At 39.3% G+C, this 72,089-nt stretch overlaps 3 protein-coding genes across 5 annotated transcripts in view; 2 read left to right on the top strand and 1 right to left on the bottom strand.

Moving 5' to 3' along the window:
* Positions 1 to 787, top strand: part of psme3ip1.S (proteasome activator subunit 3 interacting protein 1 S homeolog) — a 10,044-nt gene extending 9,257 nt beyond the window's left edge. Inside the window, exons 6-7 of the mRNA NM_001087114.1 lie at positions 76 to 137; positions 371 to 787. Coding sequence (NP_001080583.1) covers positions 76 to 137; positions 371 to 588 — 280 coding nt within the window. The 3' untranslated portion in view covers positions 589 to 787. The remainder of the gene's footprint in view (positions 1 to 75; positions 138 to 370) is intronic.
* A 22,323-nt stretch (positions 788 to 23,110) lies between these two features.
* cyld.S (CYLD lysine 63 deubiquitinase S homeolog) lies at positions 23,111 to 54,297 on the top strand. Of its 3 annotated transcripts, none has more exons than XM_041561127.1 (19): positions 23,111 to 23,267; positions 23,774 to 23,903; positions 28,144 to 28,771; positions 34,884 to 35,186; positions 36,481 to 36,586; positions 37,398 to 37,496; positions 37,996 to 38,112; positions 39,383 to 39,439; positions 40,461 to 40,843; positions 42,162 to 42,327; positions 43,367 to 43,508; positions 43,595 to 43,717; positions 46,266 to 46,357; positions 46,938 to 47,004; positions 48,568 to 48,700; positions 50,573 to 50,681; positions 51,837 to 51,955; positions 52,717 to 52,933; positions 53,815 to 54,297. In XM_041561127.1, exons 3-19 carry the CDS (start codon positions 28,265 to 28,267, stop codon positions 53,997 to 53,999), a joined length of 2,925 nt encoding a protein of 974 aa, XP_041417061.1. In that variant the 5' UTR covers positions 23,111 to 23,267; positions 23,774 to 23,903; positions 28,144 to 28,264; the 3' UTR covers positions 54,000 to 54,297. The 3 variants fall into 3 exon arrangements, with proteins under 3 accessions (XP_041417061.1, XP_041417059.1, XP_041417060.1); XM_041561125.1 differs by having other exon boundaries at positions 37,993 to 38,112; XM_041561126.1 differs by lacking the exon at positions 23,111 to 23,267 and adding an exon at positions 23,475 to 23,497 and having other exon boundaries at positions 37,993 to 38,112.
* A 17,565-nt stretch (positions 54,298 to 71,862) lies between these two features.
* The window catches only part of LOC108714959 (protein kinase C-like 1), an 8,524-nt gene continuing 8,297 nt past the window's right edge, over positions 71,863 to 72,089 (bottom strand). Inside the window, exon 6 of the mRNA XM_041591482.1 lies at positions 71,863 to 71,991. Coding sequence (XP_041447416.1) covers positions 71,896 to 71,991 — 96 coding nt within the window. The 3' untranslated portion in view covers positions 71,863 to 71,895. The remainder of the gene's footprint in view (positions 71,992 to 72,089) is intronic.

Genomic DNA, 72,089 nt, shown 5'->3' with positions numbered 1-72,089 from the left:
CAGACATGCGTAAAAATGCCATCGATAAGGCTTTGTGTTCCATTACCCCATATTTCTGTTTTTATTTATTTTTAGTAATTCTGAAAGCTCAAGTGCCAAGAAATCAAAGTTAGAACTTGACAATGAGAAGTTAAAAGGTATGTATAATAACGCAATGCTAATCACCTCAGAAGTGATACATACTGACTTTCACTAGAGTGATATAACTTTTAATATGTAGATTTTTATAGTATGTCCTGTTAGTATTTCAGTAAGCATTTAAAATAGAAAATCTAATCATACCCCCCCCCCAAATAAATGATATTGGGATCACCAGAAAGTATAAAGAGACATCATAAAAAATATTAATGCGTTTATTTTTGTGTATTAGGTGAGAGCCATTCTAGCTCCATTGGAGGCAGTACCTTGACTGGCTCTCATCTGCATTGCCCATCAGCTTCTGTCTGCATTGGAATTTTGCCTGGCCTTGGGGCCTACTCGGGGAGCAGTGATTCTGAGTCAAGCTCGGACAGTGAGGCAACAATAAATTCTGTGGGGAAGATCGTCTCTTCTGTGTTTCGTTCAGGCACATACCTTGATGCTCCTTAAACCACAGCTAGTGACTGAAAAACAATAATTCAGAAAACAACACATAGAAATATCCACTCACAAAAAAACTTGGACGGTTTTTCAGTACAGAGACTGCAAAGCATTGCCTACTTTCCCCAACTACTTTGATGCTTCAAACTTAATAAAAGTAAATTGGCAGTTGTATGTGCAACCCAAATAAATTGGAAATTTTCTAGAATTCTTGGGTCAATAGGAAAAAGTGTCTGTTTTGTGTGTGGAGAGGCCTAAAAGTAATATTTATTTTATGTACAATACAGTATGTTATATTAACTGCTTTTCTTATTAAAGGTAAGAAGACTAGTATCAAAATGCTGCAAGTTATCACACCTTTTTTCGTTCTCTGATTCTACATTTTGTCACTTAAAAAAAATATGGAACAATTCAAGTTTCAAGGTTGTATATATTGCAAGGCTGTAGTAAGCAAAATGTATTTTAATTTGGCCTGAATCCAAAAGAAATACTAGAAGTTTTTTTTTAGGCTCTAGAGTAGAGGTTCTAATTTCATGTTCTTAAACGTTTTATAATTGCAGTGGTTGAATTTTTCTACCCATTTTTCATGCTGTAATAGGCTACTGGCACTAATGTGTTTAAAGGAAAAGTAAAAAATATTCAAAATGAAGTGTTTTAAGGATAATATAATGTACTGTGGCCCCGCACTGGTAAAACTTGTGTGTTTGCTTTAGAAACACAGCTATAGTTTATATAAACAAGCTGCTGTTTAGCCATGGGGGCAGCCATTCAAGCACAGGATACACAGCAGATTACAGATAAGCTCTGAAGAATCCTGTTGTATACTACGCTTAACTGTTATCTGCTGTGCATCCTGTGCCTTTTCTCCTTTTTCAGCTTTGAATGGCTGCCCCATGGTGACACAGCAGCTTCTTTATATAAACTATAGTTGTACCAGTGGAGCACAACTGTACATTCGATTTTCATTACTTTAAGAAAAAAATAAAAATTTTTTGGTTACTGCAACTGTTCCTTTAAACTACTGTGTTGCTTTTAATGTGAATGCCAAACATTTTCATTGTGACCACTGCAGTCCTCTATAGACATTTGGTTATGGGCCATTACCCTTCATAAGCAAAACTGCAAAAACACAAAACCTGACCATAAAAACCCCAGAAATGTGTTCAAACATTCCATAACTTTTCAAATTTTGTAAAATGAACATGGTAATTAGAGGTTGAGGCAATAAAGTGGGGATGTGGTCAGATTTCTTTCACCGCAATACACGCAGCAAAGCTTTTTGTCCCTCTTTCTATTTTAAAAATGTTGGGAGGTATGCAGTGGAGGAGTGGCAGAAGTTGGAACCAACAATAACTTCCTGGAGCAAGCGAGGTAGCAAAAAGCATACAACAGAGGCAGTGTCAGTTCAGGCAAGGATCAATCCAGGGAGCAAACTATAGGAAGATCTGGGCTAGGCTGTGTAGTTTCATTTTAATGGAGAACCAAACCCCTAATAATAAAACCCCTACATAGACCCCTCCCTGCTTCCCCCCCAGCCTAGGTGGTACCTTTACTAACCCTTCGGTGCAGAGTCAGGGCATCAGAGTTCACGCTTCTGCAATTTCCGTGACTTTTGGCGCACACGCAGTTGTGCTGCGAAGCAGAAGATTGCTCCAACTGCACATGCGCTGATATGACGCTCTATTCTCGAAGAGAAGAAGATGACGCCCATTAACTCCAATGCCCTGAATCTGCACTGAGGGGTAAATGAATAGTTAGGGGCATTTACCAAAGGGGCCACCTAGGCTGGGGGGAGGGAAGCAAGGAGAGAGGTCTATGTAGGGTAAGGTGTTTTATTAGCAAGGGTTTGGTTCTCCTTTAAGCAGATTGAGCATGCTTGTGCCTGCATGGTGACGTCAGTACGGATGCACATGCACATCAGTACGTGCTGAAAGAGCTGGGCAGAAACCGAGGCGCATTGCAGGTAAGCGCTAAGCACCATACACATTTATGGGAAGGCCACAAAGGCCCAGACCTAGGAGGACAAAGATTTAGTGGCAACACGTCGCCCCCTTGCTGCATTGATACTGAGCCTGCACAGGGGCTGTGCATGTGTTCAAATCTGACCGTGTGTGTTTTCTGCCTCTTCAGGTAGAAGATGAGGAAAGAGACTAAAAACTACTTTTTAAACTATGAATGAACATTAGGGGGCTGATTCACTAAGGGTCGAATATCGAGGGTTAATTAACCCTCGATATTCGACTAGGAATTGAAATCCTTCGACTTTGAATATCGAAGTCGAAGGATTTAGCGCAGAAAGTTCGATCGAACGATTATTCCTTTGATCGAACGATTAAATCCTTCGAATCGAACGATTTGAAGGATTTAAATCCAACGATCGAAGGAATATAAAAAAGTTAGCCAAGCCTATGGGGACCTTCCCCATAGGCTAACATTGCCTATCGAAGTTTTTTTTAAAGAGACAGTACTTCGACTATCGCATGGTCGAATAGTCGAACGATTTTTAGTTCGAATCCTTCGATTCGAAGTCATAGTCGAAGGTCATAGTAGCCCATTCGATGGTCGAAGTAGCCCAAAAAAACCTTCAAAATTCGAAGTTTTTTTACTTCGAATCCTTCACTCGAAGTTAGTGAATCGGCCCCTAAAAGTTACCTATAGATCATGTTTTTTGCTGAGAGGTTTGTTTTTGTAAGAAATTTTTAAAGTTCCTAAACCTGACTGTTTTGCCAACCTGACTGTCCCATTTCAGCCTGTCAGTTAGGGCTCTTACAGATGAGCGTTTTTACCTGCGCTCCCCTGCGTTCCGTTTTTCTGCGTTCAGCCGCAGGGATAGACGCATTACATTTTTTCCAATGGTGCTGTACTCACACAGGCGCGTGTAAGCGCCGAACGCAGGAAAAATGCAGCATGTTGCATCTCAACCTGCATTCGGCGCCTGTGTGTGTACAGCACCATTGGAAAAAATGTAATGTGTCTATCCCTGCGCTCCCCTGCGGCTGAACGCAGAAAAACGGAACGCAGGGCAGCGCAGGTAAAAACGCTCATCTGTAAGAGCCCTTAAAGTTTATAATGCTAACAGACTCCTGCTGCACAAATATGGCAGCACTAATGAAGTCTGTAAATGACGGAAGTGCACACTAACCAAGATGGCGGCCGCAATCTATAGTGCTGCATATTAACGATTGGATTTTCTCCATAAACTATGCATGATTTTAAAATAAAAAGGTAGCGATTCAGAAGGCATATATAAGGGCTACACAATGGAACCCTAAGTACGTTTTGGCTTTCGTTCTCCTTTAAGCAAGCGCAGTGTGCATTTTCAGACTGATTACACTACTTCTGGCTCTCAAAGTGGCTTGTATGTGATTCTTAAAGGAGAACAAAAGGTATTTTTTAAATTCTATTCCTAAATGTAGGTTGAGTGCCCCCCTACTGAAATGCCATACTGTAATCTCCAAAATTATAATCGATTTGTTGTACAGACACCTGGAAAAAAAATTGCCGGTGTGGAGTTTGCAGCCGCCATCTTGCTGAAGCGTGCATGAACTTCCACTGTCTCCCGGTCCGAAAGTGTGCATGCGCCAGACGCACTGCTTTGGCTTCACTATTGAGGATTGCATCTGAGACGCTACCCGTCTAAAGAAAGAAGAAATGCATAACAACAATCATATTGTTATGGCAACCCGCCTTGATTGTTGCTATTGACGTTTAACAATGAAGGGGAGAAGAAGCAGAGGTCGGCAAAGATGTTTGCTTTTACCACGTGACTAGAACTTCATTGCTGGCCTGGGGGAAGCTAAATGATTGTTTGCTCATGCGCTGGGCTTGGAAGCTTTAATCTGCGCATGTACAAGCCCTGATTTTGCCGTTTTCAATCGGCAGAGGGATGTCAACTTTATTTCATGCACTTTTCAATATTTTTAAAATCGATCTTGGCATACAGCTGAAGGAGAACTCATATACAGTAAAGGCAGCATTACTGTAAGTAGCTCTTGAAGGGGCAATAAATAAAGCTTCAATTGTATTTTACCTTTTCTTCTCCTTTAAGGTACAAACCAATTGACTCAACCCATTATGGAAAAACCTGAAATTATTGTCAAATTTGAGGGTGGTGGTAGATACCCTGAAACAAAATTGCCTTTTTTCAACTGTTCTCTAATATATAAATAAATCTTTGATCATTTTTCAGAATAGGAGCCAAGTAAGGCAGGTGCAGACTCTAAACTGTTACTTTCTGGTAAACCTATTAATTGTGATAGTTTAGAGATTCTGCAACTGAGCTGATCCTGGGATACATAAGAAAGTCAAAAATTAAACCAAATTTCATTCTTTCAAAAATAAAGAGGAATTTTTTTTTATTTAAAGGAAAACTGTATCCCCTAAATGAACACTTAATCAACAGATTTATTATCAGGTTATATCATATTAAGTGGCATATTAAAGAATCTTACCAAACTGGAGTATATATTTAAGTAAATATTGCCCTTTTATATATCTTGCCTTGAACCACCATTTTATGATGGTCTGTGTGCTGCCTCAAAGATCACCTGACCAGAAATACTACAACTCTTAACTGTAACAGGAAGAAGTGTTGAAGCAAAAGACAGAACTCTGTCTGTTAATTGGCTCATGTGACCTAACAAGTATGGTTTGTTGGTATGTTTGTGTGCACAGTGAATCGTACGATCCCAGGGCAAAATGGCAATTTTCTATTTCTGATTACCCAATGACACATACTACTAGAAAAGTATATTATTATGAACATGGTTTATTTACATGAAGCAGGGTTTTGCATATGAGCTGTTTAATGCAATATACTTTTATAGAGACCTACATTGTTTGGGGGTATATTTTTCCTTTAAAAACAATTGAACTGAAAAAGGAATAAGTCCTTTACTTTGGTAGGCAGAAAGAAGGGGAAAAGTAGCAATAAAATGTATTGCACAATCTGTTAAAGGGAAAACTATACCCCTGAAGGATGTATTTTTCAGATTGTATTTCTCTATAAAATATACCACTTTAAACAGCCCACAAGTAAAACACAGCTTTAAATAATTAAATATAAATGCATTCAAATTAACAAACAACTATAAAGTAAACATCCATGACAGGCTTTCACGATCGACCACTTCGAAATGTTTGCCTCATTGTATGCTTGCAACAGCACCATGGAACACTGGGAGATTTGTCGCCCATGATAAATCTGTTCTACTGGGGGCAACAAATCTCGCAAAAATGCCTTCTCACCGGCAATAATGTAAATTGCTGGTGGGGAAAACCTAACCGTCGCTCTGTTTTTCCGAACTCACCCAAAGTTGCCTTTACAAGGAAAATATAAGTATGTACTAAACATTAAAGAAAATTATTAAACATGTCCACATATTACAATCTTTTCATTGACGTGTGACTGTGTGATGGTCTGTGCCGCAGAGCCTGACGAGAAATACTGCAGTTCTAACTGTAACAGAAAGAATTGTGGGAGTGAATGACAGAACTTTTGGTTTGGTTTGTTTGTGTACACCGTGAATTATAGGATCACAAGGGATGGCCCTTGTTTCTTAAATTGGCAATTTTCTATTTATGAATGACTACCCAATGCTGCATGCTATTTAAAAAGTATATTATTATGAAAATGGGTTATTTACATGAAGCAGGCTTTTACATATAAGCTGTTTAATGCAATATATTTTTATAGAGCCCTACATACTGTACATTATCGGGTATAGTTTTCCTTTAACAGTCAAGTCATTTTCTGAAATGCTGACTTATATGATTCAGTGACCACCAGCAGGGAAGGGAAATTTAATTTCCACTATTCTCTATGTGAGAAGTATTGCTCTGAAAAGCCTTAAAGTGGACCTGTCATCCAGACACAAAAATCTGTATAATAAAAGTCCTTTTCAAATTAAACATGAAATCCAATTTCTATTTTTATTAAAGCATTCATAGCTGTTGTAAGCTCATTTAAAAATCTCAGCTGTCAATCAAATATTGTCTGCCCCTCCTCTATGCCTATGGCATAGAGGCGGGCAGACAATTACTTTCACTTTCCATTCAACACTTCCTAGACGTCACTGCTCTCCACACATTTCCCCGTTCTCTTTACCGTTTAATAGTGTAGCCAGGGCATGGGGATGGACATTGTGTCCCCCATTCTGGTGCACAAACAATATTCTGAGATGATGCAAGGCTTGTCTTAATAACGGTGTCTACAAAATGGCTCCTACCTGCTTGCTATAATTATGAATTCCCAGACTGAAGGAAACAAGATTCAAATAATTTATATAGTGTAATTAAAGTTCATTTTGCTTGACTAATGTGATAAAATAGGATTTTGAATCATTTCTTTGGGTGACGGGTCTCCTTTAAGCCTGAGGCGTATCCACACAGGAACAGGAACGTTATGTAATACTCGCAGGGAGATCTTCTTCTGTTCTTACCTCCCGGCGCGTCTCGTCTCAAGGGGCGCAGGCGTCCAATGCTGACGTCACAAAATGCGAATGGACGTCACGTCGCTGGCGTTTGATGCGGAGTGTCAGGACGTCCATGTTTTGTTGCCGAGCGTCATGAAGTCATCTTTTGGTGCGAATTTCAAAACTTGCCGCCAAATCTCTTTTAAAAAAGCCCAGTATCCATTTTGAAAGTGCCCAAGCTAGGCTTCAGTTTATCTGTTCCTGCTCAAGTGGGCATCCTGTTTATTGATATCCTGGTTTTGACTACTGCCTGATCTTTTGACTACGATTATTGCCGCCTGCCTTGAACCCTACGCCTGACTCTGACTACACCTTCTCTTTATCCCTGCCGGTGCCTCGTTTACGTTCCTGCTACACACTTCCTTGTTGGCTTCCGCAGCAGAAAGCCCGGAGCCCCAAAAGGGCGTCGGTGAACACTGACGGTGAACACCTGTGCATCCAAAGGTACTGTTCACTACACAAGGTTACTAATAACGAGATTGTTACACTTTACTAGGGGTGCACCAAATCCAAGATTTGGTCAAATTCCAGCACTTTGCTTATGGTTTGGATTCGATTCAGCAAACCCCTAATAGTGTGTTCTATACACAGGTGTAGGAAAGTGAATTTGCTTTCATTTGCTCACCCCTGTAGCTCCATTGACAGGCCTGGCATTGGCCTGTGTAAAGCTACACGGAGCAGATAGCACAGAAATGTATGCGTTTTCGTGCAGAGATATACTCTGTGTAGCTCCACAAAGGCCGATTATTTGAATTACTTATATTAGATATACTATGACCTGGATGAATGAAAATATTCATAGTCTTGTGTTTCTAATATAGTTAGGCAAAAATGTAATCTATAAAGGCTGGAGTGACTGGATGTCTAACAGAACAGAAAAGAACACTACTTCCTGCTTTTCAGCTCTCTAACTCTGAGTTAGTTAATAACTTAAAGGGGTGCTACATGGCACATAACTGATCAGTGTGTTTGCAATTGATTCTCAGCATGCAGCTCAGATTCAAAAGCAAACAGTTATGACCCATGTACCCCCCTTAAGTCACTGATTGTTGAAATTGTGTTCTGTTATGTTAGACATCCAGTCACTTCAGCCTTTATACATTACATTTTTGCCTAACTAACTACGGTATATTAGAAACTTTTTTATTTTGCACAGCCTATCTATTTACCCAGTTTTTATTTTTTATACTGAACAATTTCTTTAATGGAATGCTGTCAAGCACATATCTAACTAAAGTTTGTTTTCTAGGTTTTTTTATACTTGTTTGCATACTTTTCCACACTTACATGCACACACATACACTGTTAAACAACGCTTATAAGTCTACACACATGCATATACAAACATACCCACTTTATTTGATGTTAATTTCACCATTTTGTCTTTTTTTTTGGTAACAGATATGAAAAAACGATTGAATTAGTTAATTAGTTAATTTGTTATTTTATTTATTTGCACAATTGTATTTTATAATATGTGTAATATTTGATTTTATTACATTTTTAGCCCTAAATTATTGTTCATTGAGTGTTTTTGGCATCGCTTTGCAGTTTGAAGTAGAAAGACATATGTACCCCTGTTGGATTTGTCAGAATGTGTACATTCCAAAAATATATAGCTTTCTGGAGTGAACAAAGTTTTTTGTGGCTTAACTTGACACAGGGCTGGAACTAGTGGAAGGCAGAGTAGGCAGCTGCCTAGGGTTTAATCATTGGGTTATAATCAGTAGGCTAGTGGTGGAGAGAGCTGGTAGTGCCCAGTGTGGCTTGCACAGAAATTCTTCTTGGGCTTGGCATTTAAGTGGCTGGCTGCTGGAACAGGGCAACAGCAGGTATTGTTGGCTGCAGATGTGCACTGGGCTGTTCATCTATCATTATTGCTGTTGTGGTGCTACATACAGAAATGCTGGTTAAGCCTCCCCAAACCTGCCTGACACTCTTTCCTGAGACAGGAAAAAAAAGACAAACAAAATGGCATTTGTATCTCCCTTACTACTGGAACAAAGTCTGTATGGGGAATACTACTAGCAGCCTATATGTCCGGTGGGACTGTAATTACTGCGTATCTGCATATTTAAACATACACAACAACAAAGATCAACTATATTTTCTTTATCTGCTATATCTTTGGTGCATTGCTTTAAGTTTAAGTTCCTGTACAGCTGCATACCTCCCAACATTTTGGAAATAAAAAGAGGGACAAAAAAAGTTGCCTCCTGTAAAGTGGTGAAAATGTTTGGACCATGCCCATTTTGTGGCCACGCCCCCTAATTACCATGTTCATTTTACAAAATTTTGCAGGAAACATATTTCTGTTGTTTTTTTTCAGTTATTACAGTTTTGCTAATGAATTTGATTTGCCCTTTTAGCTGTGAGTCTAACTATTGTTACAATTGTTTATCTAGATACATTTGAATTGTTACAAATGTATCTTATCTTCTGTTGTGGCTGTTCTGGGTTCTCTGCCAAAAGCCAATTAAGTTAGAAACTTTGTTTCCTTTTCTGGCTGTTCGGTGCAGAGAAAAACTGGACTTTCCAGTACAAATGCGGGACTGCAGGTTGAGTTGTGAAAAGAGGGACTGTCCCTCTAAAAACGGGACAGTTGGGAGGTATGCAGCTGCTAGAAATCGGATTGGCTGTAGAATGAAACTTGCACCTTCCTTCCAGCCAATCCAGTTTCTGCTCCGTGTTCTGGCCCTTAAACTTGTTTGGCAAGTGCAGCAGCCATGAAGGTGTAGCAGATATGAGAGGAATACGTGATCTGGGGTCAGCAATGAATAAAGTGTCCAGGCATGCAGTAACTGACATTCCCCAATGGTTCTGGCCATGTGAGTGCTATCACCTAATGGCTGCCACCAGCACCCATCCCCTGCTATCGTAAACAGCCTTTACACCAGCAGGTCAGTGAGCATGGTTTTTGTTTGTGAAAATAGATCATATTGGGGGAAAGGAGTCATGTTGGGATAGAAAGTGCAGAAGAAAAGAAAAGTGTTACTGAAGAAGAAGAAATTGGATCAGAGTAGGAGAAGGAACACAGAAAGTTAGAGCACATAAATGGGAAAGTGGGGGAATGCAGGAAAAAGACAGAAATAAAAGCAAATAACAGAAAAGCAGAAAGAAATGAACACAAATTAGAATGTGTGTGGCTTTCCAAATGGTTTAACATTCTGTAAATGATATTGTTGTGGGCCTGTTCCCAACAGTGCCTGTGTTGGTAGCAGATTAGACTATGCCTAATGTGACAGCATTGTGCTTGGGTCATGTACTTGTATCAGTGCCCACTACTAGTCACAGTATGTACTTGGGGTGCCAAAATCCGCTGTCTTTCACTTTATAACATGTTTGTGGTGCCACAATCTACTGACCTAAGTGTATGATATACACTTATTTTAAATTATTACTATGTTTAATGTGATCAGGGCAATACTCACTTACTCTATACAGAGTAATCTAACCCTGACTATCTCAAAACTAAAGTAAAAAGTAAAGTAAAATTTAGTCTAATTTATCTAGGAGTCTAGATTTCAAAGTTTCATCACTTTATACTTTTGCAGGATTAAAAATCAGCTTTAAGGCAATGGCACACGGGACATTTTGTTGCAGATGGTAATTCGGAGCTATGGCTGCAGACAAAATATCTCTAGTTTCCTTCCCATCAGTAATGGAACTTCTGATGGGAAAACATACACATCACTAAAGTAGCCTAAAGTATGTTTCCCACCAGCAATTAACATTACTGCCAGTGGAAAGGAAACTAGGTTACCTGCAATGGCCAATGAATCGTCCTGTGTACCATAGCCTGTGTGTGGCCACCTTTAGCCTCCCCAAACAAAAATATCACCCTCCGCCTATGGTTACTGGTGGGGTAATGTTTGTTACTGTACTGTCACGGAGGGGCGTCTGTGCTGTAGCTGTTTGATGGGGTTAGTTGTGCTCCTGTGCTGTGACTAAGGTTGTCACCCGGCCGGTATTTTACCGACCTAGCCGGTAAACACCTGCCAGGGCCGGCGCCGGTATTACAAATTTACCGGCAATATAGCTGCCAGTAATTTGTAATACCATTTACAAAATCCCTTGCCCGCCGGCTTTGGGCGATGACCCCGCCCCTTTTGTGATGCTACCACTGTGGCTCCCCCCTTTTGTGGCACCCTTCATCGTCCCTGCCCCTTTTTGTGTCGCGCCCCGCCCCTTTATTTTCCACCCCCACCACTGGCCGGTAATTTTTTTTTTAAAAGGTGGCAACCCTAACTGTGACTGCCAGGGCTCCTTTGCTATCACGTGTGCTGGTGGCATTAGGTGTGCTGCTGGATTGTTAACCTTTTTTCAGTTGCTTTCCATGTTTTATTTTTGACCATTATTCGAAAAATTTAAGTTAAGGAGTTTATTTACTAAAGACTGAATTTTTCTGGTTGGAGTTTTAAAGGGGAAAACAACATTTTTTTGTAGAAACATTTTCCTGATTTATTATACCCTAAGGCTGCTAAAAGTCTAAGGGGCATGTTTACTAACATTGGAGATAAATATCTGGAGAGATTTCTGGAGATGTTGCCCATAGCAACCAATTAGTGGAAAGTTATTTATAGGAAGTGAAGAAGCCTTTATCATTTTGGCAGTTGGTGGAGTAAGACTAGCTTCTGGGTTATCAGCCCAAAATGTGCAGTCTTGGTGGGGCCAATAACTGCAGAGTATTGTTAATATAGGGTAGGGTAAATATAAAACCACCTAACTCTATAAATCTCTTATAAATGTATAAAATGAGAGAATATTGTGGTAAAAAAATAAGGGAAGTATCAATGGGGAATTATAATAATAATAATAATAGCTTTAATAGCTATTAATAATAGCTTTATCAAAAGTTGTGTAGAAATGAAAGAATACTATGGTTACAAATAAGGAAAGTATAAATTGGGAATTAGTAGAATAGGTTTATGAAAAAATTGTGCATTACTGACTAAAAGTATTTATAGTGTAAATGTCTTGCTTCCCTTTTTTAGAAACATTATACAGTAGTTACCATTGTCCTATTTACGGATAAACATAATAATCATATCGTCTGTTAGATGATGTCACTGAAGGATTTTGTTGCCAACACTAGTAATGCTGCATGCTATAACCTTATTTAACTTTTACATTTTAAACTGTTACAAAAGAAATTTGAGGGAAATCAAAGGAATAGCAATATTTTAAAGACCCACGAAACCTACACAGAAATGGCAATGTTTAAACAGAACTGAATGCAAATAATAATATAGGTACAAGAAAAGCCTCCAGAACTTGCCATAAGAATTTTTAGGAAGCAGGAAAACAAATTCTATATATTTCAATCCCTTTACATGCAGGAAAAAAGAAAAAAATTGGATCTGAAACTGGTCCCCAATCAGGCATAGTCTCCCATGGAAAAATGGGGAGCTGTCAGTGTAGTAGTGATAGCAAAAGGGTACACAGTTGCCAAAACATTTCTTTGTGTTGATGTTGGATGAACAAACAGAAATATTTTTAGCTAGTGACATATTAAGCGTTGCCACCTGCATGGTATTTCACCGGCCCAGCTGGTAAAATACCAGCCAAGATCAGGGCTGGTATTACAAATTTACCAGCAATGCTGTATAGAGATGGCGCGAACTGTTCGCCGGCGAACTTGTTCGCGCGAACATCGGGTGTTCGCGCTCGCCGGAAGTTCGCGAACGTCGCGCGACGTTCGCCATTTTGGGTTCGCCATTGTTGGCGCTTTTTTTTGCCCTCTCACCCCAGACCAGCAGGTACATGGCAGCCAATCAGGAAGCTCTCCCCTGGACCACTCCCCTTCCCTATAAAAACCGAAGCCCTGCAGCGTTTTTTCACTCTGCCTGTGTGTGCTGAAGAGATAGTGTAGGGAGAGAGCTGCTGTCTGTTAGTGATTTCAGGGACAGTTGAAAGTTTGCTGGCTAGTAATCGTTTTGATACTGCTCTGTTATTGGAGGGACAGAAGTCTGCAGGGGTTTGAGGGACATTTAAGCTTAGGTAGCTTTGCTGGCTAGTAATCTACCTTCTACTGCAGTGCTCTGTATGTAGCTGCAGTGGGCAGCTGTCCTGCTTCTGATCTCATCTGCTGACTGCTGCAATAACAGTAGTCCTTGTAAGGACTGCTTTTATTTATTTTTTTGTTGTTTTACTACTACTACTACTACTACTATAAGAGCCCAGTGCTATTAGTCTAGCAGTGTTGGGGAGTGGGACTGGTGTGCTAATCTGCTGCTCCTAGTAGTTCAGCAGCACCAACTTTAATTTTTTTTTTTAATATTCATTTTTTTTTATTTTACTTTTTTTATTTTACTACCGCTGTAGTAGTGTATAAGTTGACCTTTTAGGCATTATTTGCCCTGTAGGCATTTTTTGCCCAGTGTGTTATTCAACCAACTGCCATCTAGCTGTGTGACCTTGTTCACATTCTGTCTAAATATCCATAATATTACCGTCTCCAGAAAAAACACCGGAGTGACTTTTTTCAAGCAGCCATAATATATTTTACGTAATCCGTATCCATCGCTGTAGTAGTGTATAAATTGACCTTTTAGGCATTATTTGCCCTGTAGGCATTTTTTGCCCAGTGTGTTATTCAACCAACTGCCATCTAGCTGTGTGACCTTGTTCACATTCTGTCTAAATATCCATAATATTACCGTCTCCAGAAAAAACACCGGAGTGACTTTTTTCAAGCAGCCATAATATATTTTACGTAATCCGTATCCATCGCTGTAGTAGTGTATAAGTTGACCTTTTAGGCATTATTTGCCCTGTAGGCATTTTTTGCCCAGTGTGTTATTCAACCAACTGCCATCTAGCTGTGTGACCTTGTTCACATTCTGTCTAAATATCCATAATATTACCGTCTCCAGAAAAAACACCGGAGTGACTTTTTTCAAGCAGCCATAATATATTTTACGTAATCCGTATCCATCGCTGTAGTAGTGTATAAGTTGACCTTTTAGGCATTATTTGCCCTGTAGGCATTTTTTGCCCAGTGTGTTATTCAACCAACTGCCATCTAGCTGTGTGACCTTGTTCACATTCTGTCTAAATATCCATAATATTACCGTCTCCAGAAAAAACACCGGAGTGACTTTTTTCAAGCAGCCATAATATATTTTACGTAATCCGTATCCATCGCTGTAGTAGTGTATAAGTTGACCTTTTAGGCATTATTTGCCCTGTAGGCATTTTTTGCCCAGTGTGTTATTCAACCAACTGCCATCTAGCTGTGTGACCTTGTTCACATTCTGTCTAAATATCCATAATATTACCGTCTCCAGAAAAAACACCGGAGTGACTTTTTTCAAGCAGCCATAATATATTTTACGTAATCCGTATCCACCGCTGTAGTAGTGTATACGTTGATCTTGTGGGCAGTATTTGCACAGTGTTTTCTTCAAACCGCCATCTAGCTGTGTGAGCTTGTTCACATTTTGTCTAAATATTGATAATATTATCGTCTCTAGAAAAACCACTTGAGTTACTTTTTTTCAAGCAGCATTCATATATTTTACGTAATCCGTATCCACCGCTGTAGTAGTGTATACGTTGATCTTGTAGGCATTATTTGCACACTGTTTTCTTCAAACTGCCATCTAGCTGTGTGTATTATCGTTTCCAGAAAAACCAACTGAGTTTTTGTTGTTGTTGTTTTTTTAAAAATAATGCCAGGCAAAGGCAGGCCGCCACGCAGAGGCCGTGCTGCTATGCAATCCTGTGGCCCTAGCAAATTGCCCAGTTTTAAAAAGCCAATGACCCTGAACTCCCAAAATGCTGAAGAGGTAGTTGACTGGCTTACACAGCACACCCCATCCTCTACCGTTTCTAACTTTACCACAACATCCTCCTCATCCTCCACTGCTATGGCCACCCCACGTAACACTTCCTCCACCACCGGTGCCCCTTCTTCACTGGAGTCAGAGGAGTTATTTTCCCATGAGTTTCTTGAACTGAGTAATGCGCAACCATTATTGCCAGAAGAAGATGAAGGAGATGAGGACGTTACACCAGATTTAATTCTGGCAGAGAACACGACAGAGATGGACATAATGAGTGATGAGGAGGAGGTCCCCGCTGCTGCTTCCTTCTGTGATGTGTCAGAAGAAATTGATGCATCTGAGGAGAATGATGATGAGGAGATTGATGTTTTGTGGGTGCCTAGTAGAAGAGAGCAAGAGGAGGGTAGTTCAGATGGAGAGACGGAGAGTCAGAGAGGCAGTAGGAGAATAAGACTTAGAAGAAGCAGGGAGGACAGCCCGCAGGGATCAGTAGGGCAACAACATGTATCGGCACCTGTGTTCAGCCGGCCAACGCACCCGCCATTGCCGCCAATGCCGCCAACTTCTACTGTTACCGCCAGATCGCACACTTCCAAAAAGTCAGCAGTGTGGGATTTTTTTAATGTGTGTGCCTCTGACAAAAGCATTGTAATTTGCAATGAGTGCAGTCAGAAACTGAGCCTTGGTAAGCCCAACAGCCACATAGGTACAACTTCTATGCGAAGGCACATGAGCGGCAAGCACAAAGCACTTTGGGAGCAACACCTCAAAGGCAACAGGCAAACTAAAAGCCACACTCCTTCTGGTCCAGCATCTTACTGCTCTACCTCTGCTCTCCTTGACCCGTCTGAACCACCCTCCACTCCGCCTTCCACCTTGACCACCTGTTCCCATTCCCAGTCATCTGCCACCAGCCAAGTTTCTGTGAAGGCCATGTTTGAGCGTAAGAAGCCAATGTCTGACTGTCACCCCCTTGCCCGGCGTCTGACAGCTGGCTTGTCTGCACTCTTAGCCCGCCAGCTTTTACCATACCAGCTGGTGGACTCTGAGGCCTTCCGCAAATTTGTAGCAATTGGGACACCGCAGTGGAAGGTACCCAGCCGCAATTTTTTTTCTAAAAAGGGAATACCACACCTGTACCAACATGTGCAGAGCCAAGTTACCGCATCTCTGTCACTTAGTGTTGGGCCAAAGGTCCATATGACTACTGACGCATGGTCCTCCAAGCATGGTCAGGGCAGGTATGTCACCTACACTGCCCACTGGGTGAACTTGGTAATGGCTGGGAAGCAGGGAATGGGTAGCTCAACAACAACAGTGGAGTTGGTGTCACCGCCACGGATTGCACGCGGTTCTGCCACCACCTCTACTCCTCCATCGCTCTCTACCTCGTCTTCTTCCTCTTCTTCTTCTTACTCTGCTGCTGGCCCTTCTCCTCCTCCACACCTGTGCACCCCCAGCTCCCCCTAGGCTATTCAACGTGCCAGGTACGCCGTTGTCACGCTGTCTTGGGGATGACGTGCCTGGAAAGCAAAAACCATACCGGATCTGTACTCCTGTCATCTCTGCAGTCACAGGCCGATCGGTGGCTGACCCCACACCAACTGCAGATCGGAAAAGTGGTGTGTGACAATGGAAGCAATCTGTTGGCAGCGTTGAGACTGGGCAATTTAACACATGTGCCCTGCATGGCACATGTGTTAAATTTAATAGTCCAACGTTTTGTCTCCAAGTACCCAGGATTCCAGGACGTTCTCACCCAGTCCAGAAAGGTGTCGGCCCATTTCAGACGTTCCTACACAGCCATGGCACGCCTTGCTGACATTCAGCAGCGCTACAACATGCCAGTCAGGCGTTTGATTTCTGACAGCCAGACTCGCTGGAATTCAACGCTCCTTATGTTGGAACGTCTGCTGCAACAACAAAGGGCCGTCAACGAGTACCTTTTTGAACTGGGTGGTAGGACTGGATCTGCAGAGCTGGGGATTTTTTTCCCCCGTTACTGGGTGCTTATGCGCGATGCCTGCAGGCTCATGCGACCTTTTGAAGAGGTGACAAATATGGTCAGTCGCACCGAAGGCACCATCAGCGACCTAATACCCTTCGCTTTCTTCCTGGAGCGTGCCGTGCGACGAGTGACAGATGAGGCTGTAGACCAGCGTGACGAGGAGCTGGAAGCGCACGATTTCTGGTCGGAATCACCAGAACGAACCCAGGCACCTGCTGCAACGCAGGGAGAGGTGCCAGAAGTGGAGTCAGAGGAGGAAGGTGGCTTTGTGGAGGAGGAGGACCAACAGGAGCAGGCTTCCCAGGGGGCTAGTGGTGACCTTTTGGGGACCCCTGGTCTTGTACGTGGCTGGGGGGAGGAGACCGTGGATGATGCAGTCCTTGATAATGAGGAAGCGGAGATGGATAGCTCTGCATCCAACCTTGTGAGAATGGGGTCTTTCATGCTGTCATGCCTGTTGAAGGACCCCCGTATCAAGAGGCTTAAGGAGAAGGACCTGTACTGGGTCGCAACGCTACTAGACCCTCGGTACAAGCATAAAGTGTCAGAAATGTTACCAACATACCACAAGTCCGAAAAGATGCGGCATTTACAAACCAGCCTGTAAAACATGTTGTACAATGCTTTTAAGGGTGATGTCACTTCAGGAACTCATCAACATTCCAGGGGCAGAGGTGCCAGTAATCCTGCCACGAGCACACCTGCAAGGACAAAGCCCTTTGGCCAGTCTGTAACGTCAGACATGCAAATGTTTTTCTGTCCAAGGCAGCGCCACAACCCTTCTGGATCCACCCTCAAAGAACGCCTCGACCGGCAGGTAGCGGACTACCTGGCATTAACTGCAGATATCGACACTCTGAGGAGCGATGAACCCCTGGACTACTGGGTGCGCAGGCTTGATCTGTGGCCAGAGCTGTCACAATTTGCCATGAACCTCTTGTCTTGCCCAGCCTCAAGTGTGCTCTCAGAAAGGACCTTCAGTGCAGCAGGAGGGATTGTAACTGAGAAGAGAACTCGCCTAGGTCACAAAAGTGTCGATTACCTGACCTTTATTAAAATGAATGAGGGGTGGATCTCGGAGGGTTACTGCACGCCGGAAGACTTGTTCTGACTTCTATGCAGCTGTCCTTCTCTTCAAGCCTCATGACTCCACACACAGCTGTCCTTTAGCGTCCTCCTCCCTCCGCCACCGTTACAAACTAGGGTGCAAACCCTACTGGTTTAATTTTTTCTGGCCTCTGTGCTTCAGTGGCTGCAACCAAAAAAACTGGGCAAACAATGTCTACAAGGTCAACGTATGGCAAAAAATGACTATTTTCAGCATTTATATGGCATATTTTTTCTGGCAACTGTGCTTCAGTGGCTGCGTCCAAAAAAATGCATATTTTCTGCATTTATATGGCATAATTTTTCTGGCCTCTGTGCTTCAGTGGCTGCAACCAAAAAAATGCATATTTTCTGCATTTATATGGCATAATTTTTCTGGCCTCTGTGCTTCAGTGGCTGCAACCAAAAAATGCATATTTTCAGCATTTATATGGCATAATTTTTCTGGCCTCTGTGCTTCAGTGGCTGCAACCAAAAAAATTTATATTTTCAGCATTTATATGGCATAATTTTTCTGGCCTCTGTGCTTCAGTGGCTGCAACCAAAAAAATTTATATTTTCAGCATTTATATGGCATAATTTTTCTGGCCTCTGTGCTTCAGTGGCTGCAACCAAAAAAATTTATATTTTCAGCATTTATATGGCATAATTTTTCTGGCAACTGTGCTTCAGTGGCTGCGACCAAAAAAATGCATATTTTATGCATTTATATGGCATAATTTTTCTGGCCTCTGTGCTTCAGTGGCTGCAACCAAAAAAATGCATATTTTCAGCATTTATATGGCATAATTTTTCTGGCCTCTGTGCTTCAGTGGCTGCAACCAAAAAAATTTATATTTTCAGCATTTATATGGCATAATTTTTCTGGCCTCTGTGCTTCAGTGGCTGCAACCAAAAAAATTTATATTTTCAGCATTTATATGGCATAATTTTTCTGGCCTCTGTGCTTCAGTGGCTGCAACCAAAAAAATTTATATTTTCAGCATTTATATGGCATAATTTTTCTGGCAACTGTGCTTCAGTGGCTGCGACCAAAAAAATGCATATTTTATGCATTTATATGGCATAATTTTTCTGGCCTCTGTGCTTCAGTGGCTGCAACCAAAAAAATTTATATTTTCAGCATTTATATGGCATAATTTTTCTGGCCTCTGTGCTTCAGTGGCTGCAACCAAAAAAATTTATATTTTCAGCATTTATATGGCATAATTTTTCTGGCAACTGTGCTTCAGTGGCTGCGACCAAAAAAATGACTATTTTCAGCATTTATATGGCATATTTTTTCTGGCCTCTGTGCTTCAGTGGCTGCGGCCAAAAAAACTGGGCAAACAATGCCTACAAGGTCAACGACGTTGACCTTGTAGGCATTGTTTGCCCAGTTTTTTTGGCCGCAGCCACTGAAGCACAGAGGCCAGAAAAAATATGCCATATAAATGCTGAAAATAGTCATTTTTTGCCATACGTTGACTCAACGTATATGGCAAAAAATTACTATTTTCAGCATTTATATGGCATATTTTTTCTGGCAACTGTGCTTCAGTGGCTGCGACCAAAAAAACTGGGCAAACAATGCCTACAAGGTCAACGTATGGCAAAAAATGACTATTTTCAGCATTTATATGGCATATTTTTTCTGGCAACTGTGCTTCAGTGGCTGCAACCAAAAAAACTGGGCAAACAATGTCTACAAGGTCAACGTATGGCGAAAAATGACTATTTTCAGCATTTATATGGCATATTTTTTCTGGCAACTGTGCTTCAGTGGTTGCGTCCAAAAAAACTGGGCAAACAATGCCTACAAGGTCAACGTATGGCAGTTGTTTAAAGAGAACAGTAGATTACTAGCCAGCAAAGCTACCTAAGCTAAAATGTCCCTCAAATCCCTGCAGACTTCTGTCCCTCCAATACAGAGCAGTATCAAGCAGATTACTAGCCAGCAAACTTACTATCATCTGTCCCTGAAATCACTAACAGCTCTCCCCCTACACTATCTCTTCCAAGCACACACAGGCAGATTTTTCAGATACATTTTTGCCCTTGATCCCCCTCTGGCATGCCACTGTCCAGGTCGTTGCACCCTTTAAACAACTTTAAAATAATTTTTCTGGCCAGAAATGTCTTTTTTAGATGTTAAAGTTCGCCTTCCCATTGAAGTCTATGGGGTTCGCGAACCGTTCGCGAACCGCTCGCATTTTTGCGCAAGTTCGCGAATATGTTCGCGAACTTTTTTTCCGACGTTCGCTACATCCCTAATGCTGTAGCTAGTCCTTCTCAGTCTGCCTTTGATTCACCCCTGTCCCGTTCTCTTCTCTTAGCTTCCATAGACTTACCAAATCCTCTCCTGATTCAATCGTTGAGGGCACGATTCTGCCCCTTGACATACTGTAACTCCACACATTTTATGTCACAGAATGCCCCCTGCTGGTATATTCAGCCTAAACATTTCGCTACCCTAACACTATTGGAGCTTCAGTCCCTGTCCTGTTGGCAATAGGGTATTTCATCCATTTATCATATTTCAAGAGTCCAGTTGCCTCTGGTGATCAGATCCAGGTAACGCAAAAGCAGTGGGCAAATACTATTATGGTGAAATGATAAAGCAAATGCAAAGTTCAGATAGTTATAAAAAAACTTCTGGTGCCATTATTTCCTTAAAGTGGACCTGTCACCCAGACATAAAAATCTGTATAATAAAAGTCCTTTTCAAATTAAGCAAGAAATCCAAATTCTTTTTTTGTTTAAGCATTCATAGCTGTTGTAAAAAATCTCAGCTGTCAATCAAATACTGCCTGCCCCTCCTCTATGCCTTAGGCATAGAGGCGGGGCAGGCAATTACTTTAACATTCCATGCAGCACTTTCTAGATGTCACTGCACTCCCCACTTTCCCCCTGTTCTCTTAACCATTTAATTGTGTCTGCCCTGGGGATGGATATCAGGTCCCCAATTCTGGTTCCCAAACAAGATTTTGAGATGATGCAAGGCTTGCCTTAATAACAGTTCCCACAAAATGGCTCCTGTCTGCTTGCTGTAATTATAAATTCCCAGACAGAAGGAAACAAGATTCAAATAATTTTTCACAGTGTAATTAAAGTTCATTTTGCTTGACTAACATTATAAAATAGGATTTGGAATAATTGTTTTGGGTGACGGGTCCCCTTTAAATCTGTCTTAAAAGTACAGTATGCTCCTAAAAACACCTTTGGTAAAAATGGCCACAGTTTTTTTACATAATTACTCCCCATATAAACATCTCAAATAGAAATAAGGAACCCCTCCCTTTCCTATTCTGTAGCATTCGCATTATAAAGAGGGTTTATCCTCTGCTTGTCAAAATGGGAAGTGAAAGAAACTGCTAAATGTGAAAAATGAATTGTACTTGTGGTTTACTATTGGGAGCAGAGACTTTGATGGTGTTGGTATTGCAGGCAAATAGGAGCTGTGAGGAGAAAAAAAATATTAAAATATTTGGAGCAGACTTGTGTGACAGCTACTGGGCAATTGTCTATACCCTTTTACATGTTTCCTCGTACATATATGTTTCAGTGAGCAGAGAAATCAATTAATTAATATTAGCAGTGGAGGTCCTGGTGACAGTGGATGTGGCCAGCAAACACCACAAAATAAAGTGGGTTCTTTTATTCCCTGTGAAAAGTAGGATGTGTGTACAGAGGAACAAAAACGTAAGTGAATGGCCACTACCTGCACAGATCACTGCGTGTTACCAAAAGCTTATGCTTGTTTGACACTGAAGCCCTTGCTCGTCACTCCCCTAAGGTGGTTTCTTGCTGAGCCATTGCACTTGTAGTACAGATACTTATAGTGTGATGATACAGCCATGTGAGATGAGAATTGTGCATCAGGATTACCTGGTGGACAGGAGTCAACAAGTCTGGGCATTTAAACTGCATTTGGCCATACTATAGAGTCCTGCAGCGTGTCGGGTACCCGCGGGTTACCCGCAAAAACCTGTGGTACCCTGTGGTTTGTTGGTAGAAGTTCCGGGAGCGGGTATAGACGCGGGTCTTCTCAATAGCGTTTTTTACTCCTTTTTTCTGATCACGCCTACTTCCAATGATGTCACTTCCAGTTTAGAATGACAGCACTTCCTGATTCTTGATGGTCAGCGGGTCAGGGTTGCGGATAAGGTACTTGCGGGTCGGGTAGCAGGTAAGAATACGGTTTGCGGGTCTGCAGGTATGGGTTCCAAAAAATGGACTCGCGCAGGACTCTACCATACTATGCACATTGTTGGACAGAATGCATTATGCATGTTATTATGGCTACTTCTTTATGAATTAGGCTCTTTGCATCCCAAGCTGTGTATTCTTCTGGCTTTCAAAATAGAATATGGAGAAAGGTATCTGAATTATAGATAGTCGGGCATGAGAATGAGTCATAAAGGCAATCTTGCGTGTATATTTATTTTTAATTTGTGCTGTGCCTATACTCTACACATCCCAATTTACCTTAGCAAGTTAACAGTATCTGTACAGGAGAAGAATTTAGCATAAATGAGATAATACAAGTCAAAAGTCACCTGACTGATTTCCAGGGCATACAGGAAATTTGAAAGAACATTTGCAATAAAATGACTATAATTCAATTATTTGTGTAATGTGCTCGTCCCAGTCCTTTGAAGCGTTAAAATAGAATTTATTTTGCTTTTATGGTTTCCTGAATTGGCGATAGCTCAACTAAAGCAGGGGACAACCGCGGACTGCCCTGAACTGGGCCGCCGAACAATGAATGCAGTGCGCCGAATTAGACGCCGGCGCACCCAAATTGGACGCCGACCGCCATCCTTAGGCGAAAAATTGGCTCTCTTTTGGTCCTGGGCCAAAAAAGGTTGAAGACCCCTGAACTAAAGGAAATACATTATTCTATTGCTTTTGCAGGTACGATTGTCAGTATCACGTTGCCAGGAATCTACAATATTACTATTGGCTACTGATACTCAGAGTCACAGGGGGGAAAAAACAAAGTGGCTCTCTGGCACAAGTAGTGCAAGTACTACTGAGTAGAGACTAAAATGAAAGAAAATATTTTTTTTAAATGTATTCTTCTCTAACAAAAGAAGTGCGACCGGATGAAAAAACCTTGCGAGCCGACTAACAGTCTTCTACTAGCGGCAGTCACTTCTAATTATAAAACGCTATGTAACGCCGCACGACTCAGTTCCTCATCACGTGGTGCATTCCCGTGCGTACGTCTGGTCGAGACGCCAAATCTCGCAAGATGAGACTTGTAGCGTCGGGATTTTCCGAAAGACAGGAGGACGCAGTGGCATCTTGTGTTTGACAGGTTTTCCGAAGGTATACGTAGCGATCCGGGACTGCGGGATGTGTTAGGAAAAGTAGCAATGTTGGCCACTATGCATTTACTTAGATTGGAGGGTGAACTTCCTTCCGCCCTAGTCTCCCATACAGTTGTATCGGGGCGAAACATGACATAACTAGTATTACAGACAGCTGTTTTGGGGGAAGAAGATGCAGGCACCGTAGTAGTTGCCCTCTGTTCTGAAGTCTACGGCTACGGGGGCCCGGTAATCCAACTGAGTTTAGCTCCCCCCATCTTAAGGTCCAAAGACCACGGGACCCAGGACGACTGTACCCCTTGCCCCCCCATATGGGTTCTTTATTGCTTCATTCTAGCAGCCTTAATAATTAAGCCACTGCCTCCAATATTGGTCTGTTGAATTATATACATAGAGTACCATCTCGGGGTGTGTAGGACACCACCTGTTCAAGCTCTGTGTTCTCAACTTTCATGTTCTTTCGCTCACTCTCTCTCTCTCTCTCTCTCTCTCTCTCTCTCCCAGGGTTGCATATGTGTTCCTGACCTTCAGACCATGAATGCATAACGAACACTTTAGGTGATAACGTATGTAAAGTTTGATTCCTTATTTACATGATGGGAAATCCTGTGAAGGAGAGAAAAGGATTTTTCAGGTGAGTACATAAATATAACCTTTCCTGTCATGTGTCTACTTTTATAAACGATTCCGGATTTGGATTCTGTTCAGCGTTGGCCGAATCTTTCGCTAAGGATTCGGGGGTTCAGCCGAATCCAAAATAGTGGATTTGGTGCATCCCTACTTCTTTGGTATGCAGATTCCCAGTACTGCTGTACATCCTGACAATTTGGCTTTTCTTCGCATGTTCTCTTTCTACTCCACTAATGGTTCGCCAAATGCAAGGTTGCATAACAACTATGCCAGTGATTCCTGGAGTTTTTGGAAAGCTAATTTTCTGTAACTTTGCAGGCTGTCCTATTGCATGTGTTATTTAAATGTATGGTATATGGTGCTGCACCAATACTTCGTTCCAAGACAATCATGCATATCTGCACTGTCTGTAGAGGTCTTCCCAGTAGTTTGCAGTGGAGTCTACCAAACATGATATCTTGTCTGGTGGAAGAAAAAAAGTTCATTCCCAGGGTTATGAATTGAGCAAAATACTCAATACTACTGTGTGGATATTATGCTTTCTGATTAAATAAATTAAACTCTGCAACACATTTTTGTAGACGTAACGTTAGATGGGGATCTGGGCATACTAGGTGAAAACTGAGGTTGGCCCCGGCTTGTAAAATTGGAGAGCTGGACTTCATGGGATCGAATGAGAAATATGATTTAATTGGCAGGGTCATACTTGTATCTAGTCACTTGGGGGCCTGTGTCTAGAACAGGAGCTTTAGGTGGTCAGCCCCAGGTGCTCAGGGTAGGGGTACCTCTTTGTCAGTAAGGGCACTCTACTGCACCGTCTGCCAAAGGTGGTGGAGGGCACTTCAGGTGCCTATGGTACAGACTGAAGATACAGTCCGGGTCAAAAATTGAAAAATTACTTTTTTTTTTTTTTTTTTAAAGGCACAGGGGAAAAAGAAAAGCAAGTTTTTGTAATGAGGTGGATTTTAATACATTATATATACAGTATGGTCTGGAGCAACAATACTGCCATGACAGTTAATGGTAACACGTTTTATAAAATCATAATTACAAAGTATAATTATTAACATCAAATTATAAATTGTAACCATAATTATATTTATGTTGTAAAACTATAAATCATTAATTATAATTATACGTTTATGCATTTGTAATTATAAACAACTTACTTGACTAAATGTAATGATTGGCAACAATCCAGAATGCAAATGTTTGTCATTTAAATTCTGTTATCATTTCTCATTTTATTCCCTTTAAGTGATACGGACATCCAAATATATATATTTTTTTAAAACGCTGTTTAAAAAATGCAGCCAATCGTAATTTTGGATGCTTTCCCCGCAGATGTGCCCTATCTTGCTTCAAGTATTGGTGATGTCATCAAGTAAGAGCGTTACAGCTGGTGCTGGCTACAGACCATGTGAGAGTGCTGGTCAATTATATAGTCTGTTTTCTTCTGGGCCCTTTTATAGTGCACTATTAACTAATTAATTTGGGGCATTACTGTATACATATCTGATTGTGGTATATTGATTGTTGCATATATACAATTCAGCTCATAGGTCAAATGACCAACAAAAAGGAATATCAATCTCGATCTAAGTCAATTACGAGGGTATCTGCAAGAGAGAAGCAGATAAGATACAAGATAATGTGGGTCAAAGAGGCTGAGTATAAATTAGGGCTGACTTATTGTAGTGTAGAATCAAAGGAATTCCATATGATCTCTTGGTCCATATCCAGACATGTTGGTATTTCTAAACTGGGCCAAGGCCCAGGTTTAGTCTCTTCTTAAGTGAATTGAAAGTTTCCATTAATTTGTATTCCCACACTTTTTTTTTTCCTTTCATTAACTGTTTTAGTTTGCACTTAAGACATAAAATTCTTAAATCCTTTATGGAGTGATGAGGGCTGTTGAAACAATTTCCTATTGGTGTGTCCAGTATTTCATTGGTTATAGTGGATTGGTACAGCAACTTTACTAGCTGTAACAATGTAACGGAGTTTCTCTGGCTGAGCCTGTCGAGGAGCGGGCGGGGCCAGTACAGAGAAAGCAATGTACAGCTTAGCAAGTTAAAAAAAAACTTCTGCATTTTCTCTTAGCAAAAGCTTTAATATTGGGCAAATTTTCATAACATTTAACATTTTAGGGCCTGTTGGGCCACAGTCCTAATCCAAAGAGTGGTGCTATATAGTGATTCTATTTACTACACTTAATGTGCCACTGATGTCAGTTTTTCAAGGGATATTTAATGATGTTGTCTACTTGTTATGTGACCCCGTATGAAGGGATATGGTAATGGCATTATGGTTTAAAAAAAATCTGCAGCCAGTCACCATTCCTGTCTATTTCAGATCATTCCAAGCTCTTTCAGTTTTTGGTGAACTTTGCATTGTGCCCCTTTACTTTATGTGAACTTGGAATCCCTTCCCAGTAAAAAACTCTGCCTATGGCAAAAACTGCTGGTGATAGGTTGGAAGCATTCGAACAGTTTCTTCACCTGCAGTACAAGAGCTGTACAGCAGTTACAAATTTGCCATATACCGTATATACTCGAGTATAAGCCGAGTTTTTCAGCATCCAAAATCTGCTGAAAAAGTCTACCTCGGCTTATACTCGAGTCAGTGGGGAGTAGCTGAGATTGCAGTCATTTTTAATCATTCCTATACCAACAGTTCGCTTTGGGAAAGACTGCAATATCACACAGCGCCCTCTGTTGGTTATATGAAAGAATAACAGTGACTGCAATATCACACAGCGCCATCTGTTGGTCATATGAAAGAATAACAGTGACTGCAATATCACACAGCCCCATCTGTTGGTTATATGAATGAATAACAGTGACTGCAATATCACGCAGCACCCTCTGTTGGTTATATGAAAGAATAACAGTGACTGCAATATCACACCGCGCCATCTGTTGGTTATATGAAAGAATAACAGTGACTGCCATATCACACAGCGCCCTCTGTTGGTTATATGAAAGAATAGTAGTGACAGCAATATCACACAGCGCCGTCTGTTGGTTATATGAAGGATTAACAGTGATGGCAATATCACAGTGCCCTCTGTTGGTTATACAAAAGATTAACAGTGATGGCAATATCACACAGCACCCTCTGCACATGGTAGTGGGACAGTGGGACAATGCACACAGTAATCCGTTTAGCAATTATCTGTCACCATCAACTTTGCATTGAAGTCCGGTTGATCGCTGGGGGGTTGCTTTTGCGGAATGTGCGCTGCTGGGAGACAGGGCTGTAGTTGTGTCTAGGCTCATACTCTAGTCAATACGTTTTCCCAGTTTTCGTAGGTAAAATTAGGTACCTCGGCTTATACTCGGGTCGGCTTATACTTGAGTATATATGGTACTTAAGTGAGCAAGTATGCACCATACACGTTGCAGGGCAAAGTCGTTTTATGTGGGCTGCTTTGCTGATTGTTTTGCTAACCTGACTGTACCTTCTTAACCTGTCAGAGTTTCTAATGCGAACGGACTACTGCTGCACAAATATAGCAGCCCCCTCATAGAGGAACAGGGTAGTAAGAAAGGTAATGTAAAAGCATCAGGCAAATAATTTTAGGACAAAATTATAAATAGCATTCAAAGACAATGTTATGATGGATAATAAAAATAAAAAGGTTATTTTCTGATCAGTGTCTCTTTAAAAAACATGACCTGTAGCCAACTTTTGAAGCTGGATATTTAATAGGAAAACATATTTTTTGTGTAAGTATCAGTTTAAGAAGTAAATGTAAACATGTTAATGACCATTCTGTGTGGCTTAATTTAGAGGTAACACAGAATTTTATATATATATATATGTATGTATAACATGTATAATATAAATTTAGGTCACAGATGACTGGTAATATTTTCTAGCTGTAAAGACAAAACTGGCATTTCTACAGACAATTTATAAGCCGATGCTAAGAAGTTATTTACTGCTTTTTAGACTGTAAGCTCTTTTGGGCAGGGCTCCCTTCAACTCTTGTATTGGTTGCTTTGTATGTAATTCTATTTTGAATATATAACCCATTAACATTGCAGAATATGTAAGTACTTTATAAATACATGTAAATAATAATATTTAAAACACCAGGTACAGTAACCCATGAAACCCATTACTGGTAGAATGTTACAATTTTAAAATACATACTTATTGGTTGCTGTGGGTTACTGTACCTGGGAAAACGTAGTGCCTTTTATTATATATCCAACCTGACTTTTTCTTTCTTTTAGGCTACTTGGTCGTTCTTCAGTTTTCGTGATGTATGCAGTAAATTCACAGCCCCAAATGTTTGTCGCAGTTGTTGGTTCCAAGGATCAGTGTCCCTGAGCTGTCACCACCTACGTTGACACCATGAGTGCAGCTCTCTGGGGGCAAGAGAAAAGCACTTCTTCTTACTGGGAGGAGCGTATTTTTTATCTGCTGCTCCAAGAAGCCAGTGTGCTTGACAAACAAACCCAAAAACCGATCAAAGTTCCCAGAGGTAGCATCGGCCAGTATGTTCAGGAACGATCAGCAGTGGCACATAGCAGGGGTATACCTTCTTCTAAAAGCAAGAAGTTGCAGATAGCATTGAAGATACTGGATCAATCTCATGCTCTCTTGATTATGGATGAGAAGGAGGTTTATGAAATTGGGGAAAAAATGACTGAGTTGCTTTTAGCCATTACAAACTGTGAGGAGAGGTACATCCTTTTCAAGAATAAAGCCAGACTTGCGAAAGCCATGCAGATAGAGCCTGGCTCTGCAGTGCGGGTGTTTTTGAGACCTGGAGAAGTCTTTCCTGGAGTTGTACGTTACAGGGGACCATTGTTACCTGATAGGTCCCCCAATGGGATATGGTTTGGAGTGGAGTTACTGGTAAGTTATGTGTATAACCATTATCTCTTTCACCTGGTACATTCTTTATTTGTTCACATTCTGAAAACGAACTATATTATTGCTTGGAGAAACATATCCTCGCTTACTAGTGTGTACCTGTTGCCTCTTTAAAATATATCCAGAATTTTATCTTGATTACTGTTTTAGACATTGTTCAGGTACGTGTATGTGATCTATTATCTGGAATGCTTTAGACCAAGGGTTTTATTGATAAGTGGTCTTTCCTTAATGTAATGCACTGTGCTTTAGGGCTACTAAAAATAAGAGCAAACTTATTTTGCCATCCACATGCATGTATAATATCTAGGTTATCTTCAAGAACAAGTACTGCCTTAATATTGCAGAAAACAAATTAAAAAGTTCTTACATTTTGAGAACCTGATTTGTTTAAAATGGACACCTTAGGAAATGAGTGTTTGTGCCCAATCAGACATTAACTGTGTTGTTAAAAAAAACAAACAAACAAAAAAAAACACAAACAGCAAAAATTAGAAGAAGTTGGCTAGTTATAATTTATCATACTCACTAGGTTTAAAAGGGTTGAATACAGTGGTACAAATTACAATTGCTCTTTTTTATTTAGTGGACATTTAGCCTAATTTTGAAACTGTATATTGGATCCCAAACTTCAAAACAAACCACTCTCACATTCAAATGTATTACAATTTTTTTACCATTTTAGAAAAAAAGATAATTCTCGGAACTTCCTTACTTTCACTTCTGTAAAGTCCAAGCCACCGACAGTAGCATTTAGTACCATTTGCTATTTGAGACGTTGTTCAGTGCATAGGCGGAGGGTGACTTTTTTATTTGGGGAGGCTAAAGTTGACCATACACAGACTAACTTACAAGGGGATTTGTAGAATAATTATCAACCCAATAACCACTCACAGTTCCCACTCACTTCAGTTAATAAATACTAGGGATGCACCGAATCCAGGATTCGGCCTTTTTCTGCAGGATTTGGATTCGGCCAAATTCTTCTGCTCGGCTGAACCGAATCCTAATTTGCATATGCAAATTAGGGACGGTGAGGAAAATCGTGTGACTTTTTGTCACAAAACGAAACGTTTTCCCCTTCCCACCTCTAATTTGCTTATGCAAATTAGGATTCAGATTCGGCTCCGTATTCAGGCGAATCTTTCCCAAAGGATCCAAAATAGTGGATTCGGTGCATCCCTAATATTAAATACCCTCTGATTTACTAGTACCTGTGCTGGAATAAATGTATTATGGGCAATCAGAAAATATTTTGTGGTGTTTTGTTGCCCAACATGCATATAAAGTGGCAGGCTGGCAGCACTCACTGAAGGGCATACAAATAATGTTTTTTTTTTTTTTTATCAAAATCCAAATTTTTTTTTTTTTTTTTTAAAAAAAAAAAAGAAAAAAGTCTGACTAAACTAGAATGCATGATTTACCCTTATTTATCAATAATAAACCATGAAAAAATCAGATCAACAAAAACCTTTTTTGGATTGTCGCATGAAAACAGCATGTGAAAAATCCATATTTTTTCGGATCTGAAGCCCGAAAAGTCTGCAGACAATATCTTCAGACTTTTTGCAGCCTCTGGGTATAATACATCTCGAAAAATTGGAAAAAGTTGGAAAAAGTGGGTAATGGCACCCCAAGTACATTACATACTTTGAGAGGCAGTGCTTACACGCCAAGTACATTTGTGCACTGGTATAGAAGCACAATAATTAAAGTTGAAAAAAGGCACATCTATCATTTTAACCTTTGCTGTAAAACAAATTTGCCCGAGTGCCTTCCCAACCAGCTGATCCAATCCAGTGAATAATCACAGTGGATAATTTCATAACAGGCATATTATATATAGTGAGTGGCAGTAGGCAGTGACACACATAATGGTACACCAGGCACATTATCTAATGGATGCAGAAACATTAGGGTTAGATGGATCCAGGGTAAATGAGCAGCCAATGTCATTTAAAATGCCCCCCTGAACACTGGGTAACATAAATGCTGTGCAAATTGTATTTATCATGCCACCAGAAAGCAATGAAGGATTCATCCAATGCTAATGCCATCTGTATGAAGTACCTCAGTAAAATCATAGGTTAATGCAGTGCAGTTTCTTGTAGAAGAGACTCAGTACATGTATAAGGTAATTTCATGTATAATCTCCACAGATCAGGATGAATGAATACTGCATTCAGCATTAACCCTTATCTTGCCCATATGTGTTAATCTGCTGTACATACCTATCACTCTACCCTTTTAGCAGCTATCTGGTATTTATATCTTTTAAAATGTATTTAAACCAATGTTTAATCCACATGGGGAGGGTTTGCTATGGCATGAGAAGGGTTAATGCTGGTATGGTAGGAAAAGTTAGAAAGCCGCAAACACATATAAACAAGATTATCAAAGCATTTGCCTCCTTAAGGTCTAAAACTGGCATTATTTATAGAACTAACAGTGGAGTGGGGTGGAGGGCTGATTACCTGTGTGTCAGCAGCAGAAATGTAATAAATCCTTACAGAAATTCCACATCTCTGTGACATCTCCTCTCCATGCTGCTGGTTTTGCCCTCAAAGTCTAAGTCCCGGTGCAGGAATTGGATTGGTTGGAGGGAGGCTCAAAGCTAACCTTCAAGCCAATCAAATTGCTCAGAAGTACGGTATTACCGGGATTTAAACTCTCAGGGCAAACCAATCAGCATGCAAGCTTGCCTAAATGAAGGAAGATGCCTGATTGCACTGCAGTGACACGGCCAGAAAATACAGGGGGCCCTGCAAACTCCTCCCATGCTTCTCACCACACAGTCAGCAAAGGTCAGGGTTCTATATGTTGTTTTCCTCTGTTTTTTTAAAAAAAAATTATTACTTTACTTTACACTTATAAAAGTGTCAGACAGGTTTGGGGAAGCTTAGCCTTCCAAGTCCGCCTATGGTTCAGTGCCTTTATTCCCTTAAATGTTGGCAAAAGCTATTCCATTGTATGTTGTGCTGTGTACAGTTTTTTTTTTTTTTCCCCAAGAACAAGGTTACTCCTAAAAGCTGGTTAAAAGCTCTAAGTAGAGAACATAATACATTTTACAGTTGCATATTGAGTAAGGTATTGCTGTCTAACTTGTACTACAATTAAATTTAAGATGACTTGCCCCTGCACACATAAGTAACAATTACCCCCCGCAGTATTCAGATATCTAGGCAGTGCAGTTTCCTCATTGTTCAACTGTGCCCCTGTCTCCATATTTATGTAAAGAACAGGCCTCTTGTTGGGCACCCAATTAAGCTGTGCTTGAATGCACTGTACCATGGCCACTTACTAAAAGCTTCTCTGCACTTTAATGTATGTAACCTTGTATTAACTACATAATTGGACTGGTGCTAAAATGACACATGCACTTAGTTACTAATAATGCATAATAAGCTAAGCATGTCAGAATTGGTAGAAAGATTCTCTTCTTAAATTATTATATATCTTTTAAGTTGTCACAGTGTCCTGTAAAGCCTAAGAAAATGAGAGCCTTAAAATGGCTTGGATGGACTCCAGAGCTACTCCATAGCTACTCTAGATATAACCTGCATGTTTTCATGTAAAGAAAATAGCTACTTCAAACAACTTTTATACATTGTGTTAGTTATTTGTGTAGTTTCATTAATTTAGTTATTTTTGGAAGTGTAGATATTTGATCTGTGTTTGGGACTTGGGTTTTCCGTAAGTTGAATCATTGTACCTTTAAAGGAGAAGGAAAGGCAAAACTTACTTATGGTCTCCTTGTTTAGCCCTTCTATAGCCATCCTCAATCGCTAGGTTTTTTTAAAAAAAAATCATGTATATTTTATTTATAAATGTAACTTGCTCGTTCTCATTGCTGAGTAGGAGACTCAGCCGCCATCTTAGTTAGTAAGTGGATTACTGCGCATGTGCCAAATTCCTGACCCCAGGCTCTCCTCCTCATTAACATGTCATTAAGCATGCAGAGCAGAGCAGGGAAGTCAGTTTTACAGTATTACACTGTGCAGCAAAATATATTGAGCTCCAAATAGTCTCTTGCATCCAGGGCCAGAACTAGGGGTAGGCAGAGTAGGCACGTGCCTAGGGCGCAAAGCTGAGGGGGCGCCAGGCACGTACCTGCTCTGTCGCCTACCCCATGTCTGGTCCTGTGTCTCCCTGACTGCCGCTGGTAATTTCCATTTAAATGCGATTCCGTGCGCTGGTGCGTAGTTTCGCGCATGCGCGCTGGTGCGTAGTTTCGCGCATGCGCGCTGGTGCGTAGTTTCGCGCATGCGCAATTTTGCACACACTAAGCCGACGCCGTGGCTGGCCAAGTTGCCTAGGGCGTCTGGCCGGGTTGGCTCGGCTCTGTTTGCCTCGCTCCTGATCATACACAGCTGCTCACTCCCGTTCTCTCCCCCCTCTGCTAGCCGGCAGCCTTGAGCATTGTCATGGAGACTAGAGGCATGTATTCCAATAGGCTTTCCTTCTCCTTTAAAGCTGGCCATAGATGTTGAGATTTTTAAAAGATCTGATCGTCATCGTGAGACCACGATTATCTCGGAACGATCGTACGATCGTACAAATTGTCCATCAACTAAAAAGACCAATTTGCCAGGAAAAGAAAGGGGAGCTGCCTGCTTGGCCCTGCAAACATAGATAGATTGCACTGGGACGACAAAGATTTTTTAACCTGGCCGATCAATTTCCTGACAGATGTCGGCCGAAAAATCGTATGATGTTCGATCGTTCGAATCCCACTAACCACACAATAATTTCGAAGGATTGGTCGGACTTCGCTAAAATCGGTCGTTCGGCAAGAGAAATCTTTGCGTCTATCGGGACCTTAAGTCTGCTAAAAATAATTTTGCATTAAAGTAAACAAAAGTATTGTTTTGCTACCAATAGAGATTCATGCAGCTTAGTTACTAGTACAAGATACAGGTACACATTTAGGATATATTATCCAGAATCCTTGGAACCTGAGATTTTCCAGAAAAGGGATCTTTGCATTATCGGGATCACCATACCTTAAGTCTTTCAAAAATCATTTAAACATTAAATATACACAATAGGTTTATTTTGCCACCAATATGGGTTTATGTAACTTAGCATAAAGAACAAGGTACTGTTATAATATTATAATGTTATAATGCCATTTTGGAGTCAGGAAGGAATTTTTTCCCCCTTCAAGGAAAATTGAAGAGGCTTCAGATGGGGGTTTTTGCATTCCTCTGGATCAACTGGCAGTTAGGCAGGTTGAAAAAAAACAAGTTGATGGACGTGTCTTTTTTCCAATTTAACTTATTATGTAACTATGTTATTAACAATTGTAATTAAAATGTAATTATTTGCTTATAATGGAGTTATGGGTAATAGACTTTTTGTAATTCTGAGCTTTCTGCATAACACATACCATACCTTTACATGTTTTAAATGACAGGGTTTAGTAAGCGAGTATGGTTTAAGAAGGTCTGTCAGAGTTGTGCCCTACAAGTTTTTTTGCATTTCTTATTTTAACGGAGGAGTTCACCTTTTGATTAAACTTTAGTACAGTATGATGTAGAGAGTGATATTCTGTCACAATTTTCAATTGTTTTTTATTTGTGGTTTTTGCGTTATATATCTTTTTATTTAGCGGCTCTCCAATTTGAAATTATGGCAATCTGGTTGCTAAGGTCCAAATTACCCTAGCAATCATGCATTGGTTTGAATGAGAGACTGGAATATGAATAGGAGAGGGCCTGAATAGAAAGATGAGTAATGCACAGTGGCAATAACAATAATAATAATTACATTTGCTTTTTAGACCCCCCCCATTTAAAAGCTGGAAAGAGTCCAAAGAAGGCAAATAATTCAAAAACTATAAAAAAGAAAAAATGAAGGCCAATTGAAAAGTTGCTAAGAATTAGTCATTCTTCAACAAACCAAAAGCTAAGTTAACAGTGAAGCACCCTTTAAAGGCCACTTCGCAGTGTCAGCTAAATTATTTATATACTGAAATATTGCTAGAAACTGGTAAACCTAACTTTGCTCAAACTTGGATAACACATATATATTTCTCATGTAAAATAAATGTTAAGCTTCAAGTTTAGAATTTTTTTTTAATCCATCCTTTTAGGAAGATGGACGGGGTCAAGGTTTTACAGATGGTTCCTACCAGGGGAAGCAAAATTTCAGATGTGATGAGGAATGCGGAGTGTTTGTAGCTGTAGACAAGTTGGAGCTATGTGAAGATGATGACGATGAAATAGAGAGTGATTATGCTTCTCCTGTGGACAATAGTCAATCAGAGATCCCTCCCCTAGAGATCAATTCCAGAGTATCTTTGAAGATTGGGGAGGGTATGGAGTTTGGAACTGTTATATTTTGTGATGTCCTACCTGGAAAAGAAAGTCTTGGATTCTTTGTTGGAGTGGATATGGTAAGACGTATACTCATTTTTTTGTGTATCCGAAAAATATGTACTGGCATTTTTCAGTGGAGGTTGTGTAATATTACAGACCACAAGTGTGTGTGTGTGTGTGTGTGTATATATATATATATATATATATATATATATATATATATATATATATATATATATATATATATATATATATATATATATATATTCATATTCAAAACAGATCTTGGTTACCTTACTAACCTTGCTGCAGATAAATTGCATTAACTCCCGGCTTTCTCTTTCAAAAAATGCGGGGATGTTCCCACAATAAGTCAGATCGTTGTAACTAATTGAGCTGCGGTCATTACAGTGTGCATTTTTGGGGAGATTTGTTAGCCACAGTAGTGTTTTTTTAAAGGGGACCGTAAGAAATAAATAAAAATTATTTTATCATGTTAGTTGTGCAAAATAAAATGTACTTACACTATGTTTATCATATACATTTCGTTTACTTTGGTCTTGGAATTACACAAACACAGCACACGCAGGCAGGAACCATTTTCTGGACACTGTTATTAAGACAAGTTGTGTATCACCCCAAAATCTTGTATATGCACCAGAAAGTAAGACCTAAAACCCATATACAGTAGTAATGTGCGCACTGACCCAATACCCGTGGGACCCGCGGGTGGATTTGGGATTTAACTCGCACTGCTCTGCTCCTGCACGCCCCGCCCCTTTTGTGCCGTCATCGGCAGGGTGGGGCAGCGCGTGTCTATAAATGGAACCCGGTATTGCGGGTGCGGGCGGCCCTTGCATTACTAATATACAGTGCCCTACACAATCATAGAGCATTAGGAGGGAATGTGAGAAGAGCAGTGATTTCTAGGAAGTGCTGAATAGCAAGTGGAAGCAATTGTCCCACCTCTATGGTATAGAGGCGGGGTATGTAATATCTGATTCACAGCTCGGATATTTAAACAGGTATGTTTAATGAAAAAAAATTGGGTTCCACATTTAATTTGCAAATTACTTTTATTATACAGCTTCTTATGTGTTGGAGACAAGTCCGCTTAATCGTATGGGAGAAATCTCCCCATGTGTCATTGTCCTTACGCAAACACATGATGTCAGTATATCATCTGAGGGGCTCATATGCATTAATGGGGAGGAAATAAGGCCAAAATGTCTGACCATATTGGTGGTATTGGAAACTTTTTTAAACCGCTATCTGTCAAGAAATTAACATGCAGCTACTGTCCTATTTAACAATTTGATGCCCTCTAATGTGTGTTTTGTGCTATATTTTTTATTTTTTTTTTATTTTTAGGACAACCCTATAGGAAACTGGGATGGAAGATATAATGGAATTCAACTCTGTAGCTTTGCAAGTGTTGAGAGCACCCTTCTTCTCCATATTAATGATATAATTCCAGGTGTGCATGCTCTGCATAAGTGATTAATATCCTTTTATTAACATTGTTTTTGAGTAGTATAAAGGGTCATTCACTTTCTGCAAGTGCATTTGCAGTCACACAATTTGTTGCAGTTGTTAAATTCATTAATGGTACTTGCATTCAAGGCTGCTCCTTGCACTTCCCAATATGTTTGCTCAGCTATAGCTGCTTTCGTCCTGCCTCAAATTTCACACCAGTGTGCCTATTGATGCATGGGAACCCTCTCTTACTGCCACCTCTGAAGGTGGTAGTAGCTCCAGGGTTCTCACAGCTGCCAGTGTCCGGGAACACAGTCTACAAAATTCCGATCACGTCATTTTGAGGCCAAGCAGTGACAGCAATGCCTTCTGGACTTTAAAGCAGAAATGCATCTAATTTGCATTGAAGCACAAGTGCAAAAATTTTAATGCATCATCCACAATTGCATCAGTCACATAGACCCCCATCAAGGCCACAACTGCACTGGAATTTTGTGGGGGAAAAAAAACCCTCTGCATTGTAGGTAATAAACATGGCACTTACTTTACATCAGACATTGCACACTGAACTTGCAGTGAGTAAATAACCCCTATAGCATATTCTTATTTTATAAGTCAGAATGTTTTGTTTGACGGTGTCTGATAAGACATCTGCTTTTATTTACTGTAGTTTTTTTTTTTTTTTTTACTTCAGTTTATTCCAGTTTGTTTTTAATATAAAAGTATACAAATATACTGCTTCTATTAATTGTATTAAGGGATTATATGTAAATTACGGTTGTAATAAACATTTTTGCTTGATGCTGTTGCAGAGTCCATAACCCAGGAGAGGAGACCTCTGAAACTAGCATATATGTCAAGATGTGGCAGTGAAAAAAATTTGTCCAATCATAGCAAACCAAAGGTTACAGGTAAAATGCAAAGTTTAGAGAAATCATTAGTGTACATTTTTATTCTAAATCAAAAAGTGACGCCTATTACATGTGTTAAGTGCAATGCATTATATGCCGTTAATTTTTATGCAGACACCAAAAGAAACATATTAGCATACATATTTGGGTTACATTTAGTATGGCTGGTAGCACTGCCATATGCACAAAACATTAAAACTGCAGAGAATTTTTAATTCCTATTAAGCCTTGAGGAACATATACAGTACATTGCCGTTTTGTACCATGTGCCCCATGCACAGGTCTTTGTGCAAGGACTTGCTGATGCGAGTGCAGCTATGCCTCAGATTTAAGTTCTCAGAAAAAGAGCACAGTTTAAAAGTGGCACATTTATTTCCAAGCTAAGTACTTAAATCCCTAGTAAAATATTTTATATATATAAAATATATTGTCCTCTAATGGCGAATACCTTGTTTTATAGAAGGGCAGTAACGTATATAATATTTAATTTTTCTAGCAGGATCTACCTCGGAGTCAGGAAGCCGGACACGTTCCGAATTTTTTTATACATTAAATGGAAGTTCGGTTGAAACACAGCACCAGCCGAAGTCGAAAAATACTTGGTACATGGATGAAGGTACAGAGTCTTTTTTTTTAATTTTTTTTTTTTTTTAAAGTGGACCTGTCACCTACACATAAAAAGCTGAGTCCTTTGCAAATTAAACATGCATCCCAAATTCTTTTTTTCATTAAAACATCCATACTTGTTATAAAGCTGTTTAAATATTTAAGCTGTAAATCAAATATTAACTGGCTTGCCCCTATGCGGGGCAGTCTTTTACTTTCACTTTCCATTCAGAACTTTCTACATGTCACTGGACTTCTCACATTGCCCCTTCCCTTCTCAAGCTCTATAACTATGTAGGGCATTAGGTCCCCCATTCTGGTGCATACACGATTTTGGGGTGATACACAATTTGTCTTAATAACAGTGTCTACAAAATGGCTCCTGCCAGCAGCTGTGATTGTGTAATTCCAAGACTGAAGGAAACAAAATTTAAAACAAAATTTAAATAATAAATACAGTGTAAGTAAAGTTTATGTTGCTCATTTAACACGATAGAAAAGAATTTGGAATTATTTCTTAGGGTGATATGTCCCCTTTAATTTGCTTTGTAAATAGTCATAATATGATTATTATATATATATATATATATATATATATATATATATATATATATATATATATATATATATATATATATATATATATATATATATATATATAAAATCTATATATCTTATCATCACCCAAGGTAAAAAACTGTAAATCATATAAGAACGGAAATTTCACACAAGCATACTGTTATCAAAAAAAGTTCACTTTATTAATACACACAAAAAACATAATTACTTAAAAAAAAATGCACAAAAAGATCAGTGACACGAGTCCTAAACCCTTTCAATGGCCCAAGTACCTGTGTACCAAGAGAATCATAGATTTACCCACACACACTGATAATCCAGTGTGTCCACTGCCTACCACTTTTAATAACCTCTTTTAATCTTAAACCACAAAATATACTTTGTATTACACAGGTAATGCACAATAGTTCAAAGAACATTAAATCCAAAATGGGGGGGAGCTCAAGACACTGGGAGGCACACATATATGTAACCAGGGCTCTCCCCTTTCACCGACCATCCCCAATGCACATTTAGTCAAATTGGCTTCCTCACAGTCCCTGTGATATGTTCAATTTATTTTATAGATCAAATATAAATTTTGATTTTTTTTAACATGTACATTTTAACTAATGATTAGAGGATACTAATACGTATTTTGTAAATAACTATTTTGCTCAAACTATATCTTCTTTATTTTTTTTTTTTATGTCTTAATTCAGCTCGTGAAAGATCATCTAGGGGAAGTTCTGGTGTTCAGGAGAACAGCCGCAGTGAGAGTAAGTTTTTTTTTTTTTTTTTTTTTTCAAATATAGGCAAAAGCATTTGACTGTGAATCCAGTTGTGAAAGTATTGTTACTGCCCAGTCCTTGCTCTTTAAGCTTGTCGATACTTTAAAGGACAAGTAAAGCGTTATTCACAGGGCTTGACTGCCAGTTCATTGGGAACCCTAGTAAATATAAGTGCCTTAAACCTTAAAGGCCGGAGATTTTACTGTGTTCAACTGTTGCTCCCTGGGATGTTATAGAAGATGGCATTGTGATGCTCAGTGGATTAAAGACCAGTATGTTTTTCAGCGAAAAATAGTGCGGGCCCTGAAGACTAAAGTTAGCAGTTATAGTCCAGTTTGGAATACTGGCATCTCCAGTGATTAACCCTTTCCTTGTTTTTTAAGTGCATTATACTGTATGTAAGTGTAAAGTGCAATAATGTAAATCAACGTAGATCTGTAATGAGGAACAGGGTGCACTGCTATAGTTCCACCCAGCAAAATACTGAAAAAGCAGGCACAACGCTATTCTGTCCCTGAACCTGTAAAGTACAAAAATGTATAAATAGGTCAAAAAATAAATCTAAGACTGATGTGTTTCATGTCTTAACAGGTCACTTATTCATAGCCTATGAGCACACATCATAGTGCACTGCATAGGCATATCTCTATAGTACATTGCAGTGAGGTTATAGTGATGTGCCTACCTCAGTGGTATTCTTCTTTTTAAGTGTACAACTGTAAGCAACAGCTTTCACTTTCACAGTTTTGGTAGTTTTGTGATCTTTATTTTATGGCTCTGCTTTAGGGTTTAATTATGTTTTCTGCTTTTCTTTTGGAAGCACATTAATTTGCAGAGTGTATAGCAATCCCCACACAGTACTTTTCTCACACAATATATTATTAAAACCCCAAACTAAAAGTTCAGCCCTTTCATATTTGTGGTCCCCCCAATTTGTAATATGTTTCGATTTTACTGAACAATACATTTTATAAAATATATATAATATATATTTTTTTCTTTCTGCAAGTTGTTGAAGACTCTGCAAAATCACTAACAGATTCATCCCCTGCTGCGTTTGGACATTGTTCTCCACCTCTGCAACCTTCTGCAAGCAGCTGCTCTCCTGGCGAAAACAGATTCCATTCTTTGCCCTTCAGCCTCTCCAAAATGTCAAGTACCAATGGAACAATGGGTCATACTCCCCTCTCTTTGTCTGTGCAGTCTGTTATTGGAGAGTTGAACAATGCATCCCTTCAGGATAGCCCACCTAGGTTTACCCATTTATCCAACTTACATGGCCTAGAAGTGGGTTCATTGGCTGAAGTTAAAGAGAACCCTCCTTTTTATGGGGTTATCCGCTGGATTGGGCAGCCTGCAGGAGTTAATGAGATGCTAGCGGGACTAGAACTGGTAATTAATATAATTACTGTATTACAAGTTTTTATTCCATTTAGTTGCTTTTTAACATAAAAATAATTAGTAAGTTATAGAAAAATAATGGAATTTTAGTCATACGTTACATGTGTGGTCAGGTGTTCCCAGAGCCAAGTGTAGTTAAAGGAGAAGGAAACCCCCTGGGCACAAAAACCCTCCCCCCTCCCCTGTGTTGCTTCCCCTCCCTCCTCCTCCCTGGCCTACCCCTAACTTGTTACTTACCCCTCTGCGCAGGTCCAGTTCACAGAGTTCACAGACGCCATCTTCTCCCAAGCGATCTTCTTCCTGCTTTGACCGGCATTTTTGGCGCATGCGCAGTAGGAGCATTTCGCCGGTGCGGATCTACTGCGCATGCGCCAAAAGTCTGAAAACTTTGTGACTTTTGGCGCATGCGCAGTAGATCCGTACCGGCGAAATGCTCCTACTGCGCATGCAGTAGGCCAGGGGGGAGGGGAAGCAACACAGGGGAGGGGGGGGTTTTGCGCCCAGGGGGTTTCCTTCTCCTTTAAATGAGCTTGGCTTTTTCTGTAGCTCTTTCTATAGCCGATACATTTAAATAAAATACCTAACCACCCATGAAGTACTACAAACAGAATTTTTTAGTAACTTACGAAAGTAATGTTTTGTAACTAAAACAAACCAACATTTAATTAGAAGCAAGTGTGTAGCGAACAGCATTTGCTTTATAGCTATCATTGGCATTGATGTGTCTCCACTCACTTTGTAGTCAGTTTGTCAGGATAGAAAATCTGGTCTGTCGGTGTCTTTCATAGACAGATGATAATAAATTGAAAATATTCCATTAGTAAGAAGTCAGAGGTTATTTAGCTGCACCTACAATGTTTTATTACAGCTATAAGAGGGATACAGAGGACGCAAACGCTACACATCTCTGCTATTTAAGATTAATTTAGATTAATTTGTTTGGTTCTGTGTTATTTTACCATTCAGACATATGGCCAGTTTGTACCATATCCAATTGGTTTGTTGGATAACCTGAGCATAGGCTCACATATGGATACTTTTGCCTTAATTCACTGGCCTCCAAACCTCTTTCCACAGCTTATCCAGAAGAAGGTACTGGCTATATCTTCCTGCCACTTAAATTCAGAGCCACTTGTTAGTGTTATTTTGACCTTTCGCATGTATGGCCAGACTAACAATATCTAGTTGATTTGTTGGACAACCTAAGCATTTATGTTAACGTTTCCATAATCTTAACAGTTGACAATCAAATTGTCCTCAGTTTGAAAAAAAAATACTCTGATCATGCAATTAGCTTTTTTTTTTCTAGGAGGATGAATGCGCAGGATGCACAGATGGCACTTTCAAGGGGACGAGATATTTCACTTGTGCCCCTAAAAAAGCACTTTTTGTGAAGCTGAAGAGCTGTCGACCAGACTCTAGGTTTGCATCACTCCAGCCAGTCTCCAACCAGATTGAACGATGTAATTCTTTAGGTAATGGCAATATGTTAAATAGCAGATGCAAAGCTTACTAAATTAATGAAGAAAGTATCCTTATATGTGTAGCAGAAAACAAGTAATGAATTTGAAATGCTTTGCCAAAAGCTCTTTAGAAATTTTATAAGCTGTATTGAATCTCTTCAATTATATATTTAGCATGGCAAGTATCTTGTTTGAGAAACTCGATACATGATATTATAATATTATATCCAAAACAATAGTTAGCTTGATTACCTGTTATGCTTATAACTGTATTAACTTACATAGCTCTAGTGGACAATAAGGGATATGGCCTGTCAGACAAGGGACCTACCGTGACATGGCTTGAAGCTTGGCATTAAAATGCTGCAGGACCAGTCTTTTGTGTTTTATATGTATGTGTGTGTGTATGTATGTGTATATGTGTATATATATATGTGTGTATATATATATGTGTGTATATATATATATATATATATATATATATATATATATATATATATATATATATATATATATATAACTTTTCAAGATGGACCAGCACTCCAGTTTGTTCAATCAAACGTGAATATTTATTTGAATAGTCACTCTCGTGCCTACATTTTCTGTTTTCTGTCTTGTCCCAGATTATATCTTGTTTTCTTGCATTTACCAATTTTGTCAAATTTTTTTAGAATACATGTTTGCTCTGTACCACAAAAAAAAATTCTGACCAGTAGATGGTGCCATCACACCGGTACCATGAAAAACAAACATGTGTAAATGCTTTACAATAATGAATGCAGCTGTAACTGCAATTTTGATTCGTCAGAAAAATTGAACATTAAAAAAAAAATGTGTTAATACATAATGGACAATTGTGACACGTGCAAATCAGTGGATGCAATGAATGGAAAAAAATGTAATTCTGGTTTAAAAAAACATGATGAATTGTATCAGAAATTGCACTTTGTACTTTTGTTTGTAAAGGAGCCCTACTGTATGTTGGAAAATGATTGTATCATAGTAGCATCATAGTAAAAAACTTGTTTATGAAATAATTTTTTCATTTAAGCATTTGGGGGATATTTGAGCGAGGTTGTAGAAGGGAACACCCCTCCAAGAACAGAAAAGGAAGGATTAGAAATGATGATAGGGAAGAAGAAAGGGATCCAAGGACATTACAACTCTTGCTATCTTGATTCAACATTATTCTGGTGAGTGGATACTAAAACAATTGTTTCTTAAAAAACCCAAAGAGCAAAAATAGCCTTTAAGCAATTCATATTGTCTGTCCCTACAGCCTTTTCTCATTCAGCTCTGTATTAGACTCGGTCCTTCTAAGACCGAAAGAGAAAACAGATGTGGAGTATTACAGTGAGACTCAAGCACTTTTAAGGACAGAAATCGTGAACCCTCTCAGAATGTAAGTGGTTATATAAATAGCATTTGTTTAAATCTTGTACATTTGTAATACAGATTAATCCAAACTCAAAGTTATTGCTTATTATCCAGGTACACTTGTAATACTGGTAGTGAGGAGTGAACTGGCGAGTTTTTTTTGTTTTGCAAAACTGAAATTTTGGCAATTTATAAATAAAATTTGGGCAAAGTTATAGTACTTTGTGTAAAGAAAAGTAAACAACAGTATGTGGAGGAATACATAGCAATTTGCACCAAATATCACTCTATTGACCTTCAGTTCCCCCAACCATGACTGCTGTCCCCCCCCCCCCCAGCATGCCTGCCCTTAAAGGGGACCTGTCACCTTAAGAAAAAAATCCAAATCCTATATTGTGATGTTTGTCAAGCAAAATAAACTTCACTTACACTATTTGTTATTTTAATTCATAATCACAGCAAGCAGTCAGCAGCCATTTTGTAAACACTGTTATTAAGGAAAACTTTGCATTATCCCAAAATGTTATTCTTGTGGAGGACATGAATGGAGGACCTGATGCACATGCCCATGCACTTGCTACATATTTAGATGGTAAGAAAGGAGGGGGGATGTGGGGAGTGCAGTGACATCTAGGAAGTGCTGAATCAAAAGTGAAAGTAATTGCCAGACCCCACCTCTATGCCTAAGGCATAGAGGAGGGGCAGGTAATAAATGATTGGCAGCTGAGATTTTTTTTAAACACGTTTATAACAGGTATGAATGTTTTAATGAAAAAAAATGTGTGTTTCATGGTCAATTTGAAAAGGACTGTTATTATACAGCTTTTTATGTCTGGGTGACTGGTCCAATTTTAAGTTTGGGGACCACTGCATTAGATTTATCACTCATCATTAAGAGTCTATGGATTCATTGTATGAAATGTGTAGTGTGTGTTCTGCATGGAAATATTTATTTAATGGCAAAGAAAGTTTATTTGTTGGTACTTAATTCCAGCAACAAAGGCGGAAACATTAAAGGGGAGTTTGCCTTTTACAAGACATATTCTTGTAGTTTAACTTATATACCTAGTTAAGTAGCAATTCCCGGCCCTACAGGTCTGAACGCTCTCTCCAAAGTTCGAAATATTGTGGAAAGCTGAAACAGTAGTGCGCATGTCCTTTCTCTTAATGGACATTTGTATATCCGTGTCTCATGTTAAATCGTGTCTGATGTTAGCAGTCAATCAGATCAAGGACATGCAATTGAACATGGAGAGGAAAGGTCATGTGCAACATCATAGGATTGGGCTGCAGCCTCTACAACTTTTAAGAAATCCGCAGCAGGTGGGATAGTTGATTCAGCCAGGATGTCAGCGATCCCATGCACACTGGGGAGAGCAGGAATCTTTGTATCTGATTTAAAAACGATGCACATATTTTAATGACAATACATTGGACACGTTTTATATGAAGAAAATGTTTGCTTAAAGGAGAACTAAACCACCTTAGGTAAAAGAGCCCCACACAGTCTATTATGTAAAAACAGGCCCCCTGTTTGAAAACCTGAGCTTAAAATGCAAAGGAGCGGAGTTCTTAGGCACCATCTTCTGTCCATTTGGATACTCTTAGGGTCTCTTCGGTGACACAGACCCTGCAGGCTCATGCACAGTTGAAGCGGATCCCTGACTAGCTCCAATAGCGTATACCCCTGCAGGGTGAGTATCAGAGCTGAGACACTAAGGGGCAGATTCACTAACTTCGAGTGAAGGATTCGAATGAAAAAAATTCGAATTTCGAAGTATTTTTTGGGTACTTCGACCATCGAATTGGTTAAATTCGTTCGAATTCGAACGAAATCGAACGAATCGAAGTAAAAATCGTTCGACTATTAGACCATTCGATAGTCGAAGTACTTTCCCTTTAAAAAAAACTTCGACCCCCTACTTCGGCAGATAAAACCTACCGAAGTCAATGTTAGCCTATGGGGAAGGTCCCCATAGGTTTGCTAACCTTTTTTTGATCGAAGGATTTTCCTTCGATCGTTGGATTAAAATCGTTCGATTCGAAGGATTTAATCGTTCGATCGAACGAAAAATCCTTCGATCGATCGATCGCAGGATTAGCGCTAAATCCTTCGACTTCGATATTCGAAGTCGAAGGATTTCAATTCGAGGGTCGAATTTCGAAGTATTTTTAACTTCGAAATTCGACCCTTAATGAATCTGCCCCTAAGAGTATCTTAATGGTCTGGAAACTCCTGCTGCACTGTTCTACATTTTTAGCTCAGGGCACTTTTTACGTAATAGACTGTGCGGGGAGGGAGAGATGAGGGGCCCCCTCGTCTCTCCCTCCCTGCACAGTCTATTACGTAAAAAGTGCCCTGAGCTAAAAATGTAGAACTACCGTCCTTCGGCCCGAAGGACGGTAGTTAAGGGGGCTTTTTTACCTAAGGGGATTTAGTTCTCCTTTAACAGTATGTTATGTAAGGGTGTATATTCTGACTACAAATTATATAATGCTTTATCTGACCAGCCTTAATTATTTCATGAGTCCACTAATTTTATTTACATGTGGGTTTATGTTTTTTATTACAGATACGGATATGTTTGTGCAACAAAAATTATGAAATTAAGGAAAATTCTGGAAAAAGTAGAGGCGGCATCAGGATTTACATCTGAGGAGAAAGGTCAGGGACAAATGAAGAGTGAATGAATATTTATAGTGTAGATATCCTGGATTCTGCTGGATATTACTAATTTTAAAGTGTAAATGTCAAAAGACATGTACACGTCATCAAACATGGCTTTGATGGTAACGCTGCCCAAACAGCAGTGCTGCAAGTGACAGGATGGAGGCTAAATTGTAAACAGATAAAATTTATGGACCTGGTAGCAAGAAGTTTCTTTGTGGTTCAGTAAACAACTTTTAGTGCTGTTGGCCAAAATCCTAGTTAAAGTTTCACATCTGACTTGAAATACAGTATGTACTTGCATGTACCTACTATTTTGGTACTCAGAAGTGAAACTGCTGAAATGGAGTTGCCCTTTAAGGCAAAGAGTTGAGGAAAAAAAACTAAACCATATTGCTGTAAAAACGGAGTCAAGGCTGACAATCAGGCTCATTGTTTCTATGTACTGAAATAGCATATTATAAGTAGTTGGTTGACCCGTGTGTTTATTCCAGTCATTCACAGGGCAATTCTTCCAACACATGCAGCCCTTCTAGAAATACCTTACTAAAACCTTTACTTTATAATCTCGCTACAGATCCAGAAGAATTTTTGAACATTTTGTTTCATCACATACTGAGGGTGGATCCACTGCTGAAAATAAGGTACAATTTTACAAATTTCTGTTCTAAAGCTGTTAGCAGAAACATTGAAGCACTAACCTCTGCCTACAATGGGAGGAGCCACAAGGCACTTCAGCCACTCCCACCCAAGAATATGGACCCAAAATTCTTTGTGACTGACATTGGTGCTGGGCTTCTTGGGAGTACACCCTTAAAGGAACAGTAACGTCAAAAAATAAAGGTGTTTTAAAGTAATGAAAATATAATGCAGTGTTGCCCTGCACTGGTAAAACTGCTGTGTTTGCTTAAGAAACACTACTATTGTTTATATAAATAAGCCGCTGTGTAGCAATGGGGGTAGCCATTCAAAGGAGAAAAGGCTCAGCTTACACAGCAGATACCAAATAAGCTCTGTAGAACATAATGGTGTTATCTGTTATCCATTAGTTAACCTGTGCCATATAGCTGTTTTTCACTTTTTCTCCACAGCAGCTTGTTTATATGAACTACAGTAGCGTTTCTGAAGCAGACACATCAGTTTTACCAGTGCAGGGCAACAGTACATGATATTTTCATTACTTTTTAAAACGCTTACATTTTTTGGTGTTACTGTTCCTTTAAGAATGAATTTGAATCTGAAATTTTGAGGCTCATGCGCTTTAACTCACCTGTACAGGTAGCCATGATCAAAACAACTAGTGGGCCCAAGCCCTAAACTCTATTCACAATTACAGCATACTGTTCGTTCCGTTTTTGACTTGCCCTTGTTTTGGTGATAAAATTCTGGTGTAATAAATATGGCCCCATAATCCAGTTAAGCACCATGTATAATTGTATGAAAACACTATAGTTGTTGGGCATTAGTTGTCTTCTTCTTCTGCCTTTAGAATAATTCTCTGAGTCTGCATGGTATTTGCTGTCATGTTGATTTCTCTTGTTTATGTGAAAATAAAATAAAATATTGTAAACATAAACGAGGAATATTGTGAATATGCTAGGTACAAATGCAGATAAATTGAGAATTAAGGGCCTATTTATTATGCTGTGTAAAATGAAATTTGCCTGGAAAACAGTGTAAAAAGCTGTGTAAAAAAAAAAAAAAAGGTTATTTTTTTTTTTTTACATCATGCGAATGCCAGATTTGCCACCATTATTTTACACTGTGTCAGGCCTTTGGAAGTAAGTTCCGACAGTAAGTAGCTCAAAGAAAACCACGTAACAACTACTCTATTTTTAAGCCGTTTGGTACATGATGATGCCTGGCGATGTGTGGCGAATTATTTCACCGTTTGTTATACCACATAATAAATCTGCCCCTTAATGTTGTGTGCATACTGTAAAGTATTCTTTCAAAAGTTATTTTGTAAGGAAAGGCAGCCCATTTATGTAAAGTTATGTTTTCCCTTAATAAACTCAATTATTGTGCAGACTTTGAACTTCTTATTGAACCAGTATAGTTTCACTGACCCATACTATGTGTTTAGGTGCTTATGACCTAAGTACCTGTAAATAAAAAGTCCTTTGCTTTGTACATTTTTCTCTGATATTTGTTTTGTTGAGTCTAAATCATCCCCATCAGGAATTGCTTTATTTTAAACTTTCTAGGTCAGCAGGTCAGAAGGTACAAGACTGCTACTTCTACCAGATTTTCATGGACAAGAATGAAAATATTGGGGTCCCCACTATCCAACAGCTTTTAGAGTGGTCCTTTATCAACAGCAGTTTGAAGTTTGCAGAGGTTGGTAACATTGAAACCAGTTAGAGGAAATGATGGGTTAATACTTTTTTGCACTGTGACTTGTAAATCCTAAACTAAGCAAGGAGGGAGTTGGTCTAATGTTAGGCCACAAAGGAGGCTGTTAACTCTCTACAAGAGGCTCACTTTATATGAAAATGCTTAGGGGCCGATTCACAAAGGGTCGAATATCGAGGGTTAATTAACCCTCAATATTCGACTGGGAATTCAAATCCTTCGAATATCGAAGTCGAAGGATTTTAGCGCAAATAGTGCGATCGAACGATCAAAGGATTATTCCTTCAGTCGAACGATAAAATCATTCGATTCGAAGGATTTAAATCCAATGATCGAAGGAATATCCTTCGATCAAAAAAACGTAGGCAAGGCTATGGGGACCTTCCCCATAGGCTAACATTGAGTTCGGTAGCTTTTAGATGGCGAACTAGGGGGTCGAAGTTTTTTCTTAAAGAGACAGTATTTCGACTATCGAATGGTCGAACGATTTTTAGTACGAATCCTTCGATTCGAAGTCGTAGTCGAAGGTCGAAGTAGCCCAAAAAACACTTCGAAATTCGAAGTTTTTTTACTTCGAATCGGCCCCTAAGTGTTTTTTTATTATCCAATTAAATAAATAAAATCACAGAGAGACTTGATAACCCTGTTAATTGGGAGGAATGAGAGGAATCATCCTCTTCATGCTGTCCCCATATTCTGGCTGGGCACCCTCATCCAGCTTTGAATTTTGCATTAATAAATGAATAATTCTTAGGGACACCTATTCACTCACTAGACACACTCCTTGTTGGTATTGTTGTTGGTTGCATCCTGCAGAATGACCTCATTAAACAGCTCTCTGGAATTCAACCACATCTTCTAGGAGAGGCTATGCTGTCCATTTTCACAACAGCAATTTGTTTGGTATAACTTGTAGTCCAAATGCCCTTTTCACTCTAAAGCAATATTTTTGATGGTCTCCTAAATAACGTTTTTGGTTAAAATGTGGTAAAGAAGTGTTTGCTGTTGTCCTGTGGTACCCTTGTTAAAATTGGGGTATATTGTTCAATGGAGTGGTGGTTATCCTCTATTTCTTTTCTTTTAATTTGGGCACACTTTTCAATACAAAAAGTGGTGCATAGAAAGCATTAATTATCACTCTCAACTGCCATGTTCAATAAATCTGGTTAGATAGAATTTCTTCTGTGCTTCTGTCCTGTCTTCTGTTGGTCTTCAGGATGCTCAGTGAATTTGCCATGATTATTGTGATTAAGTCTATCAGTCTTGTTGCTGGTCTTAATTCTCCTTCAACTTTTACAAGCATGAGCATCTTTTCCAATAAACTAGGCATGCTCATATGTCCACTTTGTGTCATTTGTGCTTGAAGTGAAACACTTTATTTGTTATCCGTTTGTTTCTGTCCACTGCAGATCTCCTGCAAAAGCACATTAGTGCTTATATTGCACATATGAAAGGACTTTTTTTTTTTCAATTTGCCATATTTTTTATGGCATAGTCTCTCATTTTGTGGCATGTTTAATCCATAATTCTTCCAACAAAATAAAAATGGGGCTACCCTGGTACCTTCCTTCCAGTATACGATAGACCAAAAAATTAGTGATTCCACTTGTATGCAAAAAAAATGTTTATTGGTCAAATTCTCACGTGACACCTTATCTATACCACACAACGTTTCGGGGAGATGTGTAACAAAATCCCTTCCTGAGGAAGGCAGTTGGTGTCACGTTAGACTTTCACCAATTAACACACACTATTAGTGGAATCACTAATTTTTTTAAATCCATAATTCTGTCATTTAAATAGGCACTGGGGTGTGTTGGAATATTATTCTCAGAAATCCATTCTTCTGTTTTCTAGGCTCCCTCTTGTTTAATTATCCAAATGCCACGGTTTGGCAAAGACTTCAAAATGTTCAACAAAATATTCCCTTCCTTGGATTTAAATATCACAGATTTACTGGAAGACAGTAAGTACGAATGAGCTAAAATCTTGTGTTTTGCTGTTTTGACAGATCACATTAAAAGCAGAAAATGAAGCATAAAATGAGTTATTTTAAAGAAACTGTTCATATATATCACTGTTCAAATAAAAACTGGCTAAATAGTCTGTACAAAATAAAAAAAATGTTTCTAATATAGTTACCCAAAAATGTAATCTATATAGGCTGGAGTGACTGAATGCCAAACAGAACACAAAAGCAAACAATTATGACCCATGTGGCCCCCCTCAATTCACCGATTGGTTACTGCCTTCTGTGGAAACCTAGAAAGCTGCAAAACAGGAAGTAGTGTTATGTTAGACATTGGGTCACTCCAGTCTTTATAGATAACATGTTCGAACTATATTAAAAACATTTTTTATTTTCCACAGTCTATCCATTTACCTAGTTTTTATTTTATACTGAACAATTCCTTTAAGCTAATACTGACACATTCCTGCAATTTGTAGGAATGTGGCCAATGTCATTGGTAATGGAGGACTGCACTATGCTTAAAACTTCACTTCAGCTTCTATACTGATTACATTTTCAGCTTTTACTCAATAATATCACAAGAAATTCAAACTTCCATAAGTATTGGCACACCTATCGTTTTGTTCAATGTGATCTCCTCTGGGAAAACTGATGTACAAAAACCAGAATCAATTACTTTACTTCATATATTACTGTAGGATTATTAAAGAAACAATTCCAAAAAAGACTTAAAAGTGCCATAAAGCCAGCATATAAACCACTGCAAGAAGCAAGCTCAGTAATGAACCATTTTATACGTATTTGCTTACAAGGCATGCAATAGCCCTGCAGTGTAAACTGAACTGCAGAATAGGTTGTCATGAATGTTTAATAGGAAAAGTTGATTCCAAGTAGAGGACAGTAGCTAGAGCTCATTCATTCTGTATATGTTTATAATGCCTCCTTTGCAGGAGCTGCCTGATATTGATTAAAATATACTGTATACAGTTTCATTGAAAGCCTATAATCTACTATCGACCAAAAATGCCTTGATGGACAAAGAGTTGACTTCTCTCTGAATTTAATGTAATATTTGTTTTTACTTGTTTTCTATGGTTGTAGGTTTGTCATAGATTAATACTTTTTTCTTTTTTCTAAATGTTCTTCCAGCTCCCCGTCAATGCCGCATCTGTGGAGGCCTTGCTATGTATGAATGCAGAGATTGCTACGATGAGCCAGACATTACTGCAGGAAAAATCAAACAGTTTTGCAAAATTTGCAACACCCAGGTATATATCCTGCAATAATGAAGCAAATTGAAAAAAATATAAAATGTATAAACTTGGACCAAACTGGCCTTGGTGAAACATTTATATTTTTGTTGCTTGGGTATGAACATATCATTCACTTCACAAGTAGCATAATGATGAAAGAATCAAAAGACCGTTCTCACCTAAAAAAAGCCTGTACCAATGAATGTGGTTTATTTGTAAAGAGAATTTTTTGTAGTTTTTATTTCACCCTTGCATAAATGGCCCTAAATGTCTGTTTTTGCCAACATATTCTGTGTTTGTAGCTCTCGGTTTTACAAGACCAACAGTTTTATACAAGAGGCTTAATGCATTGGCAAAAATATTGAGCAAACCCTCTGATTCCTTTGATCGTAATTGTTTTCCCTCATTGTGCACCACATCCACCAGGCCAGTGCCTTTCTGCAACTGCCCGATGACAGATCATGCTGGGGAGACTAGTGGGAGCTTTATGTTGGTGGACATTTACAGTATGTGCCTGTTTAGCTGCTGTTGGTAAGGGAAACCTAGTTGAGCCACATGACTGCTCGAAATAAATACATTTCTTGAGGACTGAAGGCTGAGGGGATGACGTCATAGAGGGACAGATTTATTAAGGCTCAAATTCATCCTAAATTGTCATTAATGGAGTCCTGTTAAAATATGCTTATCACTGATGCTTAACCTCCCAAATCCCAATATAAGCAAAGCTCTGTGCACAAAATAATACTTTGGCTGTGTTTGATTCTTTATCTACTTAGGTTCATCTCCATCCTAAAAGACAGCATCATAAATTCAACCCCGTGTCCCTTCCTAAAGAACTCCCAGACTGGGACTGGAGACATGGCTGTATACCTTACCAGAAGATGGACTTGTTTGCTGTATTATGCATCGAGACTAGTCACTATGTGGCATTTGTTAAGTACGGCAGGGATGATTCTTCTTGGGTTTTCTTTGACAGCATGGCTGATAGGGATGGTACGTATGCTGCTACTTCCATTTATACTAGTGATTTGCTACTACCATGTATTTGGGATTTAAATATATTGAGCTAAACTTTACTGGTATTGAAGTTATACACCTCCGTCAATAGAATTGTGTTAACTGCTGTATGCAATCTTTTTCATGGAACTAATATGAACACACAGATATACATATCTAATCCTAGTCCTCATCCACTATATTTTACATAAATTGTTATATTTTAAAAATACAGTTGTTTGCTTTTTTGTAAACAATTAGAGGCCTAAAAGTACAAATATGTAAACAATGGGTTTGCAATACTGAGTGATACATCACTTCTTATAGAGATAAGCTATATGCCATTGATATTTTTATATTATATTTTTATATCATTGATATATGCCATTTGATGCCATTGATATTTTTGTGTGAAATGAAGGAGCTGCAGATACGCGAATAACAGAAAACTAACTGCACCAAAGAACTTAGACTGCGTTATGTATAAATGTGGACCAATTATGTCACCTACAACATAACTGATGTGGAAAATTATAAGGTCAGATAAAGAAGTATTTAGAGGTGATAGGCATCCTGAGAGACATAAAAATTATTTGAAGGGCCACATCTGCAAGGGTAGCGTCCAGTTGGACTTATTTCCTCTACCCAAAAATATTTAATGATTTATATTAATCTTCATTTTTACTTTCCTTTATTTACTGTTATAATCCGTATGCTGTAGAGAATACAGTATAATTCAGATTTGCAGCCTTTATTAACCTTATCATAACCATCTATAGCATTGATATTTGTACCACTCAGACTGAAATGCAATGGCTTTTAGTTATTTCAGGGTATTTTAAAGACTAACTACAGTGCTGTTTTATTCTTGTCTGTAGGTGGTCAGAATGGGTTTAACATCCCACAAGTCACTCCATGTCCAGAGGTTGGAGAATACCTGAAAATGTCCCTTGAAGAACTTCACGCCTTAGATTCACGAAACATACAGGGCTGTGCAAGGCGACTCCTATGTGATGCATATATGTGCATGTACCAGAGCCCCACTATGAGTTTATACAAGTAAACAGACTTTTTGCTTAAGACGCAAACACATACTGAAATGGTTGTTTGTACTGTAAACCCCTTTTTCTGTCAGCGTTACTCGCCAGGGCAAGCTATTTTAACACACTAAATGTGTTCCTGTTAGCAACTTGCTATTAGGCTGGTGTTTTCCTATATTAATACGACCTTTTTTTTGCACTTCCAGAGAGGGATTTTTTTTTTTAAACTCAGAATGTATCAGACAGGGAACTAAATGAGGATTAAAGCTTTAAGTTATATGATGAACAAAAAAAAATATTAAACAGCACAAATTGAAAGCACTATTTTTTGTTTACAGCATTTATTTGCAAATGTAATGCAGGCTGTTTCCTGTTCCACAGTTGTTCAAGTATTATCTTGGTTTCCATGGCTTGTTGCATGTTTGCCTCATGGCTGAGAAATGTAGCACAATAACTCCTATAACCAACAAATAACTTTGTGGTTTCGCTAATGTAGAAATTAACAGCAGCAAAACAACATTAGTACCTGCTAGGAAAACAGATGTTTTTCTACAAAACGTTCTCCTGTTTTACCCGTCATTCTTGATGATGCTATACAATTTAAATGAAAACATGTCACCATTTCATTTGATCTTGCTTCAGTCTGGTAACTTCCCAAACTTCCCAAAATTGTATTTAGCTATTTAATAGTGAAAAATAGGTTAAATGAAATTTGCAACTTTGTCAACAAAGGTATTTTGACGAAAAAAAAAACATTTTAAAAGTATGTAACGTATTTAGAGGTGATTTTTTTCCCAGTGTGTTATAAGACATGAAGCATATACCCCCAGCTTATCCTTTTAAAGGAATTCTTCAGTATAAATAAAACTGGGTGACTTGAGGGGGGGGGGGTACATTGGCCATAATTGTTTGCTTTTGAATCTGAGCTGCATGCTCAGGATCAATTGCAAAGTCACTGTTTTGTCCCATGTGTCCCCCCTTCAAGTCGCTGACTAACTCAGAGTTAGAGAGCTGAAAAGCAGGAAGTAGTGTTCTGGCTATTATGTTCGACATCCAGGCACTCGAGCCTTTATAGATTAAATTTTTGGCCAACTTTATTTGAAACATTTTTCATTTTGCACAGTTGTTTAATCAATTTTTATTTTTACACTGAACTGTTCCTTTAAGTATACGTAGAGACTGACTAAAAGGCCTGCACTGATTTTTTTTTTTTTTAATTTAAAGGACCAGTAACCTTAATGAGTGAAGATGATTTACGTTTACGTGTATCTGATTATCCAGCACCTACAAATAACCTATTTCTAGGCAATGGTTTTTAGTCTGTAGTCCCATCATGAGCCATAAATGGCATTCGGCTCCTGTTTGTCTTCCTGTGTAAGGACAAACCCCATTGTATTTTATAGAGCTTATCTGTTTTCTGCTGTGTAAACAAGTGCCTTTTTGTCCTATTCGGTTTGATTCACTGTCTTCATGGCTACGCACCCATATAAATAGTTTCTGAAGCAAACACGCATTTTTCACCATTGCAGGAAATAGCCCAGTTGAAATGCATATAAAAACCCTTTTGATTTTTTTGGTATTGTTGTTTCTTGCTCTAAATAAAAATCTATAAAATACTGCTTGATTTACTTAGAGCAGTAATAGTATTTGGCTGTAATTTGAAGTGTACTGCAATGTAGACAAAGGAGAGTAATCTGTGGTTCATAAGGTGACCAGTTATAAGCCTGTTCAGGTAATAAAATAAACCTAAGAAATATGTTTTTGTGGGGTTTGAAGAAATTGCTGAATTGAGGGCTCCTGACTAGAGTTTTTTTTCTTTTTACATTGTGCTAACTTTAGGTAGGTTTTCAGCTGATGCATGATGTGTTCATTTTGAGTGAGATAATGTTGTGCATTTTCATTCTTTCTTCAAAGAAAGTTATTCAGCCTAATCCTTTCAATTTCTTGCAATGAAAATCTACACTGTTTATTTCAGAGAACCTTATGTACATGTTTAATGAATTGAAATATATGGGAAAAAGGTCTCTCTTTTCAAAGCACTTATTTATGTATATACTTAAACTCATTAAAATGACATGCTGCTGTTCATTTGGGCTTACTTATATAAATGGGAGTAACTGAGGTTAAATTATATTTTGATTCTTGACTGGTCTTATTAATGTCCTTTTAAGTACCTTGCTTTACCACTGCAGTAATTTGAGCATTATCCCCTACAGCTCTCTCATAACACATTGTATGGATAAATAAAACTGTGGTCAGTGGCAGGGGTGGACCGATATTGCTGCAAGTTTTTGTGATGTTTTTCTCCTTACAAGATTACAATAAATGCTGACCAAACAGAAAGGGTCTCCTAAGCACAATTTGTTGCCTTTTCATTAGTTTTTTCAGGGTGCAGTGCTTGCAGAGATGGCTCTTAGAGCAAAAAAAAAAACCTTTTTTTATCCCATATTTCTTAGGGCATTGAGAGTTTAAAATAAAGTATACAGTATACCCTCGGACTGGCCAGCATTTAATCAGGGGCTATTTGCACAGACCGAATAGCGGCTCAATACCGGTACAGCATTTTACATCGATTATTGTTCACATCAGTCACATTACTATCTTAGGCCATTGCAGCACTAGCAAATATCAACCTCATAGGTTATTACTTTAATTTATAACTTGGGCTACTGGAATCATTCTACCAGCAAGAATTATAGAATAAACTGGGGTCCAAGGGGCCTGCTCCAAAAAGCTTAACAATCTAAAATCACTCAACCACTGCATAACCACTAGAGCACTGCATAACCATTGCCCCCTGAATGAAACACTGCACCTCTTCTACACTATCATATTTATCAAGGTTTGCGTTTGATTTTGAAAAATGTTCAATTCTTTTCCCCTTGAACACTAGCTTATTTAAAAAAAAATATGTCAGAATATTCCAGTGTTTTGTTAGTTTTTTTTTTTTTGCAGTAAAGTCATACTTCAGCAAGAATCACATTGTTCCATTCATTTTCAATGAAGCTAAAAAAAAATTATAAATATATAAAAAATATTTTAATAAACTGTGAAAATAAAGTTGTTAGTGACCATTTCCATTGGCTTCCATTGAACCTCAACAGCTTTTACTTTTTTCTGGCTTTTTTTTTTTTTTAAATACCGACTATTAGGGATTTTGAGGAATATTCTTAACTCCGGTTTTGATAAATAGGTGTTAAAATGGCAGTCAGTCTACTATGCCTATTGACAGAACCCCGTGTGGAAACCCTGCAATTACTGGCAAGTTCAGGGTGGAAGTAGGACATCAATAAGCGCAACATGTAAGTCTAGCCACCACGTTTGCAGCTAATTTTGTAAATTACTACTAAGTGCTACTTGCAGCAGAAATAGCTGCCATTTTCCACAGTTGAGGGAAGAATTGGGTTGCAGTTGTGTAATTTCTGACTATTTATATGCTGCGAATATAATGTTGCATTTTGAGAGCCCAATGCCCCCTCTCATGAGTAAGTTCACTGTATCGTGTACCAGAGTAGACTAAATTCCACAATGCTTTTGCATAGATACCCGATTAATGTGCAGATTTTGGTGCTGGAGCCACTACACTTCCATAATCTTAAATCTGCATGCACATTTATTCTGCTACAGGCTGCACTATTCACTTTTCAGTCCTTTGTTTCCATAAACCAACCTGTGTATCCTGTGTGGGACTGAGATATTTCCAAGTTATAGTTGTCAGCACTCACCAACGTTTGGTTTCAATGATTGCAGGTGCCCGTGTCTCATGGTCCACTCTCCACTTCAATTATATGAATCCAATGTATGACACAGCACTGCCATGTAGAGATTATTTTTAAATAAAAAGCTTTTATTAGAACATTTGGCTTCTGATCCAGAACATGCAACGTTTCTGGCCTAATCTCAGCCCTCTATCAAGCTTGACGTATGTTCCGGATCAGAAGCCAAATGTTCTAATAAAGGCTTTTTCTACAGATACACATTATATTCGGGGGAAGACCAAGCTGACCAGGTGCTCTAGGCAGACTGAATGGCCACCTTGCTCCTCTGTCCCCCACATGCGTGCATGGGGGGGGCGGCGTTGAGAAGAAGGGAGAGCAGAGTAGAGGGAGCAAGCAAACCCGTATTGGGGTAGGCAGAAGACTCTTCAAAGGTACCTGCCCCATGCCCCCCCCCCACTTTGTTGCATCCCCGACAAGTGCATCTTCTGCCTACCACTAGTTCCGGCCCTGATTCTGGGCTTGAACATATTTGCATGTGCGTTTATATTAAAGCTTGGAAAAATACAAACCTACCCTTCCTCTAGATCAGCTAAAATGTAGGCAAGTTTCGCTTTGGTGGGAAAAAAAAGCCTAAACTTGATAGATGTGTCATTTACCAATGTCTCCTATGTCACAGTATAACACAATCAAACAACAACAACAACGAATCCTCTTTCTATAATTAATTGTGAGCAAAACTACTGCAGTTTAATAAACTTTGAATGTTATACTTTGTTGCCACCTACTGGTAATGATTTAGGATTACAGGCTGTCTTTTTTTAAGAGATGCAAATAAAGGACTATTAACCATGCCTAGATACTGAAATTTGTATGAAAATAAAATTTCAGTTACACATAAAAACATAATATGAATGTTCATAGCTTGACAAATAAGATTTGTGGTAACCCCGTGTGGAGATGTTTGGGGTGGTAAACAACCATTTTAAGGGGTAGTTCACCATAACATCATCCAACTTTTGGAATAATGTAGGCAGTGATATTCTGAGACTTTTTGAGGCTTGTTCAACATAATAGCAGTGTGGAGTTCAATTAGTGTGGACATTCATTCTGTCGGGGGGGAAAAATTTGTCAATTACGGCCCTTATTTAACATGCTGGTTATAGTGCATTTGTTTCTGAAAATCTGAATACATTGGAGCATTCCAGAAATTGTTCAGAAGAACAGTGTATTTTGATTAGAAAAATGATAGGACAGGAGAAAACATACAAAGAAGTGCAGAAAATGATAGGCTTCTCAGATAAAATGATCTCAAATGCTTTAAAATGGCAGCCAAAACCTGAAAAATATTGAAGAAAAAGGAAACGCATTCAGATGGATAGAAGAATAGCGAAAATGCCAAAGATCAGCTCCAGGGAGATCAAAGAAGGTCTAAAGTTACCTGTGAGTACTGTTACAATTAGAAGTTGCCTATGTGAAGCCAAGCTATCGGTAAGAAGCAAAGTTCCATTATTTCATGTTTGAAGAGGTTACAATTTGCCAAAGAACTCCTCATTGGGACAAATTCACGAAGCATTTTCGTTACTGCGCAAATTCACTAACGAACGCTGGCGTAGATTCGCTAGTGTTACTTCGCACCCTTACGCCTGGCGAATTTTCGCTACGGACTACGCAAATTCACTAACGCGCGCAGTGTACTGAACACTACCTTTTACGCTAGACTTCCTTCGCCACCTCAGACCAGGCGAAGCACAATAGAGTAGATAGGGATTGCTTAAAAAAAAGTCAAAAATTTTTCTAAGTCCCAAAAAACGCTGGCGTGTTTTCTACATTATGGGTGATAGGCTGAAAAAGATCGAAAATTTTTTTGTGGCTCCCCTCCTTCCCCCCTACATTTCCTGACTCATGGCAACTGACCTATACAGTGGGCACATGTGTAGGGCAAAATAAAAATTTTATTTGATGTTTTGAAGGTTTTCCAGGCATTTGTAGTGAATTTGGCGCCGTATGCAAATTAACCATCGGTAGCGTAACTTCGCTTAGCGAATCAACGCTAGCGCAACTTCGCAACCTTACGCTACCCCTGAGCGCAACTTCGGATTTTAGTGAATTTGCAAAGCGCTGGCGAAACTACGCGTGGCGAAGTGCGGCGAAGTTACGCCTGGCAGGAATCATGGATCAGTTTCAAAACATTAAAATACTTTGAGGTCATGTTGCCTTATGCCAAAGAGGAAATTACTTTGAAATGGGTTACAACAAGACAACAACCCCAAACACACCAGTAAATGAGCAACATCTTGGTTCCAGACCAACAAGATTGATGTTCTTGAGTGACCAGCCCAATCCTCAGACCTTAAGCCAATGGTAAACTTGTGGAGTGACATCAAAAATGCTGTTTCTGTGGGGGACCCCCTCCCCCCACCCCATTGCTGTGGGAGAAGATTTCCGTCTTTGATCGGCATAGTCTTTGTGGACCAAAGCACTTTTCTCCAAGTTTGTTTTGGTGGCCGACCAAATGGCGGATATGTGGGCCACATGATCATCAGCTGCTGGAACATCCAATGAGAGGAAGTCTTGAGGGAAGGCTTGAGGATAGCGAATTCCGCCAAGGTGAGTAGATCGGACCAATCGTCCTGGCAGAGAGATACGTGAGGAACTCCAGTGCTTGATTTACTTTCTCAGCTGCCCCATAGGATTGACGGTGGTAGGCAGAGGAGAACTGAAGAGCGATGCCCAGATCTTTACGCCGGGAATGCCAGAACTTGGACATAAACTGGAAACCCCTGTCAGAAACACTCTCCACTGGGAAGCCATGTAGTCGGAAAATGTATTGTATAAATAACAGAGTGTTCTTTAGCAGTAGGCAGTTTCCGTAGGGGAATGAAGTGTGCTATCTTACTGAAGCAGTCAATAACTACCCATATAATGTAAAAAATAGGAGGTGTGGAAGCACTCTAAAGGCTAAGTAATAGTATATCTAAGTATAATGGAATTGCTAGTTTTAATGCACATTCCCTAGTCCCCTGTCTCAAAAGTTTATAAAACAGGGATTTTTAGTTACAAAGTTATGATCATAAAGTTGAAAAGCCACCATACAACGTCAAGGTAAACCCCAGGGAAGGTAGACCAGGGAATGTGCATTAAAACTAGCACTTCCACAATTCCACATACTGGCGGGGGAGGATAGATCCTTTACACTGAAACCAAGGTTCAACAGACACTGATTACACAGAATGCTACTATGCAGTAAGACTTTTTATACTATGGCCGAAAGGCAAATAAGTTAGGGACCGCCATATGGGGTTTAGCTTGACGTGGTATGGTGGCTTTTCAACTTTATGATCATAACTTTGTCACTAAAAACCCGTTTGAGACGGGGGACCAGGGAATGTGCATTAAAACTAGCACTTTTATACCATTATACTTAAATATACTATTACTTAGCCTTTAGAGTGCTTCCACACCTCCTATTTTGTACATTATAACTACCCATATAACTCTATTTCCATTGGAAGGCGGCACTTCAACAATAAAGTCCATGGCCAAATGACTCAAAGGACCGTAAGCAATGAGTAGAGGTTGTAACAGACTGCAAGGATGTGAGTGACTGGATTTAGAAGAGGCACAAACAGCACAAGCCACTACAAAATCTTTAACATCTTTTAGTGTTGGCCACCAGATGAGCCAACTTACTAGCTCCAAAGTTTTTTTAGTACTGGCATGTCCAGCCTGCTTGGAACAGTGACTTTGCTGGAGAAGGGGAATTGTCGGTAATAATTCAAGAATCCGACAAATCTTTGCATGGCCTTGGTATTTGTGGGGAGAGGCCAGTCCTGGATTGCTGTGACTTTAGAAGTGTCCATCTCGAATCCCTCTTAAGAAATAATGTAGCCAAGAAAGGAAATTTTGGATAACTCAAACACACGTCTCCAACTTGGCAAAAAATAAGTTTTCCCTCAGACAAGGCAGCCATTCAAGGACAGGATACACAATAGATATCAGATAAATTCTGAATAATCTGATTGTATACTACAGAGCTTATCTGTTATCTGCTGTGTATCTTGTGCCTTTTTTCCTTTTTCAGTGTTGAATGGCAGTCCCCATGGCTACACAGCAACTTGTTTATACAAACAATAGTAGAGTTTCTGAAGCAAACACACCAGTTTTACCAGTGCAGAGCAACACTACATTATATATTCATTACTTATAAAACTAGCATTATTTGGTGTTACTGTTTCTTTAATTCTCTTTCTATTGAGATCCTCTCGTATTCATATTCCTATCTCTGATTCAAATCACTGCCTGATTGCTAGGGTAATTTGGACCCTAGGAACTTCGTAGCTGCTAAAATTGCAAACTGGAGAGCTGCTGAACAAATATCTAAATAATTTCTATATTCTCTTAGTACTTTCCTCTTTGTTGCAATGTTTTTTAAAGGGTATTTTCTTATTGCCTACTGTGATTCACAAATTTAAAAAACCCTTGTTCCTTATTGTGTGAAATGCTGTTGGTAACCCTGCACACATCACTGCTTTTAGGTTGCACCCACATATGTACAGAGTTGATCCTGAAACTGGTCCATTTTTCCTCTGGCGGTCAGGAAGAAATTCTCCCAACCCCTCTGAGCCAAATTGGAGAGGCTTCAGAAAATAAATGTTTGGGCGCAGCATTAATCTTATCAATGTCTTTTATAGACTTAATGTATAAAATATTACAAAGATGGGTTTATCGCTTATTGTTTCACTTCACATGTAGTCAGATCTGTCATTTAGTGTTTGGGGGCACTGCAACCTACCGACCCCCTGCCTCCCCACCTGAGTGAACAGAGTGCTTGCAGAGGAAGATGACCCAGCAGTTCCCTTTCCTCTATAGTTACACCACTGGCTTTAATACATCATTATTCCATGACCACTTTGCTTAGATGTTGATTTATATTTTTTTATTATAAAGGGGGGGGGGCACCTGGATCTGAACCAGAGACCTCATGATCTGCAGTCAAATTCTCTACCACTGAGCTATACCCCCTTACAGCTAAAACACACAGTGCTGTCCCACCTATACCTATGGGGTCCCCCACAATTACAGGGTCTGCTTCCTCTATAGTTTAACACCTGTTGCGATGGGAATAGTAAAGATTAAAACTTGATTATTTTCTCATCAACAAAATGCATCTCTAAACATCAGGTAGTTTTAGAATTATAGGTTATATTGAATACTGTATTTAATAAATATTAATTTAGTAAAGGAAAGAGAAGGGGGCCCCTGATTTGAACTGGGACCTCTGTGGTCATACAGATCATACAGTATCTAATTATGACTCCGTTTGGCTGTATGTGGGACAGAAATATTTGCATAGTCTGCAATGCCCCAATACTGCTGGAACCGTAAGAACCGCTGGCTAGGCCCAGTATTGTAAAATATAAGGATTATTTCTGTATTTAAAAACACTCAATAGAATCCTGTACAGGACCAGTTGAGCAGAGCTGTTCCCCGATTAGACCATTGACCCGCAAGGCTCCTTGACTGCCCCTTCCGCCTGCCCCTACCTGCAAGTTATCAATTTCTAACCTGTCCCAGGACCCATGGAACTGATGTCACAGTTGGCTGAAAGTGACATCACTCCTGAGATGGGTCATAAATGGGGGAGGAAGGTGATATAAAAGCCTGTGGTGGAGCTGGGGACCCATGGACTGCCCATATGGTCAGAGACTTTCAACCCAAATACCCACTAATTTGTTGGTAACTGCCCTGATACAGCTCTAAAGAACAACCAACTGTCTGGGCCCAGTGTTAACTTAGTGGGAATGTTCTGCACCAGCTGGGTAAAGGCATTAGACCACTGGTTGCAGAAACATTACCCCAGGAGGAGTGATCAGCGATTAGCCTTTGCATGCAGGTTTCCTCTTTGTAATAGTTTATGCAGCAGTATTTAAATAGTGAATAAAGCAGCCCCTGTTGTAAAATATAATAACATTAAGATAATATAAGATATCTCAAATCATGGAACTCTGAGGTGATTTCTAATATGTTTGTATTTTACAACAGGGGGTACATTATTTATTATAATAGACACATTTCAGTGAGTCATGTGACAGAAATTCCATCACTCAGCATCAATCATAACTGATGACATCACGAAGCACCGTTTATAAGGATATCATTTACAGGATATTCAAAAAACTGGATGGCTAGGAGGTATACTATATGTGGTCAGTGTATGTATGCATAGTGTGTGTCAGGGGTGAAAATACAAATGCATTCTGCTTCCTTGCATAATGATTAATAATGTATGGGCATGTAGTATTGCTAAAAACCTCCATTTTGCTGATGTATTATTTGTGGACAATCTAAGGCCCCATGTTGCCCCTTACTCTGCACTCACCCCACTTAAGCTCCAAGAGTATTGCAGGCAACACATCTCTTGCACTTTTTACTGCAGGGACTTGTGCCACATGCATCTAGGGTTGCCACTTAACCAGGATTTCGCTGGCATTGTTAGCTAAAATGATGCCACTGCTATAAAAAGGGAGGAAATATTAAATGGATAAGAAGGACAGGCTGCACCTTAAATACTAGGTATTGGGGTATCCGGAAAGCTCTAAATTATAGAAAGGCAGTCTCATATAGACTCCATTTTATCCATATTATTAAAAATTATTTCCTTTTTCTCTGTAACAATAAAACGGTAGCTTGTACGTCCGTTACTTCCATTAAAGATCCGTTATCTAGAGAAAAAAAAAAGTCCCTAGAGAACGGGTCCTATACCTGTAATACAACTGAAAGGATTTTGAGTTGTAGTTTAGCAAGTGATTAGACATTACTTGCTGTGCACATCATACACATGTGTAACATGTGTTTAACCCTTTAACTGCCTGTATGGCTGTTCAATTCCTCCATCATACAGCATGACAAAGTGTAATATACAGATGACATTAATTATGGCAATTGGACAGCATAACCATTTATTTTACACTGCTTTAAAACCAGTTTTTCTGAGAAAGTATAATAATAAATAAGGAAGGATATCCCCTTAAATGAAGGCTCATGTAAATGGAGCAAGGAAAGTAGAGACATATATCTTTTCGCAAAAGGCAGCAGTGCTGCCATGCTTTAACACTGAAAACTTACTCTTACAGTCAGGGTTTGTAATGAATGCTACTGAGCCAAAACTGATAGCAGAGAAATCTTTATTAAATATTACAGAGTCTTACAACACACAAATGGAAAGTCATTCATTTCAGATAATGTGGGAAGAATCCACATAGGAATAGGACTGTCTTTGGTCTTTTTTTTTTTTTGGCTCCATTTTTTGCGCTGTTCCTTCGCTCTGTGCTCCATCTTGTTTGGGGCCTTCCAGGATTTTTTCTGTATCCTAATACTTTCCTATTCATGGTTAGCTGAAAAACAATTCTGTCTAGTAGGAGCCAATTACCTGCCATTACTTACCTGAGATTTCAAGGCTCAGAATGGTTGAGGCAGAGCAGATTCCACCACTTCCATGACATTATTTATGCGCCTCTTGAAAGAGACATATACATTTAAAGTCAAGATAGACCAGATACATTCTTCTTGATTTCAAGATAGGAAATTTATCTAGCCAAGTACCTGTGTAAATGCAGTTATCATAAAATGTCGAAAAGTAGTGCACACTAATGTACGTCCCTTTTTCTCACTTACTGTCATGCCTAGTACTGAAATTAATCCTAATGATGAGAATTGTCTCTGATAGCATTATGGAAAGGCTGGTGTCAGAGATCGAATATTGATGGTAAGGCAGGGGCAGGTGCAGCTTGTGATGTCATTAGAGGGGTACCGTTGGTGGCTTGTGACTGACTAGAGAATGACATTTATTCAATCACAGGCCACTAGCAATGCCCACCCCTATCCCCCCCTCTGGTGACATCATAAAGACATAAATGATAAAGCCTGGGCAACAGGCTGTGCTTTATAAGGCCTGGGGGGAACAGGCTGTGCTTTATAAGGCCTGGGGGAAAAGGCTGTGCTTTATAAGACCAGGGGAAAAGGCTGTGTTTTATAAGACCTGGGGGAACAGGTTGTGCTTTATAAGACCTGTGGGAACAGGCTTTTCTTTATAAGACCTGGGGGAACAGACTGTGCTTTATAAGGCCTGGGGGAACAGGCTGTGCTTGGCAAGGGATAGAAATGAAAGGATAGTTGAGCATGTAGTTGTGATGTCATTAGAGGGGTACCGCTGGTGGCTTGTGACAGGCCACTAGCTATGCCCACCCCTATCCCCCCCTCTGATGAAATCAGAGATAATGATAAAGTCTGGAGGTCACAGGCTGTGCTTTATTAAACCTTAAGTAAAGGGTATTTTGTTTTACTTTTTAAGACCTGGGGGAACAGGCTGTGCTTTATAAAACCTGGGGGGAACAAGTTGTGCTTTATAAGGCCTGGGGGAAAAGGCTGTGCTTTATAAGGCCTGGGGGGAACAGGCTGTGCTGTATAAGGCCTGGGGGGAACAGGCTGTGCTTTATAAGGCCTGGGGGAACAGGCTGTGCTTGGCAAGGGATAGCAATGAAAGGATAGTTGAGTATGTAGTCTGTGATGTCATTAGAGGGGTGCCGCTGGTGGCTTGTGACAGGCCACTAGCTATGCCCACCCCTATCCCCCCCTCTGATGACATCACAGATAATAATCAAGCCTGGAGGTCACAGGCTGTGCTTTATTAAACCTTAAGGGAAGGGTTAACATGGGAAGATGGGGGCAGTATAACTTAGGGAAGATGTGGGGATTTTTTTTTTTTTTTTTAACTTTTAGTTTAAAAAGTGCAAAACTGTGAACATAAAAAAGCTGCATAAGTTGGTAGTGGCATAGAAAGCACTTGGGGATATTTAATGCAGCTGTAAGTGCTTTCTGTGGTGATGTTGGCCACAGTGCTACTAACCTGCAAGATGGTGCATTTTGGGGAGAAGTGCCTTTTCTGGTGTTGTAATTGTAAGGTACAGCAGGACAGTAAGATGGTAATTAACAGTATTTGCTCACCTTTGCTGTTGTCAGAATATCATACATTACCAGATATGCAGGATGAAGCAGTGGAGGTGCTAGTGGTGTTCTGGTGGAATGTTGCACGGTACTTGGATGGGATGACTAAAAAAGATACATTTTGGGGCTGATTCACTAAGCTCGAGTGAAGGATTCGAATGAAAAATACTTCGAATTTCGAAGTATTTTTTTGGTACTTCGACCATCGAATTGGTTAAATTCGTTCGAATTCGAACGAAATCGAACGAATCGAACGAAAAATCGTTCGACTATTCGACCATTCGATAGTCGAAGTACTTGCCCTTTAAAAAAAACTTCGACCCCCTACTTCGGCAGGTAAAACCTACCGAAGTCAATGTTAGCCTATGGGGAAGGTCCCCATAGGTTTGCTAATCTTTTTTTGATCGAAGGATTTTCCTTCGATCGTTGAATTAAAATCGTTCGAATCGTTCGAACGAAAAATCCTTCGATCGATCGATCGCAGGATTAGCGCTAAATCCTTCGACTTCGATATTCGAAGTCGAAGGATTTCAATTCGAGGGTCGAATTTCGAAGTATTTTTAACTTCGAAATTCGACCCTTAGTGAATCTGCCCCTTTCTGTCAAGTACAGTGGGTACAAAGCCATATTCTTTGGTGGTCTAGTCTTACACATTAGGTTCATTAAGAAATAGAGATTTCAGAACCATAGTCTAATCTAACCTATTGGTCCCTAGAAATATCATCTCATTTTAAACTTTACCTTGCCGACTGCACAGCTACTCATTACTCCAGCCAGCTCTGGTCCACGTAATTGAACCCCTCGAGCATACGGGTCTCGCTGGGTTCCTCTTTCGGGAATGAGATGTATTTCTTGATGAACCCCGTCGCTGATTCCTATGAGAAATAATAAAAATACATGGTCATACAATAATTATTCCCTTCAGCCGTGGTGGTATTTAACATTCTAAATTGCCATTTAACAGACTGATTTCCTGAACCCCCCAAAATAGCTATGTGTTTTGTCTGAACTCATACAATGAAAAACAACTGCAAATAGGATTAGTAAAGCAAATCTGGTGCAAAACATAAAAGAACACTGAAGCCACTCTAAGAATAGCTACAGTACTGCTCTGGTAGTGGCTCTAAGTGTGAAGAGGTAATGATTCCCTTCTGGGTGAATGTGATCACATCACAGTTATGCACTTACATGACTTGGTTTTATAGGAGGCTTTAATCTTCTTTCCTCCACATTTGACCAATCGACAGTGGAAAAAAACCGGTGATCCCGGATGTTGCCATTCACCCCAAGGCGTTGGTTGGCCTTCTTCTTCAAGAGCTAAAGCAAATAATGAACATTTATTTAATAATAATAATAATAATAATAATAATAATATATTGCATATATGTTTCTACCTTCCATACAGTAAAACATTTACATATAAAAATTCTATAATTGTTCCTAGGTTATGCCTTGTGACCTTGGTTTGTATCCAGAATATCATCATGTACCAGAAAAGTTCTGCACATAAGGGCCTGGCAGATGAAATCTGGTAAAAACTAGCAGAGATCTAATGCCCCTGCCACTCTCCTTATAATGGTGCTTACGGCTACTCAGCAGGCTAAACCTCTAACACTTATTACTGCATTTTGCTCTCACACTATCCCCTTTACTCATGAATGTCCTTTATAGAGTGACCTTCTTCTGGAGACTTTTCACCCCAGGCTCTAAATGCACTTTTTTCCTTCCACACTTGATACCACACTACCTAGAAGCTATACCAGTGAGGGTCATCTGACTAATGGAAACAATTTTACTACTCCTACAACAGGCCACAGATTGGTGCTTCCTATGCCAACATTCCACCATAACAAATAAACTAAATACCTTAAAGGAAAACTATACCCCCAAAATGAATACTTAAGCAAAAGATAGTTTATATCAAATTGAATGACATATTAAAGAATCTTACCAAACTGGAATATATATTTACATAAATATTGCCCTTTTACATCTCTTGCCTTGAACCACCATTTCGTGACTCTATCTGTGCTGCCTCAGAGATCACCTGACCAGAAATACTACAACACTAACTGTAACAGGAAGAAGTGAGGAAGCAAAAGGCAGAACTCTGTCTGTTAATTGGCTCATGTGACCTAACAAGTATGGTCTGTTGATATGTTTGTGTGCACGGTGAATCATATGATCCCAGGGGGCGGCCCTTATTTTTTAAAATGGCAATTTTCTATTTATGATTACCCAATGGCGCATACTACTAAAAAAGTATATTATTATGCTAATGGTTCATTTACATGAAGCAGGGTTTTACACATGAGCTGTTTTACTCAGTATCTTTTAATAGAGACCTACATTGTTTGGGGGGTATAGTTTTCCTTTAAAACCATTCTGCTATATCAAAAACAAAAAACATTTTTATAACTTTATATTAAAGGGGCTGTTCACCTTTGAGTATGATGTAGAGGGTGATTTTCTGAGACAATTTGCAATTGGTTTTCATTTATTATTTGTGTTTTTTTTTTGCTTTTTATTCAGCAGCTCTCCAGTTTGAAATGTCAGCTGGTTGCTAGGGTGCACATTATCTTAGCAACCATGCAATGATTTGAATAAGAGACTGGAATATGAATAGGAGAGGGCTTAAATATAAAGATGAATAATACAAAGTAGCAATAACAATACATTTGTAGCCTTACAGAGCATTTGTTTTTTAGATGGGGTCAATCATTTGAAAGCTGGAAAGAATCAGAAGAAAAAGGCAAATAAAAAAACAAACAAAAACTATAGACAAACAAACAAAAACTATAAAAAAAAATAATGAAGACCACTTGAAAAGTTACTTCGAATTAGCCATTCTATAACATACTAAAGGTTAACTTCAAGGTGAACCACCCCTTTAATAGTAGCATTTACTTTCTTTTCTGTTAACTTATTTTTGAAAAAGTGAAAACAAAAAATAATTGTTAAAAAATAGCATTTACTAAATGTTCATTCCGATTTTACTAACCTGTTTTATGAGGTTACGTAGTTTGGTAGAAAGGGAGTCTGGATATTCAGGCTTTTTGTTGATAATGCTTTCTACCTGTTGTTTCAAGGTTCCCTTCGCTGAGAATGGTAACCTATTGGTGGCCATTTCATACAAGATGACTCCGAAAGACCACCAGTCAGCTCCAGCGTCGTATGGCTCCTCTAATAAAACCTTGACAACAAATAACAGATTAGTTACCAAAAGTTCTGATACTGAGAACCCAGATTACCATATAGAATTGCAGAATGGGCAAACTGGTGCTTGAATGAAGGCCAATAAAGTAGATATATAAATATAATTACCCAGGATGGGCTGAAGGATTAGCTGGCTTTGACAGTCCAATAAGCTCAGAGTGTTAGTGGGCCAAGTGATAAGAGTAACAGGTTACAAGATGAAACAGCAGCACTCCTTCATAAAAGAAAAATGCCTTTATTGGAACCCTAGGGCATTACAGCAACATTTCGGGTCACTCCTGACCCTTTGTCAAGCTTGTGGTGTGACCCGACACGTTGCTGTAATGCCCTAAAGGGTTCCAATAAAGGCATTTTTATTTTATGAAGTAGTGATGCTGTTTCATTTTATAACCTGAAAGTCTATACCTGTGGATAGTAGTCACTGGGAAAACTTGCACCACGAATAGGAAAAAGCCAGGAGGCTGTGCTGACTATCCTTGTACTTTCCAAGTGATAACGTAACACATCAGTGCCACTTAAAATAATAAGAAATATTGTGTAAATGTAAAGGAACTGCGATTCTCACCTGTGGTGCTGTGTATCCTGGTGTTCCGTAATAGTCACACCGTGTGTTTGCTCCATACATACCGGTGCAGACAAGGCCAAAATCGCCGATCTTCACATGGCCCTGTTCATCCACTAATATGTTCTCTGGTTTTAGGTCACTGTAAGACACACATGGTACAGTTTATATTAGAATGATGTCCAGAAACACAACTATGTGTAAATAGTGAAGGACCTGGGAGAGAATTTAGATTTTTCTTACCGATGAACGATCCCGTTCTTGTGCAGGAACTGTATACCCACCACTAATTCTGAAGCATAAAACCTTTTAGAAAAAATAAAACACAAATCACTTTGCAGTCCCATCTCATATCATTTAATATATGCTTGAGCAGTGTTTCTGTGTTGTACTTCAGTCTCTAGTAGCATGCAGGGCCGTCTTCAGAAATCACGGAGCCCTGTACGGCAACATTTTCTGGGCCCCCTGGTCCCCATCCGCTCTCAAGCCCCACCCCATATCTCGACCACCCCACAGTAAAAAGGCCACACAGATATCAGATCTAAAACATTAAAACCCCCCCCCCCCTAAGCTATAAAAAGTCATAGGTGGCCAGCCCCCCCCACATATTATAAAAAGCCATTAGTGTTCAGGGCCCCCCCGCAAGTATAAATCAAGTAAAGCTGTACAGTGGATTGGATAGGGGAAGTAGCCTTCAGTCTATCCAATCCCAATGAAGCTTTACCAGGAATTATCCTTAAAGGGGACCCGTCACCCAAAAAAATGATTCAAAATCCTATTTTATCACGTTAAGCAAAATTAACTTTAATCCCACTATATAAATTATTTAAATCTGGTTTCCTTCAGTCTGGGAATTCATAATTATAGCAAGCAGACAGTAGCCATTTTGTAGACACTGTTAAGACAAGCCTTGCATCATCTCTGAATCTTGTTTGTGCACCAGAATGGTGGACCTGATGTCCATCCCCATGCACTGGCTACACAATTAAATGATGAAGAGAGACAGGGAATGTGGAGAGAGCAGTGACATGTAGGAAGTGCTGAATGGAAAGTGAAAGTAATTGTTTGCCCCGCCCCTATGATTAGTCATAGAGGAGGGTCAGACAATATTTGACAGCTAAGATTTTTAAATCTTACAACAGCTATGAATGCTATAATAAAAAAAGACAGATTGGATTTCATGTTTAATTTGAAAAGGACTGTTATTATACAGATTTTTGTGTTTGGGTGACAGGTCCACTTTAAAGAGCCAATGAGGGTACAGAAAATCCGAATTAGACATAAAACCCTGCGGGGCCCGGGACAACTGTCCCCCCTATGGCCCCCTGATGGCGGCCCAGCTGGCATGTTACTTGTAGTGTTACGTGACTGTAGATATCCATTGTATTTTAGGTACTTCTGTCTCAAAGAGCTTGCTACTTACTGCACTTGCTTGTTACTCAGACGTCCTCGGTCCTCGATGATGTTCTCCAGTGTTCCGCCACTGACGTACTCCAGGGCTAGCAGGATTAGCGACTGGTTATAAAAACAGAAAGGAGAAGGTGAAGCATAGAAATATATAGAACAAAATAGGAACATGATAATTTTAATCATTTAATACAAAAATATGCAAA

The sequence above is a fragment of the Xenopus laevis genome, chromosome 4S (genome assembly GCF_017654675.1).
Source record: "Xenopus laevis strain J_2021 chromosome 4S, Xenopus_laevis_v10.1, whole genome shotgun sequence".
In the NCBI taxonomy this organism is placed as follows: Eukaryota; Metazoa; Chordata; class Amphibia; order Anura; family Pipidae; genus Xenopus; species Xenopus laevis.
Note: the sequence above shows the minus strand (reverse complement) of the source record. Positions and strands in the feature narration are given on the sequence as shown.

Bases quoted from the DNA above. Each gene is read 5' to 3' on its own strand.
- cyld.S (XM_041561125.1), top strand. From the start codon at position 28,265: ATGAGTGCAGCTCTCTGGGGGCAAGAGAAAAGCACTTCTTCTTACTGG. The intron at 36,587-37,397 runs GTGTGCATGCTC...ATGCTGTTGCAG, and splicing joins TATTAATGATATAATTCCAG to AGTCCATAACCCAGGAGAGG. The intron at 46,358-46,937 runs GTCAGGGACAAA...ATCTCGCTACAG, and splicing joins ATTTACATCTGAGGAGAAAG to ATCCAGAAGAATTTTTGAAC.